This window comes from Adiantum capillus-veneris, chromosome 6 (assembly GCF_014529385.1).
Source record: "Adiantum capillus-veneris isolate H3 chromosome 6, ASM1452938v2, whole genome shotgun sequence".
Taxonomy (NCBI): Eukaryota; Viridiplantae; Streptophyta; class Polypodiopsida; order Polypodiales; family Pteridaceae; genus Adiantum; species Adiantum capillus-veneris.
Window position 1 is genome coordinate 56,194,218 of NC_140936.1, and position 72,089 is coordinate 56,266,306.

The following is a 72,089-nucleotide window of genomic DNA, read 5'->3' on the forward strand; positions in this document are numbered from 1 at the left end:
GGTATGTCTTGAATCCATTGTCAATGGTTTGGGCTTGAGGGGGGGGGGGGGGGGGTGTTGGGTATGCAAGCCCAATTGTGGTCCAGTTTGTCAGCCCGTGGGAACAAGCCCTTGAGGCATGCAGGTAAGATTCAGTTACTTTTAGAAGTGTGCATGGCAAGTTTTGCTTTATATGTTGTAAAGGTTCTTTACAAACTATTGAACAATCAAGCATAGCATGAGTTTTCCCTATTTTGCTGAGTATCGACTCTCTCTCTCTCTCTCTCTCTCTCTCTCTCTCTCTCTCTCTCCCCCCTAGCCATGGCACCCCACCGGCTTCACCCCCCATATCTCTGCTTCGCGGACGGGATCCCTTCATTTGCCATGTCATATGATGATGTGTCAAAATGGTGACATGTAATGATTATGTGGCAAAAAGGAGGTGATGAGTTGGCATGCTTGGTGGCTCATGAGGTAGTAAGTGATGTGGCAAGCCATGCAAGCAATACTTACACGTGGCATGTGAGGTGGTGGATGACATGGCACTTAAGGTGAGTGGCATGCAAGGTGGCAGTGGAGGGTGGTGGATGAGTTGGCAATTAGAGTGACATGGCAAGCCAAGTGTTACGGTCAAAGTGTTGACTGTGGTGATGTGGAAGGTGAGATGGGGTGATGACATGGACCTTTGGTGACATGGAGGCCTCTTTGTATGAGGTGGACTAGCCAACTAGGATTGGGAGAGTAGAACCAATCCATGGTTGGTTAACTAGTGTCAAAATTTCTAGGTTTGGTATTTACCAAACCTAAGGAGGCACACCTCAAGTGAATGGTGCAAGTGAAAAAAATTAAAACAATGAAAACTTGTCTTTCCCTTACTCAAATTGACTCAAATTTTTTTATGTGAGGACCTCACGCTAAGAGTTATGACATATATGAAAATCAAAATGACAGGCAATGTACATTATTTACTAGATTAAAAAAAAAAACTATATCAAGTTTCTCTAAGCAGTCTTTGTTATTTTCTAAGGTAGATCTTTAAAAAATTAACTATTGAAGTTTAAATTTTTTTGCATGGTCACATTTCTTGGGTCATAATCTACCAAATAACCGTTGGATCTTGCAAAATAAGTTCTACATCATTAGATATCTGGTGTAAAAAAGTTAGGTTTTTGTAAATAGAAATTCTAAAAAAGAAAATTAAATATTAATTATGTAAAGATCCAAAAAATTATCAATAAATCAAGTTAAATTGCGTTGCCAAGTGAACATTTCATGTGCAAGAGGATAGTAAAGAAAAGCTATAAGTATTTCTTCATCAAGGTCATAATGTTGTGACAAGATCTGACAGTCTGAACCAGATAAGTCCTTACATAATAAAATTACCATTTAGATGTTTAAAAATGAAGATCAGAGCTTTCCATTGTGTTTTCAACTATGTGCTTTGTGTGGCTACCAAATCTTGCCTCTTCAAAGTAAGTGCAAGCAAGTCAAATGTACGTAGGAATGGCAAAAAAGAGCCTGTTTCTTAGCTGTCTTGGTGGGGGTAACTGTTGAAAGTGGGTACACCTTATCATGCATACATCCTGTAGCTCTAGGAGAGATTTAAGGGTTTCGGGTTTTTCCAATTGGCAAGAGGGGGATAACCTTACTCGGAATGAGAATCCTCTTACAAAAGAAATTCCCTTGTTTATGATAGAATTACCCTTCAAGACTCAACTTCTTCTTGAGAGAATTAGATACTAATTTAATTACGTTACTAAAAAGCTTATGCACATATTCTATAGAGAGAGAAAAAAATGATTCTTTCTTTATTAAACTTGAATGCATAAGGAAAAATTTGTGAACCTTTTTATGAGAGCATTTCTTTTAGAGAAATTGTATTGCCTCTTTTGGGAAACTTAAGTTAGTTCCAAATAGAAAATTCCAATATTTAATTTCTTTTGATTTATGACATTTTATCTCTATTAAGTCATTTACATAAGATTAGCTTTAAAGAACAAGAGTAAGAGAAAAAGTGGATCAACAAAATGTTTGAGGAGAATTATTGATAATTATACATTTAGTCACCATTCATCATGCAAACTATTTAGATAATTATGACCTCTAGCCACCTATGGTTAAAGAGAGTGCTTTCTACTCTCTCTATGTCATATTAGTATGGTAGTCTAAGCAACTTGAAATAACGAAACTTGAAAAAACATTGTGGTTAGTTGTCAGCAAGGTGGTTAGTTATGATTAGTAAAATGAACCATAATTAGAAGGAAACAAAAAAATCAAGAAGTTATTTCTTCTTCCCAAGCAAAAGGCTTGCTTATGAAAAATGTGAGAGCTTAAACATGAATTTAAGTAAGCATGAAAGTAAATCACTTCCAAGAAAGTGGAATAGCATAAAGAAAACAAGAAAAGCATTACCTTGTGTATATGGTAGAGTCTTCTCTTTGCTTTGGGTGATTAAAGAAGCTTGTTGATGTAGTTGACTCTCTCCCTCTTCAAGACCACCAATTGTGCTACTTGGAATGAGAGAATGGCAAGAGGCAAAAGGAATTTAAGCTATGGGAAAGATTGAGAATTAGGAGAGAGGAGAGAGGGAGGGTAATGTGAAGAAGAAGATCAAGTTTTGAAAAACTTGATTAGGTTTTGGCCATGGATTTTCTTGGAGGGGTGTGTGTGTGTAGAAGGTGTGTGTGAAAGAGCTTTGGTATATGTGGGCATGCATACATATGTGCTTTCACTTATCTTGATAGCTTATCTTCCTTATTTTGATAACTTATCTTTCTTTGATAACTTATTAAAACTTTCTCAACAAACTACTTACTCATCTCATCTTTATCCTTATCTTCTCTTTCTTTTTTTTTTCTTGTCTTTTTCTTTATGTTAACTTTCTTAAAATGAAAAGCTAATTTTCCATGCATTGGTTATGCCCCTATTCCCATGGCGTAAGCCATAAGTGGCTCGTGAGTATACCTTGGTGCTCGAATTGAACCTGAATTTTTACTAGAACATTTTTTTTCTATTATTTTCTTTTTCTTTTTCATCTTTTTAAGTCGGTGGCTTAGATGTGTTGGCCTTGCGTAAGGGCTAGGAGAAGGCCCTTACCGGGGGGGGAGAAGGAGATATAGTAGTCATGGCTATATGTCTTTCATAGTTCATGAAAAGAATCAATATTAAAACATATGTTCCTTTCCACCCACTCTGTATCTTGGATTTCTACAGTGAGCTCCTATGTACAACAAAACTATCCTCGTTTTAGTCTATTCCATGTCCGAACACACATTATCCCCAAAAGGGCTTCTCACTCCATCTTATTCAACATTAGTCACGACTCTCCCTAGCCCAATATGGGCATCAAAACACCTCCTTTTTTGCTCAAAGATGACACACTCGAATGTAAAGATGAAAGTTTGTATGAAATGTCACGAAAAGCCTCAAGGAGTCACATACACACACACACACACACATGTATGCATACCCACATATACACATATTTGTGTCTGGTTTGTATGAAATTTCACGAAAAGCCTCAAGGAGTCACGCGCACGCACACACACACACACACACATTTGTGTTTACTAGCTCATATTGATTTATACATGACTGTAGTTGTACCCATACATAAATTTCTGTGTACATGTACTTGAGTCTCTAATGGTTCGTCCTACTATTGTAAGGAAGTTTGAGCAACCGTGCTTCACTAAGAGTCAAGTGTGTGCATAACTACAAGAAACTCCTTTTCATAAGTACCAAGTATCTTCTCTTTTAGCTATGTATTGTAGCTTTTGAAAGGTTGTGTTGTGTCCTTTTTAAATAAGAACTCTACCAATCAATCACTACATGAGTCATAGTAAACCTCAAATGGATTTAAGAGGGCAATGCAATGCTCTCAAAATTTGCATCCTCTTTAGCATGCCATTGATGTTTGATATCAATCTGGAGGACCTATAATGTTTTCCTGATGGTTCTAATGGCTTGAAAACGCTCGAAAAAAGAAAATCAACAAGAAAGACACAAATGTATGAGGTGCATTTGACCATCTCTATTTATATGCACACAAAAAGCCTTTTGACTTTCCACCTCCATGGTCTTTTCATTTTCTAAACTCACCCTTCACTTATGCACTCGAGATGTTTTGAAAGGATTTTTAATTTTCCAAGATTGGGGAGACCTAATAGAAGAATTCTTTTGGAAAGTACACCATTGATAGTAAGAGCATGTTGGCGGTCGTAGCATAGAGCTCAACCCACCGACATAATGTCAATCCGGTGGATCGGAACCCGGCTAGTGCATGGAGGCGTGGATGCACCAAATGTGATAGCTTGAGGACTCTAGGAAGAGGGGAAAAGCATGGGAATAGAAGAGGGAAAGCTCGGGAATCTAGATCTACACACACACACACACACACACTCAACCTACACTCTAACGCTCTACACATGAGGACATTGATGCTTCCCTTGCTCTCATCTCAAGCACACACACTCTAATCACACATTAAGCACACACACACGAAAGCCTAATTAGATCAATGCATGCAACACACATACACACACACTCTAATCTAGCACACATGTGAAGCTAGAATGCTCCAACAAGAGGGAAACTTGAGAGAGAAGAGGAGATTAAGACTTAATCAAGCAACAACAACACACATAAGTATGAAAGACAAGAGCAAGTAGAGAGACTTAGCTTCCATTAACCCCAAACGTCGGCTACCTGTGTATGAGGAAGCTCCAAGCTCCATAGCCACTCCTCTTCTTCTTCTCCACACTCACCTCACGCTCTCTCGAGATCTCTTTGCTCTCCAAGAGTTGGTTCTTCTAAGAATGCCCTTTCACATCTTGTGAATTGAGTTATATACAAAGAGCTTCTAAAAATGGGCGGCCGGCCAAAAGTGTAAATGCATGTAATAGGCATCTAGGCTCATCTACTCATAGATGTACAAAGTGGAACTCAATTAGAGCCCGTAGATACAAAGAATATGTGTATACACATATCTGTACACACCAATGAAGCACAATGCATGTCGTTGGCGCTCACCCGTCAACACTAGAATGCTCCAACAAGTGGGAAACTTGAGAGAGAAGAGGAGATTAAGACTTAATCAAGCAACAACAACACACATAAGCATGAAAGACAAGAGCAAGTAGAGAGACTTAGCTTCCATTAACCCCAAAGGTCGGTTACATGTGTATGAGGAAGCTCCAAGCTCCATAGCCACTCCTCTTCTTCTTCTCCACATTCACCTCACACTCTCTTGAGATCTCTTTGCTCTCCAAGAATCTCGCCTTTTGCTACCATTTGGTATGTATGATGAATTAGCGGGTGATTCTTGGTGAGAATGTGTGTCTAAGAGATCTTAAGGGGTTGCTTAATTTTCAAAAAATTTCGGTGATTTTTTGGTATTTTTTGGTATTTTTAAGGTAATTTTTTTGCCTCTTGAATGCCAAAAAAATCAATTAATTGACCAAAAATTGATGAAAATTTAGACAAAATTGGGTAGCCGAATCCGTCGACGTATTCTTCATGAGCTCGGGACTTTCCTATATGTTTCGGGCTAAATTTCGCATTTTTTGGCTATTTGTTACGCTCTTGGGCAATTTTTTTTTTACTTTTTGGGATATTTTGGAAAAAAAAAAAGAAAAAAAAACACACACACATACAAACATACATATACATACACACACCCACACCCACACACACAAACACATCCACACACCCATACCCCCCTCTCCCAAGGCGTTGCCCCCCTCCTTAATTCCTCCCCTCTTTTTCACTTTGTCCCTCCACCCTTTTTTTAATATTGTACCCTCCCTGTCAGTTGTCCTCTCTTTCACTTTGCCCCCCCCCTTTTTTTAATATTGTACCCCCCCTTGTCAGTTGTCTCTCTTTCACTTTGTCCTGTCTCTCTTTCACTTTGTCCCCCCCTCTCAATTTGTGTAACACCCCTTACTTCAATGCCATGTAAAAGAAACCCCCTCCTCCTTTTAATTTGTGCATAGTGCCCCCCTCTTATTTCAATAAGAGTAAAAACACAAACCCTCCACCTTCACTTTCAATTCAAAAGAGAGATAGATGCTTCACTTTTGCAACTTCAGAAAAAAAAGCATCTATCTCTCTTTTGAATTGAAAGTGAACGTGGAGGGTTTGTCTTTTCACTCTGTTATTGAAATAAAAGGGGGGCACTATGCACAAATTAAAAGGAGGAGGGGGTTTCTTTTACATGGCATTGAAGTAAGGGGTGCTACACAAATTGAGAGGGGGGGACAAAGTGAAAGAGAGGACAACTGACAAGGGGGGTACAATATTAAAAAAAGGGGGGGACAAAGTGAAAGAGAGGACAATTGACACGGAGGGTACGATATTAAAAAAAGGGGGGGGGGGGGGGGGGGGAGAGACAAAGTGAAGGAGAGGGGAGGAATTAAGGAGGGGGGCAACGCCTTGGGAGAGGGGGGATGTGGATGTGTGTGTGTGTGTGTGTGTGTATATGTGTACGTGTGTGTGTTTTTTCTTTTTTTTTCTTTTTCAAAATACGCCAAAAAGTAAAAAAAATTTTGTCCAAGAGTGCCAAAAAATGCAAAATTTAATTGGAAAAATATGGGAAAGTCCCGGGCTCGTGAAGAATACGTCGACGGATTCGGTTACCCAATTTTGTCTAAATTTTTATCAATTTTTGGTCAATTAATTGATTTTTTTGGCATTCAAGAGGCAAAAAATTACCTTAAAAATACCAAAAATTACCAAAAAATCACCGGAAAATTTCTGAAAATTAAGCAACCCCTTAAGCTCTCTTAGACACACATTCTCACCAAGAATCACCCGCTAATTCATCATACATACCAAATGGTAGCAAAAGGCGAGATGCTTGGAGCCTTTTTTTTGTGTTTTTTGAGCGTTCTTGACCCGAATCGACCCAAATCAAATCCGAATGAGGTGCAACTTTCCAAATCACTTTGATACCATACCGGAAACACAAATCAATATGGCATCAAAAGCATACTTTCGAAATGACGATTTCAGAGAAAACGCTAAGTACTTGACTACTTGAATGCACAAACCAAATCAGCGTTTTTGCAAGCACAAATACACTTTCCCCGATGTCCAATTGCACAACTTGAATGCTCAATGCTTATACCAACAAACGGATAACCAAATCACACAAATCCGACATCAAAAAATTGGCATTCAAACGGATTTTAGAGAGCACACAAAGCACTAAATTCCAAACACCAAACCACCAATGCACACAAGGAATGTAGAGCACTTACATGACCATAATCAACGCATCGAATCCAAGTCCAAATGACGATTACACACCGTGTGTGTACTCGAAGCTCCGGATCCGGCGTTTTCACCTACAAGCAACCAAATCCCAAATGCATGATTTGCAACCAAACATCAACGATTTCAACCCAAAATCATGCACACCTTGCATCTAATTAGGCACAACCATACATGTGTAAGCTCAATTGTTAGTAGATAAGTGAGAAATTAGTGTGTAGAAAAAGGGAAAAACCGCAAAATTAGTCTACATGCTACCAAAATCAAAACCTACCACCATTCCTACAACCATAAACCAAAACCTAATGAAGATTAGTAAACTCAAACCATCACACGGGTGATCCTCTAGCTTAGGTGTTCGATCCCCGGTAGCGGCGCCAATGTTGGCAGTCGTAGCATAGAGCTCAACCCACCGACATAATGTCAATCCGGTGGATTGGAACCCGGCTAGTGCATGGAGGCGTGGATGCATCAAATGTGATAGCTTGAGAACTCTAGGAAGAGGGAAAAAGCATTGGAATAGAAGAGGGAAAGCTCGGGAAGCTAGATCTACACACACACACACACTCAACCTACACTCTAACTCTCTACACATGAGGACATTGATGCTTCCCTTGCTCTCATCTCAAGCACACACACTCTAATGACACGTTAAGCACACACACACGGAAGCCTAATTAGATCAATGCATGCAACAAACGTACACACACACACTCTAATCTAGCACACATGTGAAGCTAGAATGCTCCAACAAGAGGGAAACTTGAGAGAGAAGAGGAGATTAAGACTTAATCAAGCAACAACAACACACATAAGTATGAAAGACAAGAGCAAGTAGAGAGACTTAGCTTCCATTAACCCCAAACGTCGGCTACATGTGTATGAGGAAGCTCCAAGCTCCATAGCCACTCCTCTTCTTCTTCTCCACACTCACCTCACACTCTCTTGAGATCTCTTTGCTCTCCAAGAGTTGGTTCTTCTAAGAATGCCCTTTCACATCTTGTGAATTGAGTTATATACAAAGAGCTTCTAAAAATGGGCGGCCGGCCAAAAGTGTAAATGCATGTGATAGGCATCTAGGCTCATCTACTCATAGACGTACAAAGTGGAACTCAAGTAGAGCCCGTAGCTACAAAGAATATGTGTATACACATATGTGTACACACCAATGAAGCACAATGCATGTCGTTGGCGCTCGCCCATCAACAGAGCACATGCGAATAAAGTTTCTAAGCTCATGGCGATTCCTTGGTTGAAGCTATTCTTCTATTATGATAAGACTTCTAAGATCCATAGGAATATGATCCTTAGAGATATTGCGGCCTAAGAGTCGAACCCTTGCAAAAAATTCACACATAGCCATTAGCTTTATAAAGTTTATTATATCACATTTTCTTGAAAAGTTGTATACGGATGTTCTTTGTACTCTTCAAGATATCTACACTAGATGATAATATCATCAAGGAATGCTCATGTGAAGAACCACCTTATTACTGTGCTTATGATATATTGGTATGTCATTCTATTGAATGTGGCCATAGAGCATGATTCATATGGCATCACAACACACTCAGATAGGCACCTTGTGCAAAAGGCTATCTTGTGGATATCTTTTGGTACCACTTGGAAATGATGATAGACATTGTTCACATCTATCCTTCTAGAATAAGAGAATCCTTGTAGCTTGTCAAAGAGATAATGAACTACTAGATCCAGGAATTATTTTTTACCTTAATCTTGTTTAGTGCATGATAGTTTATACACATTCTGAATGAAGAACCATTTTTGCACTAGTAATATTCAATAACAAAATGGCGATGAACTAGGTCTTATATGTGTGTTGGTTAGCACACAAGTTTGGATGCCAAAGTTCCAAAGTAACATGTTGAAAGATATTTTGTCACCAAATTTCATTTTTGGTTTACTTTAATGAATTTTCTCTCTCTATAATTGGCCATTCTAGTGAGAAGAAAAAAAATGGTCCATGCAACTTGTTAGAAAAGGCGAGATGAACAACTTTCAATTCAAAGTTTTTTTATTTGAGGACCGCAAAAGGGAGAGTTTTCATTTTTCAACGGGATTGCGATGGAGAGAGCAGGGGTACTTCTATCTTCCTGGCTCTTGAAGCTCCATGAAATTCTCAATCAAAAGGAAGGTCTCCATGGTCTTCTCAAGGCTCATCATTCTCTCTATCTCTCCCCCACACAAGTCTGTTCCTGGGGGGGGGGGGGGTCACTTAATAATTATGTGACTATCATGTGAGTGCAACGGAAGGGGTTATTAAATTTTATTTTTTCTCACATTTTCACATACAGAAGGGTACCATAAATTGGAATTGGGAAAAAGATTTATGGATTGAATAGGAAAAGGGTGTATTTTACTTGTCAAAAATTCATAGATAAGGATTTTTAAAAGTAGTCCTTGAATGCACGCGATATACACAATTTATACATAGTGACCCGCCCGAGGGTTGTTCAAGCTTATGCATAATTAACTAAGCAGGTTACTACTTCTTAATGCTTATATATCTTCTTTCCAACATGATTTATTCTTAATCCCCACACATCCTATCACCCACCAGGTGTTGGGATTGAGTTCAATGAGGTGTTAAAGCTTTCATCTCTTCAATTTTTGCAATTAGAAGTGCAATTAGCCAGTTGCATTGATCAAAATCTCTTCTAAAGAAGAAGAATTATATTAATACAAAGTCCTTTTTTGGGGGGGATCCAAAAAGTCCGGCCCTCAATTGGTGTCAAATTCTCTCTCTCTCTCTCTCTCTCTCTCTCTCTCTCTCTCTCTCTCTCTATTTCAATACATGTATGTGATGTGTGATTTGAATCTAACTTAATGCTTGCTTTGAAATTATCATGCTCGAATTTACTCAGTGTTACACAATTGATTAATTATTCTAGTTAATTTTTATTTTTTGTTGCACTTTAATTCCAATTCTTTGACATTGGTATCAGAGCATCTAGGTTATCTCTTTCTTTTTGAAGAAAGGGCGGTTCTAGGGTTAAGCATAACGGGTTGAACCTTTGAATTAACCATTGTAAGTGAGTATTGGGACCTATTCACCCATGTATTGTGAAACCTAAACACCATGGGAGCTGTTATATTGATATTGGACCCTTACGGGGCTTACCTTTGGTGTTATCACTACTAAGCATACACAAAGATTTGAAGGATTGATTGTTCACACAAAATAGTTATCTCTCACAAGGAACTTCTTGTGTCACTTGATGCACATGTACACCATAGGAGATATTGAAGAACTCCTTCACCATCACCTCCTTTTGGGAGGAGATCTTTAAGTTCTCGTTCTTCTCATCGCTTTAACACTAGAATGGTAACCTAACAGGACATAAAAGTGTCCTTTCAGGGTTTTGGGAAAAAATTCCAAAACCATAGTAGATCCACTCATTTTGAAAAATCCTTTCATGAGCTTATAGTTCAATAACTACTACATATGGAAAAAATGAGAAACTTGTAATTTTTCTAATCCCTTGGTCACTACAAGCCTCCAAAGTTGATGGACCAGTGCATTTTGTCCAAAACAACAATTTCTTATGGTTGATTGCATATAAATAAGAGTGGAGATTATTGTAGGGCATGAGATAAAATGCCCCGTTAACTTCAATGGGTTGGTGACCAAAACATATAGTTTCTTTTACCTCACTAATTTTTTTTTGGGGGAAAAAAATAGGTACAAAAAAGTTGCATTTTTGCCATTCTGCGGACCTATCATCAAAGTTTCTATAGTCACGCTCAATACAGATACTATATACATGTTTTCTTAGTTCCCTTTGGGCCTCTGGATTCAAAAGGAGCCATGGAGCATGTCAAAACGATAATGGATCTCTTACAATTGGAACCTTGGGGGCAATGATAAAGTGCTAAATACAGCAAACATGAAAAAACTGGGTTTAGCATTATGACCTCGAGAAACCCATAGAAACTACTCAATATCTAGCCAAGTTTGTAGTCTGTGATTAGATATGGTTACTACCTACAAAATACACACAATTGGCCTAAGAAACTAGCAATATTGAGAAAGTTATACTTGCTACTCTAAAATGTATCGTATTCTTCAGCAATCAAAAAACTCAACCATCATCATATACTATGCTATATAGCATATTAGGTCCCCCAAAACTCAAGGAAGATTAGCTTTATGTTATAAATTACACTTACACAATCAAAATTGAATTTGGATATCAAGAAAGCCACCAAAAAAATCATAAAAGTGCTAATTTTGTCCAAAAAACAGGATTATGCAATTCTTGTAAATTGGTCATAACTTTCAATTTTAACACTTAGCTCTCCCTACAAGCATCAAAACATGTTGAGAACTATGAAGGCCTAACCTCTAGACATATAAACCTCACAAACATGAAGTTTAGAGTGGTATAGTTGCCAAAAATTGAAAAAAAAGCCAAAAACAGGACCCGTTTTTTCACACAGTTTAGGTTCAAAAATGTTGTGCAAGAGTAAGGTTAATGGTGAGATCGGTACTCAAAAAAAAATGCTAAGTTTTTTTCAGCTCATAAGGCAACTTTGTGGATATATAGCACCTAGAAATTCATTTTCATACTCTTCAAATAATTCAAGCAAAATGGTCACTTAACAGGACACAAAAGTGTCCAAGGACATAAAAGTGTCCTGTTACCATTCTAGTGTTAAGAGAAGTGAGAAGAAGCCTGAAAAGAAGCGAAGAAAGAAGAAGACATTCAGCTCTCCATCATTGTCAAGATCATTTGGATCAGGAAGTTCCTCCTCCGTAGATAGCAATCCTCTCAAAGCATGGAAGCGGAGAGGCCATCCATGCTCTCATGCTACTTCGAAGAGAGCATCTTGCCTAAGAAAGGAGGTAAAAACATAACCTTCCTCTTCTTTGATGGAACTTTCAGCAATGTGGACAAAGTTCTAAGCTTTATCCAGCAATTTGATGCAGCCTTTAGAGATGATATTTTTTGGAGTCATCCAAACTTCAACATGTTGCTATGCATATCCATTAATCATTCCCATCAATGGTGGGCAAGCCTACGCTCCAAGGGAGAAGCTTTGAAGACTTGGAAAGCATGTCGAGTTGCTATCATGAAGCAATTCTTATACAGTGGGGCTTCTGACCAAGTGCTAAGAGCATGGAAAAGCATAAAGCTTGATGATGGAGAGAACATGCAAAAATATGTGGAGAAGTTTTGGGATCTACGTCTCAAAGCTAGAGTGTACAAGCGCATCAATTTCTTGGAGCAAAAGCAACAATTTTGCATTAACCTCACTAAATATTAAGGAGACTATATCAATGCACAAAGATCCCGAACCATTTTGGAAGTTATCCACCACTCAATAGTAGCCTCCAAGATTCAAAAAAGGTTTCAAAGTCAAAGAATGGGAGAGACAAGCGGTAGGAGAAAGGGAGAAATCAAAATCAAAATGTTTCTACCAAGAGTGGTAAGCCTAAAGACAAATCTGACTAACAAGGTAAGAAACAAATACATTATTATTCTAAAGATAACAAATGTTTTAAATGCAATGAGCAAGACCACTATTACCGTGCATGCCCTCAAAAGAGTACAAGGAACCCCCTAGAACTACAATGGTGTATGTTCAAAAACAGGGCGGTCTTCCACCTGGAAGTCATTTATTTTATGCATGGGGCAAGGTGAGAAAACATGATGCACTCATCCTCTTTGATTCTGGTTCCACACACAATTATATATTTGTGGGATTAGCATCAAAGTTAGGGATACATGCTCATGAGATGGGACAAACATATGATGTTGAAGGACCCTTTGAAGTCCCTGAGACTCCAGTCACACCTTTGATTGGAAATCTAAGGCTTCATGTGCAAGGGTATGCGGACAAAGAGTATTTTTTCATCTCTCCACTCAAGAATGAGGATGTGTTTCTTGGAGCATCACGATTCTATGGCTACTTCCATCCAGTTTCCAGAGAGGTTGATAGCATTTCAACACAATGTCAGGCCAAGGGTGTTGGCGGACCGTTGTGATAGGACGGAGTAGCCTAGCAAGAACTCAAACCAACATAAATATGTCAATCCGAGGATGTAGCTGACCCGAATAGTGCATGGAAATTTCAAATGTAATTCCCCAACAGCAATGCATTAAGGAGAAAGATGTCACTCTCAAGCCAATAAGCAACTAAAGGGGAAAATTCCTAAGTCTCCCATGCGTCTATCTTTCACTTTAATGGTCCTAAATGAACTTCAAATGACATGAAACTTGAGATTAGGGCTCTATAGGCTATAGCAATAGTTTCCAACAACAAAACCTGCAAAAGTCACCGTCAGGTAGGTGCTCTTACCTTCACCAAAAATGACGAATGAGGGGTCGTTTGGCTCCTCCTAAGGCCTACTTACCTCTGTCCATGCTTAGTTTCACTAACAACTCAAAACAAGTAAACCAACACAGTAGGAAACGTAGAGCTAAAACCTCTCATTGCGTCGCGCGCGCACGCACACACACACACACACACACACACACACACACACACTCAAACATGACACATTGAGCATGTACACGATGCCAAGAGTATGAGGAAGCAACACGAGAGATTTCATTATCAATGCTTACTTGCACAATCATTGGTGAGCGCGCAAGTGTAGGTGTACTCTTCACAACGTGAGCTCAAACTATTGTTGACTTAATAATTACAACTTTTGGCTTATATACCCAAGGTTAGAAATTGGGTATTTAGCTAGATAGGGGCAATTACTTAACAATTGTGGTGGACTAGGGTATTTAGTCTCTTATCAAGTACAAAACTATTTGGTGACAATCAGATTCTTTCAAGTTTAGGAATTACAATGCCGGCTTAGGCAAAAAACAAATGATTAAGTGGATAAATTTTTGTAGACCCGTCTGATTGAGTTCCTTGCTCCAACACTCCCCCCTCCCGGCTTCTTGTCATCCTTGACAAGACTTCCTTCTTTAAGGAGGGGCTTTGGCATAAAAATAGTGGAATCCATTTTGAAATTATCCCATATAGAAAGCCTCCTCAAAGGTCTGCATGTAGTGGCTTGGGAGGAACATAATTATGGAAAACAGGCCATAGATAACCTTCATCTTAGGGGTATCATTTAAGTTGAATATAAGTCCTTTGTATCCCTCCAAGAGTGAACCCACTTTACTTTGGTGGCTTCTATATTTTGAATGTATTGATGCATGCGAAGAGATTGCAACAAATCTTTAACATCATTTGCTTGATAGCCTTCCTCATATAAGCGAGTGACGGTACCTCTCTTGGTTCGAGGAAGATCAAGTAGTTTATCCATGTAGGGTGAGAAATAAGTAGTTGCTCAAAGTCACCCCACCTTCTCCTCCTGATGAGTGGGCAGTATGTTGGGTCGATATGAAGGTGGGTTGGAGCAAATGAGTTCATTGTTATTGCCTGCTTGTTCTCCCCTATGAACTAAACTTTCCATGTTGGCTTGGCCTCTTTGATTTGCTCATTGGTCCATCCCAAGAGATCAACATCCTTGTAACTCCCTTCAGCATTTGGTAAAAATTGTTGGTAGTAGCTCTTTCTTCTTTTCTATTGCTAGCCACGTGGGTAGGGAACTTCTGGCTTAGGAACGTCTTCTCGTAGCTACATTGGAGTGATGTATTTTAGTAAATCTGACTTCGATACATGATGCTCGTAGCAGAGGTTCCTTGCCACAAACTTCCCTCGTCACTTTCCAACGTTCCTTCGATAGATGGGAGTACTCTTGACGTAATTTATGAGGTTTAGTTGAAGTACCCACATCTACTCGGCCTTCAAGCTGCTTGTTCTCTTGTTCTATCTTTTCTTCTATGGTCTCAATGTGCGGCCGTGTTTCTAAAGGTCCTTTCTCTCTGGGAGGGAGGTTCTGGAATTGTTCGATTTTTTATAGCCACTTTCTTAGATCCTCCACTTCCTTCTTAAGCATTTCAATGCTTTCATCCTTTTATTTTCCCTCATGTTTCATGGCCTTGCTTTTAGTGTGTAGAGCCTCTTTCAATGTAATCCTTGTCGTTTAAGAGACTTCTAGTGCTGATTGCAAATCTACAATCTACAATCTGCAATCTGCTTCTCATAGATGTTAGTGTGCTCATAGCTACTTGTAGAGATGAGTAGATGGTCTTCTATAAATGCCTTTAGCTGCTGCTGACTCTTTGGCACTTTGATGTGCTTGTTAGTTGATATTTCTCTTCTTTCTATTCCAGGGAAAGCTTACTGCTTTGGGCTATATTCTCCTCTTCTTTCCTGGCCATCACTTCTTTCTCATAAAGCTCTTTGTACTTTGCGAGCTCTCCACTAATATGTTCTATTTGTGCATCTCTCCTTTGCAGATCCTCTACCAAGATTGTGTTTGTCTCGATCAATTCTTATTGTGTTTGTCTCGATCAATTCTTTGTTTTTGGTCCTTTTTTTGTCCATCTCTTGTTGTATGCTGACCACTGCTAGAATGAGATCGGCATTGTCATTTTCTTCCTTCTCATATTTGAGAGTGATTTTCATGATTTCTTTGTCCATATCTTCAACCAACTTAGAAATCAATGCTGCCTTGGCTATATTGCACATTGATTCTTGAAAGAGTGGTCCTAGAGCAACTTCTTTTATCGTGTCTTGGGCAGTTTCTTGGACTGATATTTTCATCCCGAATTATGAATAAGAAATGGTGCCATTTTTCACCCTTAGTGATCTTGAGACAAGAAGAGTACTGGTCATGGTTATTATGGTAAATGGTTGTGGATTGATAGTACCGTGTCTTAAGTTCAAAGATGTTTGTTTGATGAAGAATGCTTTCCAATTCTACTTTCCATTCTTGTTTTAACGAATCAATGTGACGGAAAGTTAAATGAACCATTATTTTAAGTGATGAAAGATTGTACTAGTAATTAGAAAACAAGCATGTGTGAGTGCGGGGTGGTAAGTGGGGATCAACTAAGGTTGTGGATCATGGATGAGTAGATCTGATTAGTTAGGTAACTATCCATCCCCGCGCACTAACATTAGAAGACTTTTTTAGCGGAAGAGGAGTCCACAAACGGTTGTCCCCTCACTTATGTAGAGGGAAAAAAGCATGGAGGAGGATACCTTAGCCCATTTGTAGAAGTTTTAGGATTGAAGAAATTTTTGAACTTTTAGATTTGTTTCGTTTCCACTTGCGAGGTAGGACTAGGTCTTTTTCTAGGACTATAGTCCCAAGCCATTGCCAATGGCAAAGGTCTATTCCCCGAATTTTTCTTACTTAGAGGATTTAGTTTCTATAAAGCTCAGGCATTGGTTTCATCATGGGTTGTCTAGCTCCTTGGTTTGCGATAAAGTAAACTAGTGTTGTATCGAGTGGTGTCTGGTAAACTTGCTCCACTGTGATGGGTGTCGATTGAGTGTACCACTCTCCCTCTACTCCCCACTATTGCGGATCTCACCTCATTATATGGTGTGATCGATACTAGATCTTGCTCATCCGGTACAGCATTGTTTCCTGGTAGTGGTGGTGGCTGGCCTTATACGGGTTGTAGTCTCTCCATAGCCATAGGTGGTTTTTTAATTGGTGCCACGTTTGACAGATATCTATACATGGGTTGTCCATGTTGTCTCATAGGTACATATTGGACATTTTTGTCATATTTGGGCTTATAATAGCACTCATTTGTTTCGTGGTTTGTCCATTTTCCTTCCATGGCACACCATTTCGATGGTCGGTGTTGTCCCATAGGTTGCCCCTGTGGTGGACCTTGTCTTGGTCCTCTCATAGAAATCCTTTGCATGTTATTCATTATGTCGTTCATGCGCTTAAGCATGTTCTCCATATCATTAACAGGAGCTGCCACAGTTGGTCCTATGTATGTTGCCGGTACAATAGACGTGGTTTTCCCACTCTGTGTATCCTTATTAACAGTGCTTTCCTCATTGAAAATCTTGCAATTGTCACCCAGGTCAATTGCATCCAAGTTGCATGCTTCCCACGTAGCATGTTTTTTGCTATATAGAATGGCATGCAAATCCTTGTTAAGTTATGTTCAATTGAAAGTGGCAGGCAATTGCACCGGAAAGGGATCATATGGTTTTTGTCCAAGTTTGGATGCTTTGTTCATGGTTATAAAAAGGTCACAACGCGGCGAGGCTCTTGTGATTCGGAGTTGGGGATGTGCACTCCCATTGTGTTTTATAGAAGGGACATGGGATTACCAGGCAAGAAACTCGGAGGGTTCAAAGTAGGCACTAAAAGGCGTTTTTTTTGTTGAAGACTAAGGATTTTTTAGCTTAAGAGGGTGCGATTCTTGTCGACGTGCCATGTGGCATAGCAACAGCCCCATTTGCATTGAGGGGCACCAATGAGTAAGGGTACTTATATGGCATTGAAGACCCTCCATTGAGCATCCAAGTGAGAGGGAGAGAGAGATCTCTCCTTGTGTGGCTATGGTGGACCTTGTGGGCACTATCTTGGCGGCGATTTCGTGGCATCTTGGAGCTGCACTCATGGTGTGGCAATGTTTTGTGGGGGTCAGTGGTCGATCAATGGGTGGTGGTGGTTGATTTGGTAGCCTTTAAGGGGTTGGTTCCCATGGGGCCCCTTGAGGCCCTCCCCTTTTTTACTTGAGAGCATGGTGCTTGTATCCATGGGGCCAGTGGAGCTGGGCCTCGTTGCTTGGAATAAGGATGGTCTCCCGCGTGGAGTAGCATGCAAGAAAAGTAGGATAAAAGAAGTGGTTCACATGCATTCATGCAAAAATAGAAGGGACAAGCGCAATCACCCTAACTCTATGATAGCCAATGGGTGAGTTTATGATTCGTTGGGGTACATCTAGATACAAACAAAAATTTATTTCTCACATCCTATGGTACATGAAATAAGCACCAGTACCAAGATGCATTTGGGTATGTGGCTATTATATATTGCCTTGTTTTGCTCAATCTAGGGATCACTTGGTAAAATCTTGCTCGAGATTTGATTCTTCTTCAAATTTTGATATCATGAAAAGAATTGACAAGGAAAATCTTTGTCCATCAACTATGCCATTAATGCACATGAAATTCTTCTACGTAATCCTTCCTTTCGAGGGTTACCAAAGAACTCGTGAGAAAAAGTTCATTCGGTCTAGGGTGAAAGTCCCTCTATATCCCGAGGAAGACCTAGGTTTAAAATTGTCTTTGTGAATTAAGTTCAGTTTATAGTTATCTTCATCACGATACATCAAACATGACAACCTCTAGCTAGAGAGCATGTGGCAAAGCTTTGCTTTTGACCATATATTGTCCAAAAATGCATCAAATTCTTTTGACATAAACCCCCTTCAATCAGAATAGAGGGTACCCAAAGTACAACTAGATACATTTTTTAGTCAACAGCAAAAACTGTTTGAAGCACTTTATGTAACACTCACACTCGTTTTACTATGTTGCATTAGGATTGCTATCTAAGGCATCTCTTCAAATATGTAGAAAAAGACGTGGAGATTCTACTCTATATAAATTTAGTTATTAGTGTGGATCATTTTTGGTGTTCTAGAAAGTGAGACATTTGCCTGCGTCTCACAGTGTTATGCTCCTTAAATGATCTGATTGTCTTGTGATCTTGTACTAGATATTAGGTCATTATAATCCCAAAGCAAAGGAATATGGTTTTAGGTTTAGGTATCTCATGGGTTTTACATCGGTGCATTAATCTTGAGAGGAAGATTAACGTATGACAAAAAAAGGCATTACCATAAGAAGCTTTAGAATTCAAGGAAACATAAATGCATACCTATAAAAGTTTGTTTTTTTCCACATTCTAGGTTTTTGTCATGTATTCAATGTTGTTTATGATGGATGGGGGCTCTCTGCAACACAATGCATTTGGACCATCCGACTGAACTACTTTTAATGCATGGACAAATAATAATCACACATCCCCTTGGGGGCCACAATCATTAGTGGGTTTTTTTAACCAATAGCAGTGCACTAAAAATGCATACAATCATAGAAACTTGCACCTTAATTGGACACAACTCATAACACCCCCTTCCAACAAGCAATTCACCTTTTCTCATCTTACATTTAGTTGCTCCGCATAGGTTATGAGACCCCATAAATTATCCCACATAAGATGGAACTTGAGCTTTACCTCCCATGTATGAAAGTTTGTCCCATCAAATTTGTCCAAGCTTCAATGAGAGACTTCGATTTGACGACACCATAAGGTTTGGTAGGAGAAAATTGAGAATTCATAAATTTTAGGGCTCCATAAAGAAACTTTGTCAAAAAAAGCCAAGTGGTAGACAGGAAACAGACTTGGGAGCTAGCAGAGCAGATTCCTTCACAAAAAAATTATGTAAGCCCTGTGAGAGCGCTGCATCCAAGTCGGTCACTGCCCTAAATTCTGCCAAACAGCTATAAGTAAAGTATCTTATTCGTATTAAACCAGCATTGTGCTGCCCAAAACCTTATCGATATACAGGAGTCTACAAACCAAAGACCATATGCACATACAATTTATCATGCTGGAAGTACTCTCAACAGATACAATGCAAGCTTCCACTGAGAACATTCAGTCCTAACAATCCTCTGTAGGGGTGTTACCACACCTGCTCGGATTAATGCAGGGTGATTCTCCTCGTTTGTGCCGAGACTGTAAAGCACAGAGAGGGCAGCTTCCTGTGCCTTCAGAGTTCCGCTCTCAAGAAGCTCCACAAGCGGGAAAATGCCTCCGGCATTCGCGATTGCAGCCACATAGCTCTCTATACCTTGTGACACGAGGTCACGTAGCTGGATTGCAGCCTCTTCTTGAACATCCCGATCAATGGAGCTCTCTATTTCATTCACTAGTCTAGGAATCCTGTCATGTACGATAACTTCGGATTCTATGGTTACATTTGCATTAGTGGTAATGCCTATGAGCCTATCAAGGTTTAGAAGGGATGCCGAAACCCAGTCTTTGACGTGAAGAGGGAGATCACTTTTTAAGGCTTGCGCAAGCAGCAGAGCAAGACCCCTGCAATCAATGATTTCTCGAACCTTCTTGTGTATTAAGAGCTTATTTAGAAGCCGACATGCGGCAGTAATAGCAGCCCATGTCTCCTCCAATTCAACAATGTCAGGAGTCTCCAGAGGATCAACTCTTTCTGAAATGCCAGGCACAGGTGCACATAATTCGAATTAAGCCTGTGATTTGTCTCCAAGAATTTCCTAAAGAATGCACTTACACAATGAAATACGTATACCTTCCACGATCACTTGAAGCAATGATTTCAGAGGAAGCTCTACTCCTGCGGTGACAATTGACTCAGCATGCGAATCACGTGCAGCCAAATTTTCCATCACACGAGCTGCCTTTTGTTTGATAGATGGAACACCAGAAGCAAAAGTATGAATAAGCGCTGGAATTCCACCCGCATCAACCAATTTTTGCCTACAACACATAATTTAGCCACATTGAAAGCTTCTACATCAACGACAATCATCGAGTCTAAGAACACTGCTGCTGTACCTCGAATCTACTTTGCGTGAAGACAGCTCCTCTAATATGCCTTCCGCTTCTTGTTTTGCATATGTATTTGCACTGCTAGAATTTGCCATATTCAAGAGTGCTGGAAAAGCTCCAGACTTTATCTGCATACAAGTTCCTACATAAATCAGGAATTGCATTGATTACATCAATCCAGAATAAGCCTGCACCAAATGAGAAAAAATTACCATTGCTTTGACTTCCTCCCCTGTTTGTGTTAAACGATCAAGTGCCATCAACACCTGCTTTTAGCAGCATACATTACATTCAGAATTTACAACTAATATACAGAGAACATACTTTGCTTTTTAATCATGTGCACAGATACGCACAGATAATCTTCCATGCATGTATTTTGCGACGAAGGCAAGAATTCCTTGGCAGATTAAGAGCCTAAAACCTTGCATTCTGAACATGTTAACAAAGGCACATATTTCGATGTATGCATTTTGCCAAAGCAAGAATTACCTGATCAAACTAAGGGCACAACATATATTTCACGTAAGAAAATGTTTTAAATCAGTACTCCAACTGAAATAAATGAGTAAACCTTTTCTTTCACACTGCCAGGAGCATCATCAGCTTTAACGATCTCCGCAAGTGCAGGTACAGCTCCATGGGCATCAATAGACTTCCGCACATCGAAGCTGTGGTCATTTAACCCAAAGAACGGATTCAAATGAATGTTAAGAATTAACTTGACAAAGGATCTTCAAGACCTCAGATTTCTTCACCCATTTTAAAGTCCGCATTTCAAAACCCCAAACTGGCTGTTACACAAGAAGCATATTTGACAACTTACAAAGTGGCATAAAGACTGCCAACATGGTTTTTGTTATGCCCCTACCACAGGACAACCCCATGGTAGTGGAGGCACTCTTTCAAACGATATGCTTTATCCAGAGAGTGAGAGAGCATAAAGACTGCCAACATGGTTTTTGTTATGCCCCTACCACAGGACAACCCCATGGTGGTGGAGGCACTCTTTCAAACGATATGCTTTATCCAGAAAGTGAGAGAGCTCCCAGCTGACAGACTCACACGGCGAGCATTCGAGGAGGCCATACAGATAGCAAAGAACGGATTCAAATGAATGTTAAGAATTAACTTGACAAAGGATCTTCAAGAACTCGGATTTCTTCACCCATTTTAAAGTCCGCATTTCAAAACCCCAAACTGGCTGTTACACAAGAAGCACATCAGACAACTTACAAAGTGGCATAAAGACTGCCAACATGGTTTTTGTTATGTCCCTACCACAGGACAACCCCATGGTAGTGGAGGCACTCTTTCAAACGATCTGCTTTATCCAGAGAGTGAGAGAGCTCCCAGCTGACAGACTCACACGACAAGCATTCGAGACGGCCATACAGATCGCAGAGTCTGGATATGACAGAGCTTGGTACACCCAGGTCAGAGCATGGTTCGGAGCAGATGGCCTTGATCTTGAGAGCTTGCCACCGTTCCAGTATGACCCTGGCTCACCCCAGTTCATCTCTCACGTAGCGAGAGAAACATAGTGCTCCTAGGAAGATGTCACACTAGAGAGATCATTTCCTTACCATACTCGAGGACGGGGTCATACAGCGATCACAATATATGGACACCTACATGCCACACAGCTCATGGGTGGCGATTGGTCAGCTCAGAGGGTCATCACACAGGTTAGAGATAGAGGTGGGACGAGCTCATGACATTCCCAAGGAGGAGAGAGTTTGTCGAGTATACAGAGAGGAGGTGGAGAGCGAGGAGCATTTTGTTTGCAGGTGCAGAGCTTATGATGATATTAGAGGCAGATACGACCCACTATTCAGAGGGCAAGCCTACTCTCTACGAGATCATGCACTCTTGAGATCAAAGACAGTTGGGGCGCTACCTGCTAGAGATACACTTTTGCAGCCACATACAGAGACACACGTGGGGGGGAGACAGTCATAGCTTACATATTTTTTCCAGAGGACCACACCTCCCCCACTCCCCGAACCACCGAGGGAAGTGACTCTCTAGCAGGCCGAGATGAGCTGGGCCAGATGACGTCCACATGTCACCGGATGCCGGGCCCCACGACCACCACAAACAGATCGACGAGATCGAGACCCGAGAGTGCCGAGCTGTTGAGGAGAGACGAGCCCAGATGATGGCTCACCCAGCTGCATTCATCCAAGCAACCCTTGCTCCCGATCCTCCCAAGTACTGCATTCTACACCCCCGATTAGCACAGGATGGAGCTAGCTAGCTTGAGGCATCTTCATGGTTGTACTACTCTGAGCATATAGACATGCACACATCCCTAGTACTAGAGCTCCATCCCCCCCCCCCATAGGTCCCATCATACACCAAGGTTTTCTCTTTACTTTGTATCAGTTTGGATTGTTTTGTCTTTTCCAATAGATGGAAGACATACCCACGTGTATACTTGATTTGTCTCATAGGCCGACTTCGGCCTCACATAGACGTTAAAAAATGAGGATGGATTCTAGTAGTAGTATCTTTGTTCTAGTTCTTTTGTACCCAGACATGGAATTAGATTCACCATTTTGTAACAGATTGGTCTCATAGGGCCTTTTGAAGACGTTAATATAACATCTCTCTCTCTCTCTCTCTCTCTCTCTCTCTCTCTCTCTCTCTCTCTCTCTCTCTCTCTCTCTCTCTCTCTGCCTCTGCTCGCGCGCTCTGCACCCCCCCCCGCCCCCGCCCCCCCCCCCCCCCCCCCCCCCCCCGCTGCCTCTGCACCCCCGCTCACGCGCTCTGCTCCCCCGCTCTGCACCCCCGGCCCCCGCCCGCTGCCTCTGCACCCCCGCTCCCGCGCGCTGCTCTCATCGGAAGCTCCCGCGCTGCCGTGCCCGCCTGTAGCCCCGTCGGATGCCCCCCCCACCCCCCCTTCTTCTACGCGTAGCATGTCTCCCCCTCTACTACGCGTAGCGTGTCCCCTTTTTTCTTTGAAGCGTAGGATGACCTTCTACGCGTAGGAAGTCTTTTCTTTTTTTTTTCTGGCCCGCCCCCCCCTACCCCACTCTCTCTACCATACTTTACCCCCCCCCCCCTCTCTTCCCCCCTCCCTCTCTCCCGTCTGTAACTATCGCTATCCCTTCCTGGCCATACCGCCTCGCGCTCCACCAACCGCCGCGCCCGCCGCTAGTGTGGGTGCACACGTACACCTAGTGACTCCCTTGCAGACGACCCCCCCACTCGCCAGCTGTCGTGCCCGCTGCTAGGGTGGGTGCACACGTACATCTAACTCCCTTACGGACGACGATCAAGCATGAGGAAGATGAAAGATAAAGCCGACCCCCTCGAGGATGCCATTCAAAAATGCAAAGAGGAAATGACGGAGACCATTACCAAAATGAACCGCAATCTCTGGGGCACAATAAACATGCTCGAAGGACGCGTGCTGATCCAAGAGAGCAAGATAAGCACGTTGGAAGACCGAGTGACGACCCAAGAGGAAGAGATCGCGTCACTCAAGAAAGATCTCACCAAAGCACGATCAAGAAACACACTGGAAGAGGGCGAACTGCAACCCTCAGTAATCGAAGAAATCAACACGATCAAGGAACAAGTACGGGCCATCAAAGAGGGAGAGGAGCAGCACAAAGAAATGACGACTTCTTGGGTGGATGTTCTTACCAAAACTCAACAGAAGGCGGACGAAGCTGAGAAATGGATCAAGGTGGCCAAGAAAGGAAAAGGCAAGGAGATAATGCCCACGTCCACACCCAACAACATCATTAATCAGACACTAGAGGAGGAGCAGAGGAGAAGGGTGCGCGCTTTACATGTGAGAATTTGCGGTCTTAAAGACAAAGGCAATGTGGACGAAGAAGTAAAAGAACTCACAACCTTGATAGGGATTCATGAGCCGACGCACACAAGGGCATGGAGAGTGGGCAACATAAAGAAAAATGGAAGTAGTGGAGAAACCTCAAAAGAAAGAGCACTCATCCTCCGTTTCCCCTCCATGGAAGCAAAGAGGTCATTCCTGAAGAAAAGACCAACTCTTAAAGAGACTGGCATCTTTCTCGGGGATGATCTCACCCTCTCGCAGATCGCTCATATGCAAGAAGTAATGCCGGAGATTAGAGCCGCAAGGGGAAAAGGCAAGATCGCTTTTTACCGAGACGGAAAAGTGGTGATACTAGAGCGACGCTCCACATGACAGTGCAAGACTTATGGGACCACACTCAAAGTAGCTGCCTGGAACTGCAATGGATCTATGCGTCTTGATGTGGGTGCTTTTGAGGATAGCTTTGCTGGAAGAGACATCATCTTTTACTCTGAGACACACCAGGCCCCTAGGCAATCCATGCCTCACATCAGCGGATACAGGTGGGAGACAACCTATAGACAAGAGACACGCTCAGAGCACAGAGGGCGGGGCTCGGGAGGAGTGGCAGTGTTATTTAGAGAGGATCTGCAGCCACTGATACATATAGCCCGCAGGGACGAGCAGGCTAGGTACATCTGGGTGAGACTGAAAGCAGAGAGAGGCAGATACCTCTATCTAGCTATTTGCTACTTTCCCCCGAGTACATCAGTTTATGCATCACCCAGAGGACAGTCCCCTTTCTCTATTTTGGATGATGACATATGGGAGTTCTCTAGGGACGGTGACATTATCATCCTAGGGGACTTCAATGCTAGGACTGCCCATCACCAGGCAATGTTTTATGATACTTCAGAGGAGATGCTAAGAGAGCTAGATGTTGTAGAGACGGGCCTTTCCAGACTATCACACGATATGGAATATACTGAGTATGGGTGACACCTGATAGACATGGGCACTGCACATGGATTGGCCATCTTGAACGGCCTACAGAGATTTCTTGTTGTGGGAGGATTTACATGCTTCCCACACAGACATGGAGCCAGCACAGTGGACTATGTCATGGCACAGCCGAATCTCATCTCCAGTATCCAAGATCTCACAGTTGGGCCCAGACCGGTCGGGGTGGCAGTGGATCATGCTCTGGTGTCAATGACCATCTTCTTCCAGTTCAGTGTAGCACACAGGCCACGAGTAGCAGCCCCTACTCGCTACACATTCACACGGGAGACGGATTCTGTATACATGGACGGAATCTACAGACGCCTATGCACTGAGGACCCGGGGCGACCTCTGGAGGAGCTAACTACTATACTGACACAGACATTACATGAGGTAGCAGCAGAAACCTACCCACACACCCAACCTGAGCAGAGCCGCCGATCAGGGAGCATGCCTCAGAACAGCTGGTACGATGAGGAGTGCCGCCAGACTAGAGCCAAACTTCAGAGGGAGGTGCTATTGGGGGACGTCACTCACAGACAGTCACAAATTGACTTCCGACGCTTGGTGCGGCGAAAGAAGAGGGCTTTTTTGGCTCGACTCGAGCAGGATCTATATCAGCTATTCTTGAGTCAGGACTCGCGTGAGGCGTGGCGGCTCTTTCATGAGCAGTCCCCCCCCCCCCCCCCCCCCTGCTATTTCCTCCGCAGAGACATGGGGTCAGTACGCATCATCTTTGTACACAGTACCTGGACAGCCGCCCCTCCCCAACCCCCCCGATCCATGCCCACATGCATGTGTCTTTTTCACCGCTGAGACGGTGAAGAAAGCTATTGACAGGATGAAGACTTGGGGAGCATATGATCATGATGGCCTAGTCGCTGAGCATTTCATGCATGCCAAAGACCTACTAGCAGAGCTTCTAGCAGTTATGTTTAACCGGGCCATGTGTGAGGGCCTACCGGACACGTGGAGCCTATCTACGATCGTACCTATCTTCAAATCAGGAGACCCCATGGAGCCTGGGAATTATCGCACTATTATGATTGGGCACACACTGGCACGGTTGTATGCATCCATTCTTGAGCAACAGCTGAGTAGATGGGCAGAGAGGGAAGGAATACGTGCAACTGGGCAGACAGGATTCAGGAGAGGCTTCTCTACTCTTGACCATATCCTAACACTCAGGGCCATCATGGAGGAAGGCAGATCTCATAGGAGACGGATCTATTGTAGCTTTGTGGACTTCCGCAAAGCTTTCGATACGGTACCCAGAGCTAGACTGATGCGCAGATTACAGGTCTAACAAACTTGGACACTCCAAGTCAAGAATCAACCGCGACAGCACCAAATAACCACTTCAAAACAATTCACAGATCACAATAGATTTGCACTAGCCCGGCGGAGTTCCGTGCCTAGAGATATTGGCCCCAAAGACTGGCGCCCCTTTCGGTATTTCTTTTTGTATTAATCAATCATCAAAGTACAAGAGAGCGGTTAGGGTTTCACTCTCAGACTCTGCCTCCAGATGCTCTGAGAAGTGAGGCCCTCACCACTAATTTAAAGGTTACAAGGGATGCCCAAAAGCAGAGCCCCAAAAGCTTTTAAAATCAAAAGCATCAGTTCTCTCTCTCTCTTAGAGAGTCTTTTCTCTTTTTTTTATAAAAAAAAAGCAAAAGCAAAATTTGCGTCGCTCATCATTTTCCAAAAAAAATATATATATATATATATATATATATATATATATTTTTAATAATCCGCCTCCGCGATTCCGGAATTTAGGGTTTTTGGCAAAAATTAGGGTTTGCACGAATTTTAGGGTTTCTGTTGTCCACCACGTCATCACTTTGTGACATACCCCCCTCTTGAAAGCATTGTAATCGACCGCGATTACGCCTGCAAAACCGACAAAAGCCATAAACCGTCTTAGCAGACACTGACTGTTAGTACCTACGTACTAGGAACGCACATCTAGCACATGTACAAAATCGACAGTCACATCACACGACATCACAGGACATCACCAGACATCACAGGACATCACATGACATTCAACATTCATTCGGATCTTAGACCATGATTTATCGGCAATGTAGCTAGCAATCACATCTAGGTCCAATCGGGACCTCATCGATGTCCGATTGACTAACCCCTATTGCAACCATGTCTATTCGAGATCAAGTAGACCAAAATGCTGCAGTCATTTCGTCTATCAGTTCCTGCACTCACAAGAAGTCAAGAACAAATCAGTATCATAATCAGGAATTCCATTTCATAAAGTCATCCAGCAGAATACTGTCAGCTCTCAGTATCCCTGAAGCTCAAAGAGACATCAGTGACTTTAGTTTCAAAATCGAGGCATCTGTTGACAAAGGAGTGGAGTAACTTCCCTCTTGTGCATCCCACTGCACCAGATCTTCGGCCAAGCTGAATTCTGGGTTCCATTTGGAGTAGACTATGCTAAACCAAAAGCATCGAGGTAAAGTTTCACAATCTGAGGAGTATCTGCTAGGTCCTCCTCCTCCATCCACTTCGCATCAAGTGCAGGATAATTCTTGAACTTAACCAAGAACCGCCTTCGGACTTTACCCTTATTCTTCGTATCCTTATGTGCCAAAATCTGTTCAGGAACAAGGATCTCCTCGTTTTCTTCCACTTCGGGTTGCTCATTAGGCTCCCCATCATCAGGCACATCACCTTTAAAAGGTTTCAAGAGATTCACATGAAATGCATTGTGAATCCTCCAAGTATCTGGCAGTTTCAGTCGGAAGGAGACTTCATTTATCTTTTCAGTAATCTGGAAAGGGCCGTAGTATCGCATACTAAGCTTTGGAAAAAGCCTCTCCTTTCCCTTGTTCTTTCGTAGGCGTGCCTTCTCAAAACGTAAGAGCACCCAATCATCCTCCTTCAATTTCATGTCGCGAGGATGGCGATCCGCTGCCTTTTTCTGTCGTTCTTGAGACTTCTGCAAAGTCTCGCGAACCTTGGCAAAAGCCGTATCCAGATCTCGCGTATATTCATCCGCTTCAAAGATCTTATCTTTCGTGCTCAGGAAGGGTGGAACCTTTGCAGCACCTTCAACAATCTCAAATGGCGCCTTCCCTGTCGACGAGTGTATCGTGTTATTGTAGGCAAATTCCACCAAAGGTAAATATCTTTCCCATTGAGTCTTCTGATCTGAGATATAAGACTTCAATAAATCTAGAACCACTGAATTGGCAATCTCGGATTGCCCATCAGTCTGCGGGTGGAACGATGACGAGAACTGCAACCGCGTGCCAATGTTCTCCCAAATTGCCTTCCAAAACAAACTCGTAAATCTGGGGTCTCTGTCGGAGACAATTGTCTCAGGCATGCCATGTAATCTGAAAATCTGGGCCACAAACAGTCTCGCTAAGTGATCCGGCTTGACTGTTTTCTTCACTGGAATGAAATGAGCATGTTTGCTAAATCTGTCAATAACAATCCAGATACCATCGTGACCACTCTGTGTTCTCGGGAGATCAAAAATGAAATCCATCGCTATACTTTCCCAGGGGCGGGTGGTTATGGGTAAAGGCTGTAACAATCCCTGTGCTTTATGCCTGTCAAACTTGACCTTCTGGCATACCAAGCAGCTGCGCACAAACTCTTCCACATCTTTCTTGAGTCTCGGCCAAAAGAAATATCTCTCTACCCCTTTCATGGTGGTAGCAATGCCGCGGTGACCCGTAAAAGGTGGACAGTGGCATTCAGTCATAACCTTTTCCCTCAACGGCTGTGTAACGCACAACATAGTCTTTTTCATCAAGTAGCCTTCCCGAAGGGAGTATCCCGCTCCTGTCTCCCCATCCCGTATCCGTGTAAAAATATCTGCAAAATCTGTATCTGTGGCATACTGATCGACCATATCCTCGAAGCTCCTATGATGTATCGCGGAAATAGCCAGAACCAACGGTTTCCGAGACAAAGCATCTGCCATGAATTCTTCTGTCCCTGCACATGGACAATCTGGAAGTGAAACTGTGACAAGATGTTCGCCCACCGCATCTGCTTTTCCGAAAGCTGCTTCTGTGACAAGAAGTAGCGCAAACTCTGATGGTCTGTAAAGACAGTAAAATCCGCTCCGAGTAGGTAATGCCGCCACTGAGTAAGAGCATGGATTACTGCCAAAAGCTCTTTCTCATAAATCTGTGCTGTCATCTCCGGCCTAGAGAACAAACGGCTCTCGTAAGCTATGACATGGCCTTCTTGCATCAAGACTGCACCCAGACTACGACCACAAGCATCACAATATACTTCGAATGACTTCTGCAAGTCCGGCAAAGTCAAAATAGGTCCCGTAGTCAATTTCTCTTTCAATGTCTGAAAGGCAGTCACCTCTGTGGGTCCCCACAAAAAAGGTACTCCTTTCTGTGTCAAGATATGCAAAGGGGAAGCAACCTCTGCAAACTTTCGTATAAACCGCCTGTAGTACGAACATAGTCCTAAGAAGCTTCTAACTTCATGGACATTCCTCAAGTCGGGCCAATCACGGATAGTCTCTATCTTGGCCGGGTTCATTTGCACTCTTGCTGTTGACACAATGTGTCCCAAAAAATGTATCTCTGGTAGGAAAAATTCACTTTTCGTAGCATTAATCACTAATGTGTGATCTCGTAATGCCTGAAAGACTTGAAGCAGATGATCTCTGTGTTCTGCCTCATTCTTGGAGAAAACAATGATGTCGTCAAAGAAAGTGCCAACAAATAGCCTGTACTCTCGAAAAATCCTATCCATCATCCGGTTAAATGTCGCAGGAGCATTGGTTAAGCCAAAAGGCATCACCAAAAACTCAAATAACCCAAAAGTCGTCCGAAAAGCTGTCTTGTAGACATCTCCTGGCGCTATCCTGATCTGATGATATCCACTCTTCAAGTCAATCCTGCTAAAGCACGAGGATCCCTGTAACCTGTCGAGTATATCATCGATCCTAGGAATCGGAAATCTGTTCTTGATGGTGATTTCGTTGAGAGTGCTATAATCGATGCACATTCTCCAAGATCCGTCTTTCTTCAAAACCAACAACACTGGAGAGCAATACGGTGAAGTACCAGGCTGGACAAGACCCTTTTCCAAGAGGTCTTTCACTGAGTTCATAATCTTTTCATTCTGTACTCGGCTCACACGATAAGGTGGCCGATTCGGTGGCGTGCTTCCGGATATCAGATCAATGGTATGATCTTCAGGCCCTCTCAAAAGCAATCGGCATGAGCGTGGAGAAAAAAAATCTTGGCGTTCTTTTCTTCAGGTCAAAACATATTCAACTTTTATGCATCGTTCAGTTCTCCCAAAAGAATGAGTAAGAAAACTGAAGTTCATCAAGTACAATCTCTAAGCCCTTCATTTATCAAAGTCGCTTTCTCGGCCCGATAGTCAACCACGGCGTAGTTCTTGTGGTACCAAGGGATCCCGAGTAGAACGTCACTCGCGTGCCCTGAACACCCCTGTCATTGCAAACGAAGTTTGCCAACGCTCGGTGTAATGGCAACATCCCATCCGGGTGCCAGTCGAACTACCTCCACCTATGGCGTCAGTCTGTCGGGCGTAGTTCCAAATCGAGCCGCCAATTCCAAGTGAAAAGAAGTTGGCCTTGGCTCCTTCAAAAGAGCTTCCTGATCCTTCGCTTTGCCCCGAAAGCGGCAAAGTTTGTACTTTCATTCATTAGATTCGGTGCAGGTCCCACGCCATGTGGTACCAGTTCTGCTTTTCTATCTGCCTTTTTTGCCACGTTCCTCAGCTGCTCTCAAACTCTCAGACCTGTCGTCGTTTTTATCATGCTGTTCTTTCTGTGCCGTATCAGGGCACTTCGCGGAAATATGTCCATGTTCCCCGCATCCAAAGCACTTCCCCTCTCTGATGAAGCGAGCTCTCTCCTCAGGAGTAAGCTTGGGTCGTGCATCCTTTTTTTTTTTCTCTGGGTTGCTCTTTTTCATTCTACTTTCATTCCCAGAAGTCTGTTCGGCTCGTTGTGTCATGGCCTCATCTGTGGGGTAGGTCAGACTACCAGAGTGAATGGCAAAGCCCCGCTTCGCATGACTCGTCAACTCCTGAATAGAAGCCGACTTCTGTTCCAAGCAGTGATCTCGGATCTTTGTAGGTAGACCCAAGGTAAACCGCTCAATCTGTTCTCTGAACGAGATCTTCTTGAATGAAGAGGCGGGTAGAAAAGAGCTCCAGAATCTTTCACAATAAGAATTCACTGTATCGCTCTTGGTCATCCGGAGATGGTTCCAAGCAGCTCGTATATCTCGCTCAAACTCTTGAGTCAACCAAGAAGAAATAAAAAGCCTCTTGAATTTCAGCCATGTAACTGGCACAGTCTAGCTTAATAGAAGCGTGGACCACCAAGTACGGGCATTCCCCTTAAAGTAAGAGGCAGCTCTCCGAATCTTGGAGTGCTCTGAATAGCGTCCTCCCGCGAAAGCGATGTCAAACTGCTGTATAAAAGACAAAGCCTTCGAAGCATCTGAGTATCCTGAAAAGTATCAAACTTGATCGAGTGACCACCTTCCTTAAACTCTCGGACTTTCTTGCTTTTATCTTCGAGAAAGTCATACTGGTTGGCTTTGTAAAAATTCTTCTTGTTCGCATAAAACTTTCTGTCATCGGAATCTGAGCTGTCTGTAGACGAGTCCTCAGTAGAACTGTCAGTCTCTGGGCGAGATGTAGCCTTCTTTGCCTTTTTCTTGCCCGTTCCGAAGCTTTGTGTCTTGCTTCGCTTTTTGCTTTTTTATGTCTTCTTCGCTCTAATCCGAGGAGCTAGAAGAACTGTCAGAAGAAGAAGAAGAAGAACTGGGTACTCCTTCAAATCGAACACGCTTCTTCCATTTCTTTGCTTTGTCGAATGTCGACTGACGACCCAAATATCCCGAGAAGTCAGTACCTTTGTTCTGCTTTTTGCCGTGCTTTTTGCCTTTCTTTTGCACGTCGAAAAGCTGAGCAATCCGTGCATCAACCACGTTCTCCAGTTCCTTCTCCGTATATTTCTTGGAGGCAGAAGGTTTCTTGAGAGCGGGTTTCGGGAGTGGTGTTGTGGTTCTCTGCCACTCCATCTGTACCTCTTTCAAAGAGGTCTGGTTCCATATATTTTGCCATCTTCGGGTCCTTGGCAAAATTGAGCATCATCTTTGTTGCATCACCAATCAATTGACGACGCTCCATCTCTCTTTGCTCCGCCTGAGTAGGCCGAGGCGGGCCATACTCTCTGTCTGAATCTTCGTTGTGATCCCAGCCCGCATCTCCAGATGCAGAGGGAGTCGACTGATCATTGCCTGAAGCCATAGGTGTCGCAGAAAAAAAAATTCGGGGATCGGATTTTTCGTAAAAGAGAAATCGGCCGTGCTCTGATACCACTGTAACAAACTTGGACACTCCAAGTCAAGAATCAACCGCGACAGCACTAAATAACCACTTCAAAACAATTCACAGATCACAATAGATTTGCACTGGCCCGGCGGAGTTCCGTGCCTAGAGATATTGGCCCCAAAGACTGGCGCCCCTTTCGGTATTTCTTTTTGTATTAATCAATCATCAAAGTACAAGAGAGCGGTTAGGGTTTCACTCTCAGACTCTGCGTCCAGATGCTCTGAGAAGTGAGGCTCTCACCACTAATTTAAAGGTTACAAGGGATGCCCAAAAGCAGAGCCCCAAAAGCTTTTAAAATCAAAAGCATCAGTTCTCTCTCTCTCTTAGAGAGTCTTTTCTCTTTTTTTTATAAAAAAAAAGCAAAAGCAAAATTTGCGTCGCTCATCATTTTCCAAAAAATATATATATATATATATTTTTTAATAATCTGCCTCCGCAATTCCGGAATTTAGGGGTTTTGGCAAAAATTAGGGTTTGCAGGAATTTTAGGGTTTCTGGCAGAAATTAGGGTTTCTGTTGTCCGCCACGTCATCACTTTGTGACAACAGGAAATGGGAGTACCCACAGAACTCATTTGGGGGATCATGGCATTGTACAGATCAATAGTAGGGCATGTACGCACCCTGGAGGGACTTTCTACACCGGTTCACTCCACTACTGGGGTGAGGCAAGGCTGCCCGCTCTCTCCTACTCTTTTCGGTATGTATGTGGATGAGGTTTCTAACTACATTGACAGCGATGGGGATAAAGGTGCTCAGTTGGCAGGGACATGGATCCCACTTTTGTTATATGCTGATGACATAGTGTTGATCTCCGATCCCAGAGGGAATGCAACGTCAATTGGATGCTTTGCATACGTTTGCCCACGAAAGTGGTTTGTCTGTCAACCTGGGTAAAACCAAGGTTATGGTGTTTAACACCACCCCACAGTGGATCAGGAGGTCAGCACCTACATTCACATACGGCCAGGAGACTCTGGAGTACACAGACGCTTACACTTACCTTGGAGTGGTGTTTAGCGGACCTGCATTCACACTCAGAAGAGCAGCAGAGACCAGACTTACTAGAGCCCACGTAGCATTCAGTAGATTGGAGAGGATGTGTTCGCAGGTTCAGTTTCAGGAGCCCCGGACGAAGCTCTGGCTCTTTGACACCTTGGTGGCTTCAGCACTGCTCTATGGAACCGAGATATGGGGACCTTCACTGGATCACTACGGGAGGCCGGGTCGCTCAGACGGCTGGGGGAACATGGAGAAACCTCTCGTCTCTATGATCTCGCGGCTCATTAGAGCCAAGGCATCAGTACCACGGGCCATTATCCGAGTAGAGCTAGCGGCCCCCCCACTTGTGGTGGAGGCGCTCACCAGATTAGTCTCCTTCATAAACCGCACATGGGAACTTCCTAGAGACAGATATGCTCGCATAGCACTTGAATCCTCTCGACAGTTAGCCATACAAGGAGATACAACATGCTGGTATGGGGAGATGACATCATGGTTTCAGGCACATGGGTTCAGCATAGACAGGCTGCCACCATTCCATTACTCATTGGATGCACCATCTCTCACTCTTACACAGTCAGAGATCACCAAGCTCATCCGCCAAGACCTGACCCAGCTAGACACCAGGAGGACATGGATACAACCAGCACAGGAATTGGGCACGAAGATGGCTTTCTACAGAGACCACCTTCTCCAGCTTACGGAAGATGGTTTTGTGGCGAGACCCAGATACATGGATACCCACTTGTCTCATGGGATACGATGTGCTATTGGCCAGCTACGCACATCTTCTCACCAGTTTCGGATTGAGACTGGGAGATACAACGGAGTACCAGCGGAGGACAGGACATGCCCCTTGTGTAACACGGAACCTGAGACAGAGCTACACTATACATGCCGCTGCCCCGCCTACTACGAGATACGAGGTCGCTTCCACTGCCTGTTCAGAGAGGGTTTTGGACCACTCTCAAGAGTCATGGGATACGAAGATCAGAGATGTCTAGGTTTGTTCTTGCTCAAGCTGCGCAGACACAGAGATAGCCTGATGAATGGCGAGGCTAGCCGGTCTCAAAGACGGATCACAGACTTCTTCAGAGCAGACACGGGACAACCGCAAGAGCCACTCCCACAGCAGAGCTCCCCCTCGTCTCACACCGGAGGCACACTGATTGACCGAGCGATAGAACTACGGAAATCCAGGCGCCCACGACTGCGAATAACTACACAGCATCGACGGGTTCTACGACAGAAAATTTGGAGCACGCTGGCCAGGCATGCACGACGCCCGGTCAGACTACTAACCATGGAAGAAATTGATGAGATTCGCCAACGACCAATGCTAGATCTCTTGTGATTCAGCCATCCCAACAAGCCGCCCAATTTTTTCACTTAGTTTTTCTACTTGGCTCACACCGACCAACTTAGGACCCCATAGTAGATATCTTTGTTTTGTACTGTTGTTAGGTTTTTTTGTTACTCTGACTTTGTATCAGATCCACCACTTTGTAACTTTCGGGTCTCATAAGTCATTATGGCCTTTTGAAGACGTTAATATAACATTTCATTTCTCTCTCTCTCTCTCTCTCTCTCTCTCTCTCTCTCTCTCTCTCTCTCTCTCTCTCTCTCTCTCTCTCTCTCTCTCTCTCTCTCTCTCTCTCTCTCTATATATATATATATATATATATAAAAATAGACTTTTGGTCTCGTAGGTCATTTTGGCCTTTTGAAGACATTAAGATATCATTTCATTTCATCTCATCTCTCTCCACCCCCACCCACCCACCCACCCCAGACCCAAATGAAATAAAGGCCTCTTAAGTAGAGCAGCGGTTTCCTACCTGACAGCAAGCTGCTCCAGTGCTGCTGCTCCAGCTTCTGTTGCGCCTTCGTCTCCACTGCCTAGAAGGCGAACAAGATAAGGTATACTGCCAGCTTTTTGAATTGCCAGCCGGATATCTTCATTGATAGCGATTTCTGAGATTGTACTGGCCGCTAGTGATGCCACCTTGATATCCTCAAGCCCGAGGATGAGGACAAGCCTAGGAATACCATCCCACCAAGTCATTATAGTAACAGCATCTTTTCTGCTTGCAGTAGTAGCTTCCTGTTTACTTGCCTCCTTCTCTAATAAGCCAACTCTGCCCAGAAAATGCTGGCGTGCCCGACCTTCAATTGCAAGCTGGGTAGCATCATCAAGATTGTACAGGTTGTCTTTTTGACCTAGTCCTAAAAGCAATTTTCCAGCTCCAAAAGTTGAGGGCAATGAAGGTGGTTTCACATTTAGACCTTCGGGAAGGGTAGGTGCCACATCGAGTAGAGGTTTGAACGATTTGTATGCACTAGCCCCGATCAACGGCACCGGAACCATTCCCTCTTCAATAATCATCTGCTTAAATTGGGCATTCTGCACGAGTTCTAGAAAAACCTTTCGAGCTTCTTGGCGAGTTACCCTTGAGCCCTCCCCACTTTTCAGCAGGTCTGCCTACAAATCAACATCCTTGAATGACTAAATCCCACCTTGAGACACAAAAGTAACTTGGAGACAAAGGAGAGTCCATTTTGAACTGACTGTTGTCTTACACCAATACATAAGCACACCAACCAGTTTTGGGATGATGCCTGCCTCCACTAAAAGCTCATGGTTGCAGTCATTCAAGGCAAAGTTGGCAAGAATACCAGTCGCTGCTTCCTTATCAGATCCCTCAGAGTCTAGCATAGTCCAAAGCACAGGCAAAAGTTCTGAAATATCAAGTCTGTTTCTGACCACCTCTTCCAAGGACAAATTCCAAAGGCAGTTGGCAGCTTGCTCGCGAACCTGCAATTTGCTGAATGAAAATTATATACACGTTGAGCTTAAACTGAACCTCAGGATCACTCCTTACCAGCTCAGCACCACTACTTACTATGAGCAAACACTAAAATACACTCAGCTATGCAACACAAAACTGACAATCAGCACTGCAAATCCTTGTGTGATTCTGCACTTAATGTCTCAATAAAACCACTAATGTCTATATACCACAAAAACCAAAGGGTGTTTCCACTCCAGAAAACCTTGTGCTTACATGTATGTGTATATATTGAAATCCGGCCACAAAAATGATCATATGTGACACTGCTTGACAGTTTATTAAAGTCCCAACTTCGAAGTAAAACTACGCTTTCTCCACTCCACATTGCATGTACATCTTAAAGTTAGCAGGGTTGCTCTTGGGTGGAGCAAGACCTATAAGTTGGAACAACTTAATCTTTCAGTTTTACTAGGATTGGTCCAGTAGGTCATGCCACGTCATCACTTTGTGACATACACCCCTCTTGAAAGAATTGTAATCGCCCTCGATTGCACCTGCAAAATCGATGTAAGCCAAAAACTAGTTTAGGAGACACTGACTCTAGGTACTAACGCACTAGACAACACATATCCAGCACTTGAACAAAGCCGATAGTCATTGAACATTCAGATCACATTGACATCACTACCCCCGTCGAGACTTTGAGAATCATGGTCTATCGCAACGTAATTAGCAATCACATCCAGATTTGTCATTGATCCCTCGCAGATGTCTTGATTGACTAAATCTTGTTACTATCATGTCCATCTCATCTCTCCAAAGAACCAGACCAAAATGTTGCAATCATTTTGTCTTTCAAACATGCACTCAAACACTACTCACATGAGAGAGCACATATAATAGATTCATTTCAAGAATTCCCATTTCGAAGTACTTTTTTCATAAAGTCATTCGGCAGAATACATTCAGCCCATCAATATCCCTGAAATCCAAAGGAAGTCAGTGACTTTATTCCATCTAGGTAATCTATGACAAAGGAGCCGAGTAACCCCCCTCTTGTGCAGTCCCGACTGCACCATATTCAACCCACTAATCTCCGAGAACTCTCCTAATGATCGAAGCTCGACCGAAAGCCTCAAGGTAAAGTTCCACTATCTGAGGAGTATCCACTAGGTCCTCCTCCTCCATCCACTTCGCATCCAATGCCGGATAGTTCTTGAACTTAACTAAGAACCACCGTATCACTTTACCTTTCACTCTCCTTTCCTTGTGAGTCAGTATCTGTTCTGGAATGAGAATCTCCTCGGTCTCTTCCACTTCAGGTTGCTCTTCAGGCTCCCTCTCCACTGGCACCTTACCTTTCAAGGTTTCAACATACTCACATGAAATGCATTGTGAATCTTCCAAGTGTCTCGCAACTTTAACCTGAAGGATACATTATTGATCTTCTCTTGAATCTTTTGCAAAAAGCCACTCCCTACCCTTTCGTTTTCGTAGGCGTGCCTTCTCAAACCGCAAAAGTACCCAATCATTCTCCTTTAGCTGCAAGTCGCATCGATGCTTGTCTGCCGCCTTTTTATGCCATGCTTGGGACTTCTCAATAGCCTCGTGCACCTTGGCAAAAGGAGTGTCCAGATTCCTACTGTACTGATCTGGTTCAAAAATCTTATCTTTGGTGCGTAGAAAAGGTGGAACTTTCTTAGCAGCCTCAATTTCAAATGGTGCCTTCCCCCTCGACATATGAACTGTGTTGTTGTAAGCAAATTCCACAAGGGCCAAATACTTTTCCCATTGAGCCTTTTGATCATAAATACAGGACTTCATTTAAGTCCAAAACCACTTAAATGGCTATCTCAAATTGCCCATCTGTCTGTGGGGGGAATGAGGATGAGAACTGCAACCGCGTGACAAATGTTCTCCAAGATAGCCCTCCAAAACAAACTAGTGAATTGGGAATCTCTGTCTAAAACAATAGACTCAGGCATACCATGAAATCTGCGAGAGAAATAGTTTCACCAAATGATCGGGCTTAACTGTCTTCTTTGCCGAAATGAAGTGAGCCTACTTATTGAATCTGTCAATGACCGTCCAAATGCCATCGTGCCCACTCTTGAGTCTTTGGAAGGTCAAAAGTAATATCCATTGCTATTCTTTCCCACGATTTGCTAAGTATAGGTAAAGGTTGTAAAAGTCCCGGTGCCTTATGTCTATCGAACTTGACCTTTTGGCATATCAAACAACTACAAACAAGCTCGTCCACATCCTTGTTAAGCCTCGGCCAGGCGAAAAAAAAACGCTCCACACCCTTCAAGGTGGTCTCAATGCCTCGGTGGCCCGAAAAAGGTGGACAATGGCACTGTCAAAACCTTATTCCTCAGTGCTTGTGTAACACACTTACAAATTCTTCCTCATCGAATAGTCTTCCTTGAGTGAATAGGCCACAACTGCTTCTCCACTCTGTAACACGGTGAAAGATGTCTGCAAAATCCGGATCTGTGGCACACTGATCTACCATATCCTCGAAGCTCTAGTGATGAACTGCCGAAGTAGCCAAAGCCAAAGGCTTACGAGACAATGCATCCACCACCACACTCTTCTATCCTTGATCATGCACAATCTCAAAGTGAAATTGTGACAAAGTGTTTGCCCACCACATCTGCTTGTCCGAAAGCTGTTTCGAAGACAAGAAATAGGACAAACTCTGATGATTGGTGAACACTGCCAAATCGGCTCCAAGTAGAAAGTTTCGCCATTGAGTAAGAGAATGGATAACTGCCAAAAGCTCCTTCTCATAAATTTGTGCAACCCATTCTTGTATGAAAAACGTTCCGCTCTCATAAGCTACAACATGGCCTTCTTCTTGCATCAAGACCGCTCTCGAACTGCGGCCACAGGCATCACAATGTACCTCAAATGGCTTTTGCAAGTCTGGCAAAACCAACACTTGGCCAGTTGTCAACTTCCCCTTGAGTCTTCAAGGTTGCAATCTCGGATGGTCCCTATGCGAAAGGAACCCCTTTCTAAGGCAAAGTAGGCAGAGGAGAAGCAATCTCCACAAATCTTTGAATGAACCGTCGGTAGTAGGAGTACAAACCCAAAAAGCTTCGAACTTTCTTCAAATCGGGCCAATCTTTGATGGTCTCAACCTTTGGTCGGGTCCATTCTAACACCCTCCGTAGAGACGATGTAACCCAAAAAGCGGATCTCGGGTAAGGAAACTCGCTCTTCTACCCATACACCACCAACCGATGTTGTTTCAGTGCCTAGAAAATCTCCGATGTTGTCTCAGTGCCTAGAAAATCTGTAACAGGTGGTGTCAATGTTCTGCCTCATTTTTGGAGAATACGATAATATCGTCGAAAAGGTGCCCTATACTCTCTTATCCTGTCCATCGTCCTGTTAACGTTGCAAAAGTATTCGTGAGATTGAAAGGCATCACCAAATACTCGTACAAGCCAAGAAACGTCTTGGATGCTGTCTTATAGACTTCCACACGAGCAGTTCGGATATGATGATAACTACTCTTCATATCAATTCTACTAAAGCAAGTAGAACCGTGAAGTCTCTCTAGTATATCATCGATCCTCATAATAGGGAATCTGTTCTTGATGGTGATTTTGTTGAGAGCTCTATAGTCAATGCACATTCTCCAAGATCCATCTTTCTTTAAGCCCGAGAGCACTAGCAAACAGAATGGTGAAGTACTAGTTTGGATAAGACCCTTCTCAAGAAGGGTTCATAATTTTCCTCTTGCTTCTCCGGAATCCTCTGATGACCTTGCATCAAGTTCCCTTAATTCGTCGAAACCCTCGGATGCGCTACTATCTGATTCTCATACTGCTCTGGAATCTTGTAATGATCTGTCATCCGGTTCCCCCGATTCATTCTCTTTATCGAAAGACTCTTGCCCAAATGAGGTGGATATTGTCCTATCCATACGATAAGTTAATGAGCCGGCATGCATCCCAAATCCTTGCTTAGCATGTCCCATAAGTCTTTGAATAGAGTCAGACTTTTGTTCCAGACAATACTCTCGAATCTCTTTTTGGCAAACCTCAGCCAAAGCCGCTCACAATCTAGTTTCTCAAAGTAATCTTTCAAAACGAAGACACTGGCAAATAAGTATCCCCAAAACCTCTCGCAGTAGTCATCCAATGTATCTTTCATAGTCATTCTCAAATGATGCCAGTCGTGATGACATCCTTTCATATTTATATCCAAGTTGACATGAAAATTTTCATGAATTTTAACCACGTCGCATGTGCTTCTTTGCGTAACAACAGAGTGGAGCACCATGTCTGTGAAATTCCTTTCAAGTAAGTTGCCGCCCTTCGCACCTTGGAGTGTTCCGTGCACCAACCTCCAAAGAACGCGACGTCAAACTGCTATATGAACTCAAGGGCTCGATGGGTGTCCTGGTAGCCTCAAAACGTCTCAAATTGGCGGCCTGACCCCCTTCTTCCTTGAACTCCTTGATATTCTTGCTCATCTGCTCACTGTCAAAAGAGGATGAGCTCTCCTCCTCCGAACTGCTAGATGGCCTTCCATGCCTTCTAGACTTTTTCAAAAAGCTGCTTTTCTTACTTTTCTTGCTTTTTCTCCGCTTCTTCCACCTTTTCTCATTCTCTCTAGAACTAGAGGACGACGAACTGTCGGAACTATCTAAAGACGAAGAAAAATCTGAGTCGTCCTCGAAACGAGCACGCTTCTTGGATCTGCTTGCCACCTCGAAACTCAACTTTCGGCCCAAATACCCGGGAAAATCCACCGATTTCCTCTTTTTTCGAGAGTGCTTCAAGCCTTTCATTACGTGGTTCACCTTTTGGTCAAGAGCTCTGTCCAGCTCTTTCTGCAAGTACAACTTCCGCTTTTTAGCACTCGTCTGTCCTTTCAGCTTTCCTCCCAAACAAAGAGGAGAATCAATGGCCTCACGCCATCTCGAGCGAATCTCATCGATCGGGTAATTCTTCAAATGTTTCGCAAATCTCGGATCTCTAGAGTATTGCAATTGTTGACGTTTGTACTCCGCTCTAGCAAACTTCCCCATTGAAAATTTTGCCCAATTCTTCATTCCTTTCTTCAGTTCCCATGCCGCGTTTCAACTTTTCTTTGCCTTACCGCCAAGGGGTGTTATCTCTGTTGGTTTCTCCGTGAGAACCCATGTGTACTCTTGGGTTCTTTAAGGCTTATGCCCTTTAAGACAAAGCGATGAAGATGGGAGCGCGCCCGATGCGCGATGGACGAAGGGTGGGAGTGGCTAATAAGTTTGGGGTCGGGACACAAAGATTCGTCCACAAAAATCTTGTCTACTCTGTAAGATTCTCCTCAAAAACCTAAATGTGCTACAAAAAGGATCGGATCCTCCGTAGAAGAAGAATCTTTCTGAGCTCTGATACCACATTTATAGGCTTGGAATAGCAACACACAAACGGAAACTTCAAAACCACCGAACTTTAATAGAGAGAGAGAGAGAGTCAACACGGAGTTCCGCGCCCAGAAGCACTTGCCCCAAAGATTGGCGTCCCTATCGAGTGGTCATGGCGACATCCGGTACACTTGGGGCAGCCATACGGATCGTCGGTAACATCATCTTCGTGGCTAAAATATGCAACAGCATAAGAGATTCCCTGGTGCCCACTGCCTCCTATTTCAGTCCTTGAGAGAGAGGTGATCACTTTTATAGCTTCTGGGAGCCGGCGGGAATAGAGGTGCTTTCTGTTGGGTTAAAGGCCCAAATGGCCCCCTTTTAATGTATATTTTAAAGGTACTAACCTTTTTACAAACTCACTCACTTATTCCCTGCAGCAATAGCGTGCCCTCTCTCTCTCCCTATCGTTCTGCTAGCGCCTCCTCTCTTGCTGGCCTTCGCCACCCCTCTCTGCACACACACTGCACTTCCTCGCGTGCTCTATCACTTGCACACACCGCCGCGCGCTCATCAACTGGTATCAGAGCCCGATTAGGGTTTGCCCCCAAACCTGCAAACGTTGAATTTCAACCAAGAAGGTCAACTTTCACGCGAGATTTTGCAATTTCGTCGCCAGAGGACTCGTCCCCGGACACTAGAGAGCTCTCGGCAACCAAAATTGACCTAAAACAGGCTGAAATTAGGTCAAAAACAGGAAATTACAAGTTATGACAGCAAAATACAGGTTTTGCGAATGATGTACTAAGGTGTGGGAATACTTTTGCTAAGTCCCCGCTACCCGAAAACCCTGAAATTGCCGAAAAACAAGCCCTAAAACAGGTGTTTTAAGCAGATTTCAGATTTACGCAGGTTTTTGCAAGTGTTTTTATGGTGCGATTACATTGGGGAAAGTGCAAATAGATGCAATCCACACACATTTGACAAATTTTGTCGATGTATGACCATCTATGGCTCGATTTCATGCAATTTTGATGCTACAAATTGGGGCTTTTGCGTTTACATGCTTCTAAAGGCTGTATATTAGCCTTATGTAAGTCTTCTGAGGTTAAAAACAACTAAATTTGTTGCTTTCGAGCACAAATTCGCTCGCTGAAATTTCCTACGCATAAATTTCAGAAATTGAATTTTGTGCCCAAATCGACCTATTTTGCCCCAAATTGCTCCTGTGACCATTTGGAGCTGTAGTGCACATCTCTGTGAGGCTATACTCCGATTTTTGCGCATTTTGCCCAAAAACTCAGCGTATTATCCCTCTTATTTTGTGCAACTATGGCCTCATCTTCTTCGGATGTGAAGAACCTCTTCGAGATTAGGAGGTTCGATGGAATAGGTTTTGATCTTTGGAAAGACAGGATTCAAGGAATCCTATTTCTTAAGGATTGCGAAGGGGCACTTGAACAGGTGAAGCCACAGAATATGACGAATGAAGCATGGGTTAGCATGAAGTTCATCTCATGAGATACAACCTTCACTTTATATTTATATTTTTTTTCAATTTGGATGGGAACTATGTGTTAAAAAATCATCAAAATAGGGTATCTTTCTGGCAGAGAAAAAGTCTATTTATGGTCCCCTTAGTGTAGACTTTCATTTGATTCTAATGGACACGTCATGCAATATGAAAGCATGATATTGCTCCTTGATAAATTTTTAAAAGCATCCTTTCAATAATAGATTCAAATAGGTGCATCTTTGAAAATTATGCAAGCTAGTGTCCCACTAGGATTTGATACCTTCCTAGTAGCTACCACAAAGGAATATGAAAAAAAAAATACATATATGGAATCGCATTAGCATGATGTGTGGGAGAAGTTAAAGGGAATGTATGAAAATACAACGCCTATCAACCAGGTGCACTTGATGCGAAAACTTGTTGGCATGCAACTAGATGAGTCCAAGAGCGCGGCAGAGCACTTGTCATTGTTCGCAGGTACTTTGTCGCAGTTATTACAGGATTCTGGCTTGCCCCCTTTTGATGATAAGCTGAAAGCTATCTTCTTGCTTATGACCTTACCTGAGTCATGGGAAACTTTGGTGGTTTCGTTGTCCAATAACCCCAATTTGACCTTTGATGGTGTTAGGGGTTCTATCTTGAATGAAGAAATCAGGAGGAAAGCAAGTGGAGAAGGAGGCAGCTCTGCCAACATGGTTAGAGGCAGGACAGAAAAGAAGAAAAGCAAGTGGAGAAGGAGGCAGCTCTGCCAACATGGTTAGAGGCAGGACAGAAAAGAAGAATGCTTATGCACAAAGGAGTAAGAGTAAGAGTAAAGAAAGGGGAAATGCAAGCAAAGGCAAGGGTGATGTGACATGCTATCAATGTGGCAGAAAAGGTCACAAGAAACCCGATTGCAGGTACTATAAAGCTGAGTTAGAAAGGAAAAAGAATGGCGGAGACAAAAAGAAAGAGAAGTAGGAAGTCAAGGCACATGCACAAGATAGCTCAAAGGACAAAGAGAAGGCCAATGTGGCTTCTAGTGTCGTGATTGAGGAGTTGTCAGATGTAGAGGACATCTTGTGTGCCACTTTGTCAGATGATGATGCTTATGACTTTGATACCTCTCAAAATGTTCATTCACAGGACATGCAGATCACTCTTGGTGATCTTATTGATGCTTTGTTGACTGTCATTGATGCATTGTCCCAGACTTGGATTGTTGAGTCCGGTGCTTCATTTCATGTGACTCCTATCAAGGAGTGTTTCTCTACTTTTGATGTAGGCAGCGTGGCCATGTATACCTTGGAAACAATCATGCATGTTCGATTGAGGGTATTGGCACTGTGCATCTCTCCATAGATGGCACAAATGAGCTTGTCTTGCATGATGTTCGATATGTGCCGAGAATCAAGAAGAGTCTGCTTTCTGTTGGTCAGATGGATATGCATAGTTACAGCATCTTGTTTGAGAGAGGGTCATGGAAAATGACTAAAGGCTCAAGGCTGATTGTAAAGGGCACAAAGAAAGGGACACTTTACTGCATGCATGGAAAGGCCGTGTTGGGCAAGTTTATTGCATTGGCTGAAATTAACTCTCACATGGAGTTGTGGCACAAGAGGCTTGGCCATATGAGCCAAAAGGGTCTTTCTAAGCTTTGTACTTTGAACAAGCTTGATGCTAAAGGCACAAAGCTTGACTTTTGTAATGAATGTCAATATGGCAAGCAAGTAAAGCGTTCTTATTACTCTGGTGTCTCTCGTAAATCTTGTGTGCTTGATCTTGTACATTCTGATGTATGTAGCATGCCTACTAAGTCTATGGGTGGTGCATGTTATTTTGTCTCCTTTGTTGATGATCATTCTAGGAAAATTTGGGTTTATTTGCTTAAGTCTAAGGATGAAGCCTTTGCTGCATTTAAGAGATTTCATGCATTTGTGACCACCCAAACTGGTAGAAAGCTAAAATGCTTGCGTACAGACAATGGGGGGGAGTACACAAGTGCTGAATTTAACAAGTTTTGTGAAAATTTGGGCATTAAGAGGGAGCTTACCGTGCCATACAGCCCCTCTTCTAATGGTGTGGCTGAAAGATTCAATAGGACACTTTGTGAGAGGATGAGATGCATGTTGTCCACAGCTAATCTCTCTCATGGATTTTGGGGAGAAAGAAGCTTTGAAAACTGCAGTGCATATATGCAATCGATCCCCTCATATGTCTTTGAAAGGTGACATCCCTGAAGAGGTTTGGTCTGGCAAGCCTGCTTCATACGATCACTTACGCATTTTTGGTTGCGAAGCTTTTGTGCATGTTAGACCTGAGTTGAGGAGTAAACTAGATGCGAAGTCCATTAAAGACCTCTTCATGGGATATGGTGAAGAAGGCGAAATGGGTTACAGGATTTGGTTACCTCAGCTCAAAAGGGTTGTACGCAGCCGGGATGTTGTTTTTAATGAGGCAAGGCTGCTTCAAAACAATTGTGCCTCAAAGCATGACCATAAAAGGGTGAAATTTCAGCATGACCAGCCACCTGTTAGGCCTATTTTTGACCCTCAGGATGCACCACAAATGGCTGAAAATGTAGATGATCCAGTGGTGCTTGAGCCAGATGATGTTGGACAGCAAATTGAGGCTCCTGAAGGGCATTTGCAGCCAAGAAACAATGCTGAAAATGGTGCTGAAAATGATGTACAGCAGCCCATTGTTGATGATTTTGTAGTGCCACCTGATGTAAACCCATTGCCGGATAATGTGGATCATTGGGTGAGGCGGTCTACTCGTCAAAGACGGCCTGTGAGTCGATATGACCCTCTTTGCATTACATTATGTTGACAGATGAGGGAGAGCCTCTTACGTATAAAGAGGCAAAGACATGTGAGCACAACGACAAGTGGGAGCTTGCTATGCAGGAAGAGATTAAAGCTTTGCATGCTAATCATACTTGGGATTTGGTTGAATTGCCCAAAAGAAGGAAGGCTATTCCTAACAAATGGGTGTATGAAATCAAGACTGTTGATGCAAAACCCAAGTATAAGGCAAGGCTTGTTGCAAAGGGATATGTTCAAACCAAGGGCATAGACTTTCAGGAAGTGTTCTCTCCTGTTGTGAAGATGACCACTTTGCGTGTATTGTTTGCCATTGTGGCTGCTCTTGATTTGGAAATGGACCAAATGGACGTACATACTGCTTTCTTGCATGGTGATGTGGAAGAAGAGCTTTACATGAAGCAACCCGAGGGTTTTGTCATCCCTGGCAAGGAACATTTGGTATGTATGCTCAATAGAAGCTTGTATGGGCTGAAACAATCATGTAGACAGTGGTACAAGAAGCTTGATCGCTTCATGCTTACACATGGTTACAAAAGAAGCCATGCAGACCATTGTTTGTATACCAAACGTGATGAGGATGGCAGCCCCATCATTCTTGTACTCTATGTCGACGATATGTTGATAGCTGCAAAGAAAAGAAGCACTGTTGACGCTCTTGAAGGGCAGCTGAAATCTGCGTTTTCAATGAAAGACCTTGGCGCAGCTGAACATATACTTGGAGTGCGTGTTACACGGCAAAGAGACAAGCGTCTATTGTATTTGTCGCAAGAAAAGTACATTGAAAAGGTGCTGGACAGATTTAACATGGCTGAAGCAAAGCCTCTTGGTGTGCCATTACAGCCATATGTTAAAATCTCCAAGGATGATTGTCCCAAGTCAAAGGAAGAAGCCAATGACATGCAAAGTGTTCCTTATGCTTCAGCTTGTGGTTCACTTATGTATGCTATGGTTGCTACTAGGCCTGACATAGCCCATGCAGTGGGAGTTGTTAGCCGGTTTATGGCTAATTCAGGCAGGTTACATTGGGATGCAGTGAAGTTCATTATGAGGTACTTGAAAGGGACTAAAAACAAATGCCTCTGCTATGGTAAAGGACCAATGGAGTTGAAGGGATTTTGTGACTCTGACATGGCTGGTGATGTGGATACACGGAAATCCACAAGTGGCTATGTATTTACTCTTGTGGGAAGTGTTGTTTCATGGTGTTCTAGATTGCAAAAGATTGTTGCATTGTCTACGACAGAGGCTGAATATATTTCAGCCACTGAGGCTTCCAAAGAAGCTATTTGGTTAGCACGCCTATGCAGTGAGTTTGGTTTGCCTGCCAAGGCACCTATGCTTGGTTGTGATAGCCAGAGTGCCATATGTCTGGCAAAGAACGCCATGTTTCATGCACGCACAAAGCATATTGATGTGCGGTATCACTTTATACGAGAAGTGCTTGAGGATGGCCTTATTACATTAGTTAAGGTCCATACATCACAAAATCCAGCCGATGCTCTCACTAAGTGCTTACCCAAAGCACAACATCATCTACGCATAGAGATGGTGGGAGTCACGTAGCTTAAAGGTGCCATTTATGCCTTTAAGTGGGAGGTTGTTGGGTTAAAGGCCCAAATGGCCCCCTTTTAATGTATATTTTAAAGGTACTAACCTTTGGCCAAGTTCACATTGAACTTGGCCACTAACTTATTAAATTGGTCCTTATACAATAAAAAGGGATAGTGAGTTTTTTACAAACTCGCTCACTTATTCCCTACAGCAATAGCGTGCCCTCTCTCTCTCCCTATCGTTCTGCTAGCGAATCCTCTCTTGTTGGCCTTCGCCACCCCTCTCTGCACACACACTACACTTCCTCGCGTGCTCTATCACTTGCACACACCGCCGCGCGCTCATCACTTTCCCCCGACTACTGCAGGAAGGGAGGTGGGGGCGCTTAGAGAGAGAGAGAGAGAGAGAGAGAGAGAGAGTTAGGTAAAGATATATCTACTTTAGTAACATCCCTCTCACTTAAAAACACTTGTCCTCAACAGTAGTGATCTGACTTAACTGCCCAAGGATCCGGGAAAGTCTCAAATCTCACTAAATGATTAGTTGAGCTGCTTTGTCTCGAGGGAAAACTTAAATACTTAACTAAACATAAACTTAATACTTAGCTTACGGGTTAGAAACTCAATTTGTTAATCTACTCTGTTAGGAGAAAGCGCTTTCTTTCCTCTAATTCCTCAAGGGCATCTTTCACTCGGAGATTGTATTAAAGTCCCAACGGAATCCCAACAAACTTATCAACCCAAGAATCGTTTGAACGGATTGCAAGTTTTCTTATCTGATAATGTGTTAACTCAGTTTCCCCTTCTCAATCTCAAGAAGAAAGCTACCTAGAAATAAATCTAGGCATCCTTAGTCATGCCCTGTCATTTCAATTGAGAATATGAAACCTCTCATGTCTCACTGCATAAGGGATGTACAAATCATGAACCATTCATCTTGTTTGAGTATCTAATCCTTTGGCCAACGGAAATTCCCATCTCTTCTAAAATTGGCTAAATGTCTTCAAAGATTTTCATGTTGCAAGCATCCAATGATGTCTTGCAGAATCTTAGGCAGATAAAATTCTAGCCATAGAATCCTCTCAACGTATGCTCTAACTCTGCTCGCATAAGAGAGTAATGGTTTTGGATCTTAGGTAGTCGAATGCTAAAAGTCTTGTTTGGTTTTGCTCTCCCCTAATTTGTTGAAGTTGTTCCTTCAATCTTGTGACTTTTGGCCTATCATACAATTGGGAACATAATAGCCCATGTTCTCTCCATGAGTATGCCAAATGCTTCTCATTAGAGAAGCTAAGACCTACCAGGCACATGTCAAAGAGAGATTCTTGTGTCGGAATATAATTGTATTGAAAAGGCTCTAAAGAGAGAATCTGTGAATAGCATTCCACTTCTTGAATAGGAAGTTGTGGCTCATCTCATTCTGTTAAGCATAATTCTTTTTTGACTGGTAGTTGACTCACTTTGACAACAAGGTCTGCATCTTCATACTTCATCTATGTACTCAATGGTGGAAACGATACTCATGTTGTCTCTGAGCTTGGTCGAACTTGGGGGATTTCCTCCCTACTCACAATCTCTAGAGCAAAAACATTCTTCATACTTCATCTATGTACTCAATGGTGAACACGATACTCATGTTGTCTCTGAGCTTGGTTGAACTAGGGAGGTTTCCTCCATACTCAGTTGATGATCCCTTGACTTGATCTTAGAGCAAATCCGCTCTTCAAGCGAGCTTGGATTCTGGTCCTTCTCAAGAACAAGCGGTAGCCTTCTCTTGCTCCTTCCCTCATAAAGAGAGAGAGTTCATATACAAATTGACAATTTCCACAAACACCGCTTGTCTTGTAAGCATCACTGATATGGATTGGGGACTTTTAAAGGTACTCAAGCTTAGTGAAAGCTTCGAAATCTCCAAATGGTTCCTTCATAGTAGCTTATCCAGTAAGGTAGGTAATTTGATGGAGATACTACTGGATACCAGATCTTCTCTCTCTCTCTCTCTCTCTCTCTCTCTCTCTCTCTCTCTCTCTCTCTCTCTCTCTCTCTCTCTCTCTCTCTCTCTTCAGTTGGCTTCAGTATATTTGTCAGAGTTGTTTTGACATTGTTGGCATCATCTTGTCCCCCCCTTTAGTTTCCATCTTATCTTAGTAGTTATAAGCTGTATTCAGCCAGCCATTACAGTGTTACACTGCTTATAGTGCTGATTCTTTAGCAATCAAAAAGCGGTTATTTCTCAATCCTCCTTGCAATCTCTTTCTCTCTTATTTTCATTCGGTTTAAAGCACCCTGAGATAGCCAGACGTTGTAGTCAAGTCATTATGTGTCACAATACGTAGATTTCAATAGCCTTCGACATCTTTGAGCGCTGATGTACAACCATGAGGCACTCCAAGCATTTAAATAAGAAAAAAAGATGACTTTTCAGGCTGTCCACATTTTCCAACTGCGTTATATGTTTGAGTGCATAAAAGATACACACAAATGTGAAAACATTCAGACCTCTTGTGCCAATGTCCGTCGGGTCAATATTCCAATTAATTCCTCCACTGCTCCTGATTCAGCAACAGAAGGTCTGTGGACATCACATGAACTCACATTTCGCAAAAGACCAGCAGCAGCTTCAGATGAGGCAGTCCTTTTGGATGGAAGAAGACTGACAAGCAAAGTCAAAACTCCTGGATACGCAACAATCTCACTGATGCAATCAAGCCCTCCCATAGAATGCCTCCAAAGAGCTCTCACTGCCTCCTCCCTATCTTCTACAAGATTGTCCATTCCAAGCATCCTCACAAACAAACCTATATAGCCCTCTTCAGGCAGCTGCAATTCCTGTCTGCTTGTCTCTTCCTCAGCCATATCTGAAAAATCCGTGCCTCTCAATACCTCTGTCTTCATGTCTAATTCTCTTCCCAAACTGCCCACTTCTTCCTGATTCAAAATGCTAGTGTGTTTTAACTGCCGAACAATACTTGAAGACAATGCCCAAATGAAATCAATTATATCAATAAAATATATGCTCCTTGAGGACAGATGTACAAACAAAGCTTCTGTAAAATATCAATCCCCCATGAACAGCATGAGGTAGTAGCACAAAAAATATACATAGGTATACACAATATCATCTGGTAAAATTCTATTTATGTAAAAGTTCAGTCATAAGAATCAATTACTTCGCAATTTAACTATGCAGGCAATTGACAATGCATTGTACTTCCTTCAGTCTCCTTGCAAACACAAATACCGTTAACACAGCTCAAGGGTTATAATCATAGCTATCCATTAACACACACACACACACACAAGAATAAGTCAGACAGATACATGAATGCACACACCATGTATACGTATTGCTTGGCAAAATCGTGAGTTTCTGTAAAAGAGAGAGAGAGAGAGAGAGAGAGAGAGAGAGAGTACATCTTGTAGAAGGGAGAAAGCTTACGTTATTTCCAGCACGGGTGCAGTGAGCTCTTCGGCGAGCACTGAGGGAGCCATGGTTGCCGAGCTTGGCAAAACCCCCATGATCAGGCCAATTGTGAGTGTTGTGCAAACCAGCAAGTCTAAACGGGAGGATACTGTTTCCAGCTACTGCCTGCGCGCCTATCATCGTTTGCTCTCATACGATCACCAGGAGCGCATTTGAACCATACACATGTTTATAAGGTGTAACTGCTATGTATGGATGGAAACATGGATGCATGTATGGATCTATACAAATGTACACACGTGGATGGAATCATGGATGCATGTATGGATCTATACAAATGTATATGTGTGAACCCAATATCATGTATCTACATCTATACATCTATGTATACAAATGTATATGTGTGAACCCATTCTCATGTATCTATATCTATACACATCTATCGTGGTTTTTTTAAAGGTAGGGGTGGCCTTGCTCGTGGCTGCAAATCCCTACAACCACACCCTTCCCCTCCATGTTTTTCTCTCCCTTTGTCCTTCGTGGCGCAGCCTTGTCCCCTCCCTTTGGCCTTTGTGGCATAGCCAACAGCCCACGTGGCGCATGCAAGCTTGAGTTTGGCACCCAATAAGCACGCGAGCATGAGTGTGCATGCCTCGGGCATTGGCTAGGCCTCATTGTGCACCCCTCGAGTAATGAGTACACTGAGTGCAATTTGTAAAACCTTGAGAAGCGAGTTGAAGAACTCTTGAGCTGCGGATGTGTGTGGCAGCCAACGTTCACCTTCAGGTGAGAGGCTATATAATTAACCCACTACTTAGTTGAGGTTTCCTTCCAACTGAAACGACTCGCTCAAAAGGTATGCATGTTGCATTTTATTAATTACACACACACCAGGGCTACCGCCGACACGTTCTGTGCAACATGGCATAGACGTGGTTGCAGGCAGTAAGCCAGTGAGTAAACCGCCTTACCGAATGAGTCATTCGGAGGCTGCTGAGGTGGAACGTCAGCTTGCTGACTATCTCAGTAGAGGGTTTATTCAACCAAGTTCTTCACCATGGGCCTCTCCCATTCTCTTGGTGAAGAAAAAGGACGGTAGTATGCGCATGTGTGTAGATTACCGTGGATTAAATGCGGTTACTGTTAAGAACAAGTACCCATTGCCACGAGTAGATGAGCTGTTTGATAAGCTCACCCACGCTCGTATATTTTCAAAGATTGATTTAAGATCTGGGTATCATCAAGTACGCATCAGGCTCGCGGATATACCCAAAACAGCGTTCCGAACAAGGTTTGGACATTATGAGTTTTTGGTAATGCCCTTTGGGTTAACCAATGCTCCAGCTATGTTCATGACACTCATGGATAGTGTCTTGAGACCATACTTGGAAAAGTTTGTTATCGTTTTCCTCAATGACATTCTTGTATATAGTGCATCTGAGGAAGAGCACTTAGTACATTTGAAACAAGTGTTTCATTTGTTACGCCAAAATCAGTTATATGCCAAGGAATCCAAATGTGATTTCCTCAAGGAGGAAATTCATTACTTGGGGCATGTTATTTCGGCTGCAGGGTTACACATGGATCAATCCAAGGTGGATGCCATTCGGAGGTGGCCCTCTCCCAAAAATTTGGAAGAGCTCCAGATTTTTTTAGGCTTTGCAGGTTTTTATCGTCGATTCGTTAAAAACTATGCCCATATTGCTGTTCCCATGACAGATCAGCTAAAAGCCAAGGGCAAGACTTTTCAGTGGGGATTGGAACAACAGCAAAGTTTTGACAAACTTAAGGACACATTAGCCACAGCTCCTGTTTTGGCTATTGTGGATCCCTTAAAGCCATTCGTTTTGGAAACGGATGCTAGTAATCGTGCGATTGGAGCAGTCCTTCTACAAGAGGGAAGGCCGATTGCATTTGAAAGCAAGAAGCTGGATTCAGCATAGCAGAATTACTCTGCTTACGAACAAGAGCTCTATGCAATAGTGTCTGCTTTAAAGACATGGCGACATTATTTGTATGGTGCACAATTCGAGATTGTGTTTGACCATGAAAGCATCAAGTGGTTTACACAACAAAGTGATTTGAAGGGTCGCAAGGCCAGGTGGGCTGAGATTCTTCAGGAGTATGACGCCAAGCTACGATATCGTAAAGGGCGGTACAATGTAGTGGCTGATGCTCTCAGCCGAATGCCAGAGATCAACTCTCTCCTTTTCACGGAATTGCGGAGTGAGTTTTTGGAATCTCTCAAAGGTAAGTGCGAGCATGATACTGCATACTCCAAGGTGTGGAGCTATGTTAGAAAGAGGGATCCTTCTCACTCCAATGTTGGTAGTGGTTTTGTTTCCTCCACACCCAGTTCTCCTCTATGGAGTGATGAACTGCAGAGATGGAAGAATTTTTCCATAGATGATGGGTACCTACTCCACAAGGGGAGAGTGTGTGTACCGACGGACGCGGACATTCGGTGCCAAATTCTTTATGAATGTCATGATAGTCCAAGTGCAGGGCACCCGGGAATTAAGAAAACTTATGCACTCGTAAGACGACAGTTTTACTGCAGTTTTACTGGCCAGGTTTGCATGGGTATGTTCAAGACTATGTCTTGCATTGTCAAAAATGTCAAGTTAATAAAGCAGAGCGCCTGAAAGCAGGAGGACTCTTACATCCTTTAGAGATTCCCAACGGTAAATGGGAAAGTATCTCCATGGATTTTATTGTGGGTTTACCAACCACTATTCGAGGACATGACTCGGTATGGGTGGTCGTAGACCGGTTGACTAAACTTTGTCGGTTTATTCCAACAAAGTCAACCATTAAGACCCCAGACTTAGCTAAGTTATTTGTGGACAATCTTTACCGGTTGTATGGATTGCCAAGTAACATTGTGAGTGATCGTGATCCCAAGTTTAACAGTCATTTTTGGAGGGCTGTTTTTAAACGATTGGGTACACAACTTAATTTAAGTACGGCTGATCACCCTGAAACAGATGGTCAGACGGAACGAGTCAACCAAGTGCTAGAGGATATGCTACGAGCATACGTTAGCAAGAAGCAATCAAATTGGGAAGATTATCTTCCTATTCTTGAGTTTGCATATAATAGTGCTAAGCATGTTACAACTGGTTTTAGTCCATTCATGCTTATGTATGGTTTTCAACCTAGATCACCAGTGACGGTGGGGTTGGCAACTGAGAAGCTCCAACAGGTCAAGGAGTTTCTCCAAGATCATATGGAAATGCTGAGACTTGCTCGTCAAAATGTTCGACAAGCACAGGATCGGTATAAGAAGTATGCTGATGAGAAACGTCGGCAAGTTACCTTCACGGAAGGTGAAGAGGTATTTTTGCGTGTGCCAGAGCATTCAGAAACTCTGAAGACTGGACCGAAACCCAAATTATCTCCCCGTTATTGCGGGCCATTCAAGATACTCAAGCGAGTTGGTGATAGGGCCTACAAACTTGAGTTACCTACGCACTCGCGTGTCCATCCGGTATTTCATGTAAGTCGTTTACGTAAACGCTTGCATGGGGACGACAATGTTATCGGACAGCAGATATTGGTTGATTTCACTGAACCTCCCACTCAACCGCATGAACCTGAACGCATTTTAGATTTTCATGACCTCCGTACTCGTCATCATGTACGTAGTCAAGCTTTAGTCAAGTGGAAAGATCGCCCTGAAGAGGGTGTCAAACATAAGTGTTCTTAAGAAGAAATTCCCCACTTTTGTTTTCAAGGACGAAAACGCTTCTCCAAGGGGGGAGTAATGTCAGGCCAAGGGCCAAACCAAGGGGTCACGGACTCGGCCAAGGGCCGACTGCCAGTGGGAAGGGGTCCGAAAGGGGCTAGGAGCCTATTAAAGGGAGGCTGGGCGGATGGACCAGGATGGCAGTCCCTTGGTCTTTACATGGGAAGACTAAAAAGTCTTCCCACATCCCTAGGAAGGAGGAGGAGAGCCCTAAAGGTAGGGGAAGAAAGAGAAACACACACACACTCCCAATCTCTCCCTTTACACAAAGGGAATAATGGACACATGGCAGGCTCCTAGCCCAGTTGTCCCCAATCTCCCCTCAAATCCTATTGGATGGCCATAGAGGTGGATCGGTGAGAATTAGGCTAGAGTAAAATTAGTCTAATCAATTTAAGAATGCTTGACAAAAGAACCAATAGAAATTAAGCTCCCAGAAGACTATTGGACAGGCTACTAAGGGGTCCAATGAGCATCAAGCAGCCCAATGGCTTGCTTGATTCCTATTGGCCAGAAGGCTAAAAGGTCCAATAAGAGTTTAAATAAATTATTTTAATTATCTAAAGCTCTCACAAAAGGGGAAAGGGGACACTTGTCACAAGACTATCAACTATGCTTCTTAATTGCTATTGGCTAAGCTCTACAGGAGCCAATGGGAAGCCAACAAGAGCAAATGGGAAGAGGGGTCGACCAAGAAGAGATAGAGTTGGCATTTTTTTAGTCTAACTCATTTGCTACACACACACACACACACAACTCATGTGTTGAGCAAGAACTCCATCTCCTTCTCCAAGCATTGAGAAGTAGAGGCCTCCACCAACAACTCTTGGCTATGGAATGCAAATCCAACAAAGAGTCAAGCTTCAATGGCATGCTCATCTCCTCTACCATGCTAATTACTAAGCTAAGCTATGCTATAAGAGTGATTATGTGAGGACAATACTTCTTTCTCGTAAGATACATTTTCTTCCTCTTCATCTTTCCTCATTCCCTACTAGCTCTCACCATCTTTGAAGGTGTGTGAGGTCTTGGGACTGAGGCTAGGTCCACTATGTGTGTTTTTCAAGCATAATTTGGTGCATGAAGCTTCCATCTTCATTGCACCAACAAGTTTTGTCAAGGAACACAAAGATTGTATTGTACAAAATTCTCCCTTGATGGGAGAAGTTATAATACAAAAGCCTTTTTGGAGGGGGGACTGACTCCATGTAAATCCGGTCCTCAACTTTTGTCAATTGTTCTATTTCTCTCTCTTTTCAAGTATTGTCTATGTCAAACTAGCTAGGTGTAATTTCTAAGTTGCTTTTCTAACCAAGTACTCTCTCTATGCTAATTGGGAACTTGTTCTTAATGAAATGCTCACTATGTTATCATTTTTCGCTGCACACAAGTTACTAGTGCATTAAATGTTACATTGGTATCAGAGCTATTGGTTTCTCTTTTCTTGCTCAAGAAGAGAGGCCCTCAAGCTTGCTACAAATGGTTGGTGTTATTAATTGCAAAAGAGTAAGTAGAATAGGGATTTTTCATCCTTGAAGCACGCCTGCTTTATGCAGTTAACGGGGATACCGTCGAGAGATATGGTCTTAATAATGGAGTCCTAGGGGGCTTGCCTACGGCTTAACCATTATTGAGCTATTAGAAGCTTGACAGGAATCGGTGATATCTCGGCTCTGTGAAACCCTTTCTTCTATTCCTTGCAATTAATAATATTCGAGCCACGGGTATAGATGCTTGAGCGCTTATCTTTGAAGGTAAAGAGGAGCAGCAACTAGGGCTTGAAGTGCCAAAGCCAAAGTACAAGTAAAAATTTACATCTAAAATTTGCTACTATGGCTGACAAGGGTAAAGAGATTGAAATGCATGTTGATAGCTTTGACTTTGCTAATGATAGATCAACTAATGATGCCTCTATGCTTGTAAACTATCTTGTTTCTAGGCTTCAACAAGCCCTGGACAATCCATCCCTCCAAGGTGAAGTGCTACAGTAATTGCGCACCCATGGTATTCTCCAAACTCCCCACCAAGAAGAGAGAGTACCTAGGAAAGCTCCTGGTGAGACTTCGAAAAGAGGACTCTCTCCGATAAGGGAAGAAGAGGAGGATCCATACGAAGGGCTCAAAAACTTACTACTTGATGGGGCATCTCCCTCTCAAAGGAGAGTCCAAGTTTCAACTGTAGAGCCCCCACCGAAAGAACGAGAAAGAAGTGAGTCTCCTGTCACCTCGACGGAGATGGATCCACAAAGACGGCGGGCAAAACGATCTCCAACAACCCCTAAACGGAGAAGACCATCGCATACTCATCCTCACCATAGTTCAAAGAGGGAAGAGAGGAAACAAGGGAAGAAAAAGACGAGAAAGAGGTCATCCTCTTCTTCATCTTCCTCATCCTCTTCCTCTTCTGAAGAAAGTAATGGTGCAGAAGAGGAGGAACAAGGGAAGAAAAAGGCAAGAAGAGGTCACCCTCTTCTCCATCTTCCTCATCCTCTTCCCCTTTTGAAGAAAGTGACGGTGCATCTCTCGAACCGCCCAAGAGAAGAGGCCATAGGAAATCCTATGCCGCCTAGAAAAGGTCGTCCAAGCTCAAAAGTTTCAAAGAGGGAGGAAAGAACATCTCTTTTCTTACCGACGATGGCACCTTTGGTGCTACGGACAAAGTCTTGGCCTTTATCCAACAATTCGATGCGGCGTTTGGAGATGAGGGCTTCATGGAGTCCTCTAAGGTACGCCATGTAGCTATGCATTTTCAAAAGCCCGCCAAGCAATGGTGGTCTAGCCTAAGAGCAAACGGAGAAGCTCCACGAACATGGAAAGCTTTAAGAGTGTCCATCATGAAGCAGTTTTTGGCTAGCGATGCCAAAGACAAAGTACTCACCATATGGCAAAGCTTGAATCTCTCTCGCTATGAATCTATTTACAAATATGTAGACAAGTTTTGGGATTTACATCTCAAAGACACTGTCTAAAAAAAGATGGATTTTGGAGAGCAAAAACAACAATTTTGTGTGTGTTTATATGTGGATATGGTGGAGTATGTTAACTCTCAAAGGCCTCGCGCCATATCTACGGTCATACACGATACCATGGTGGCTTCAAGAATCAATTTCCAACAAGGGGTTAAGAGAAATGTTAAGCCCATGGGAAGCAAGGACCATAATGAGCCTAGGGGGAAGGACAACGTCCAAAAGTCTCCCAAAAGCAACTCCAACAACAATGAAGCCAAGGAGAAGGGAGTTTATAAAGGCAAAAATAAACTCTCTCCTGAAGAGCTAGAGCGTTACCAAAAAAATAACCGTTGTTACAACTGCAAGGGCATGCCTAGTGTGTTTGCCCCCACAAGAATACACGTAATGAGCCTCCTAGAGCTTCCATAGCTGAAGTTCAAGAAGAGGATGCTCATCACAAAGGATCTCCTCTATGTCATGCTTGGGGAAAGGTAAAACAACATGATGCTTTCATTCTCTTTGACCCTAGTTCTACTCACAACTTCATATCCACAGAGTTGGCCACCAAGCTAGGCATCCAAGCCTATGAGATGGGAGATGTCCTACTTGTCGATGGTGCTTTCACGCGACAAGAAGTCTCAATCACTCCCTTAATTGGGAAATTGAGGCTCCATGTCCAAAGCTATGTGGACAAGGAGTATTTCTTCATCTCTCCTCTCAAGCATGAGGATGTAATCCTAGGGGCACCATGGTTTGATCACATGGCTGCCAATGTTAAATTCCCTGAAAGACAAATCTACTTTAGGTGAAAAAAGATATGTACATAGATGCTAAGGAGTTGGGTAGCACCATACCCATTGTACATAAGAAAGCTTTTGATAAGTCAATAAAGAGCTCTATTTCCATGTACATGATTTTTGTTAAAGACTCTAAAATGAATATAGTGTTTTAGAAAAAGAAGATATAGGGAATCAAAAGGAATTAGAGTTATTTAATTTCCTAGATGGATTCCAAGATGTTTTTATTGAAGACATCCCTTGTGAGCTACCTCCCAAACGCGGGGATGACAACCATGCAATTGAGCTTCTTCCAGGAAGCTCACCGCCTAATAAACCTCCTTATCGAGTTTCTCAAGCTCAACAAGAGGAGATTATGCGGCAAGTGCATGAGTTGGTTGAGAAAGGCATGGTTAGGCCTACCTCATCTCCATTTTGTACACCAGTTTTTATTAGTGCAAAAGAAAGATGGCACATATCGTATGTGTGTCGACTATAGAGCATTAAATAGGATCACTCTATCAAGAATAGGTTTCCCATTCCATGGGTAGAAGACCTATTTGATAAGCTACAGAGGTCGACCTACTTCAGTAGGATTGGCCTAAAAAGTGGCTATCATCAAATAAGGATAGTTGATCAAGACATTGTAAAGATCGCATTTCGCACTATGTTTGGTCTTTACGAGTACATTGTCATGTCTTTTGGCTTGACCAATGCACCAACCACATTCAATCGTCTGATGGAGAAGCTATTCAGGCCTCACCGAAGCTTTAAGGAGTGTTCTTTGATGATATAATCATCTACTCTAATTCATTAGACGAACACAAGAAACACCTCCAGGTAATATTCCAAGTTTTACGAGAGAGTATGCTTTATAATCATCTACTCTAATTCATTAGATGAACACAAGCAACACCTCCAGGTAATATTTCAAGTTTTACGAGAGAATAAGTCTTATATAAAAAAGTGAATTTTTCTTACAAGAGATTTAGTATTTAGGTCACATTATCTCTCAAGATGGCATCCAAATGGATCCATCAAAGTTATAGGTAATAAAAGGATGGCCTAATCCAAGGAATCTGCATGAACTAAGAAGCTTTATAGGTATGTATGCATACTATGGACGCTTCATAGAAAAGTTTTCACAAATCACGGGACCATTACATGACCTTAACAAAGAAAAATGTTAGAAGAAAAATGTTAGAAGAAAAATGTTAGGTATATATGGGTCACCAAGGAGAACAATGCTTTCGAAAAGCTTTAAAAGAAGCTTATCTCTCAACCTGCGCTTACACTTCTGGATCTCTCAAAGCCATTTGAGGTCCAATGCGATGCCTGTGGTGATTGCCTTGGAGCTATTTTTCTCCAAGAAGGGCACACCATAGCCTATGAAAGTCGAAGGCTTGACCCTGTTGAGCAAGCTCTAGGTATATATGAGAAGGAACTTTTAGCAGTTCTACATGCTTTAGACTCGTGGAAGCACTATTTATTGGGGACTCATTTCATTCTGCGAATGGATCACCAAAGCCTTAAGTACTTCATGACGTAGACCAAGCTCTCCGACAAACAAATGAGGTGGGCAAAAATTTCCTCTCACAATTCCATTTTCATATTGCTCACATAGTTGGCAAGCATAATCAAGTAGCCAATGCACTCTCAAGACGATCGAGAGTGAATGCGATATCCATAGCAACTCACAATGATCTATCTTCTATGATAGATGCGTATGCTATCAATCCCGATTTTAAAGATTTGATTTTAGTCCTTGCACTAGGGAAGAAGGAAGAACCATTTACCTTACAAGATGGTTATCTTCTCTATGGCAACAGGCTATGTGTTACTAACTCACTACATGAGAAAGTAATGTATGAATCTCATGCTCCTCCTTATGCGGGGCATAGAGGGATTCAATCTACCCCAGAGAGGGATAGAAACATACTTCTATTGGCCTACCATGAAAGAAAACATACAAGAGTACATTTCAAAATGTGTGGTATGCCAAAAGACGAAGTCTGATAGAGGGAAGCAACCTGGATTGCTTCAACCTTTGCCAGTCCCTAATTCACCGTGGGAGAGCATATCCATGGATCAAGTCTATCCATGGGAATACAGGAATATGGACGATAGTGGACAGGTTTAGCAAACAAGCACATTTCATACCTGTTAAAAAGACTATCAAAGCCCATCAAATGGAAACCCTCTTTATATCACAAATCTTCAAGTACCACGGCTTGCCAACGTCCATAGTGTCAGATAGAGATCCTAGAATGACCATTAATTTCTGGAAGGGTCTCTTTGAGAATTTAGGTACAAAGCTAAACTTCTCTTCGGCTTATCACCCGCAAATGGATGGCCAAAGTGAAATAGCTAACCTAACAATTCTTGATCTACTAAAAGCTTATGTCGCAGAAGTAGATCAAAAGTCCCAATGGGAGAAGTACTTACCTTTAGTGGAGTATGCTTACAATAACATTGTACATACTTCCATGGAAAAGCACCTTTTGAGGTGATTGAGGGAAGATCAAAAAGTCCCCTGCTACTCAAAGTACATGGGAAGATCTTCGTTGCAAATAAATATAGCCGAGACTTGCAAGAATCTTTCCAAAAGATAAAGGATGTTATATCCATCTCTCAGCAAAGGCAAAAGGCTACTATTGATAAGCACATAAGAGCTCTAGCCTTTAAACAAAATGATTGGGTCTTGCTTAAGTTTCCCAATGCTCGATTAAGGCACACGACGGGCAAGAATCCTACGAGACACCAAAAGTACTACGCTAAGTTAGTAAAAAGGTACTATGGTCCCTTTCAGATTCTTAGGCCGATCAATGTGATGGCCTATCAGCTCAAGTTGCCCAACCATTGGCTCATACACAATGCTTTCCACGTGAGCCTACTAAAGCCTTACAAAGGAGAGTCACCTCAAGAAGCAACCATTAAAGACCCACCGGAGATCGAGGACCAAGAAGAGGTGTTGCAACCCGAGTCCATTCTCCGACACAAAGACAAGGTATTGAGAGGCGGTAAGACTATCCGACGATATCTTATCAAGCTTAAAATTTATCCTTTTGAAGATGCTAGATGGATGCAAGGCATACAATTAAAGGATAACCTAAACCTTGGCAATGCTTACAATGATTCCCTAGAGTAAGAAAATGTAAAAATGTATAAATGAACAAAGTTTTTGTCTTATAGGACTCTCTTTTTCTTTATTGTGCACAAATGTTAATAAGTATGCATGCTTAGGATCATGTTTCTGGAGATGACGCCTCCCGAACACCAAGTAGAGCTTGTCACTCTACTATGGAAGATTAATATGGACTAATGTGCATACATGCTTGCGGCAGCTAAGGCTCTCAAGCACCAAATGGACTAGTTATCCATTCTAGAGCGGTGTCGTAGGGTAAAATAGGGATCCTCTACCCACTAGCAAACAAAATATGACTAGGCTTTATCTTCTCTATCTCATAGTCGAGGATGACTATGATTTCAAGAGAGAGGTAATGTCATAAAAACTAATATCTAATTCTCCCAAATGATTTTCTCATGTTAAAATGATCATTTGATATGGGGAGGTACCAGGGGAGTAAAAGCTAGAATATTGGTAAGGCTGCTAGACCGGTCTCAGCAGGGATCCAAAGGGGGACAGTCTTCAAAAGAGCAATGTGCATCAATGGAGCTTAAAAGACCTAAGGTTCAGCTCCATTAAGACTTCCATAGGCTAAGGTTCCAAAATTTAATTAAAAAGCCCAATGGCCAAAAGTGGGGAAAATTGGATGGTTATGGGAAGACTAAAAAGTCTTCCCACATCCCTAGGAAGGAGGGGGAGAGCCCTAAAGGTAGGGGAAGAAAGAGAAAAACACACACACACACACACACTCCCAAGCTCTCCCTTTACACAAAGGGAATAATGGACACATGGCAGGCTCCTAGCCCAGTTGCCCCCAATCTCCCCTCAAATCCTATTGGATGGCCATAGAGGTGGACCGATGAGAATTAGGCTAGAGTAAAATTAGTCTAATCAATTAAAAAATGCTTGATAAAAGAACCAATAGAAATTAAGCTCCCTAGAAGACTATTGGATAGTCTACCAAGGGGTCCAATGAGCATCAAGCAGTCCAATCGCTTGCTTGATTCCTATTGGCCAGAAGACTAAAAGGTCCAATGAGAGTTTAAATAAATTATTTTAATTATCTAAAGCTCTCACAAAAGGGGAAAGGGGGACACTTGTCACAAGACTATCAACTATGCTTCTTAATTGCTATTGGCTAAGCTCTGCAGGAGCCAATGGGAAGCCAGCAAAAGCAAATGGGAAGAGGGGTCGACCAAGAAGAGAGAGAGTTAGCATATTTTTAGTCTAACTCATTTGATACACACACACACACACACAACTCATGTGTTGAGCAAGAACTCCATCTCCTTCTCCAAGCATTGAGAAGTTAGAGGTCTACACCAACAACTCTTGGCCATGGAATGCAAATCCAACCAAGAGCCAAGCTTCAATGGCATGCTCATCTCCTCTACCATGCTAATTACTAAGCTAAGCTATGCTATAAAAGTGATTATGTGAGGAGAATACTTCTTTCTCGTAAGATACATCTTCTTCCTCTTCATCTTTCCTCATTCCCTGCTAGCTCTCACCATCTTTGAAGGTGTGTGAGGTCTTAGGACTGAGGCTAGGTCCACTATCTGTGTTTTTCAAGCATAACTTGGTGCATGAAGCTTCCATCTTCATTGCACCAACGAGTTTTGTCAAGGAACACAAAGATTGTATTGTACAAAAGTCTCCCTTGATATGATAAGCTATAATACAAAAGCCTTTTTGGAGGGGGGATCGGCTCCATGTAAATCTGGTCCTCAACTGTCGTCAATTGTTCTATTTCACTCTCTTTTCAATTATTGTCTATGCCAAACTAGCTAGGTGTAATTTCTAAGTTTCTTTTTCGAACCAAGTACTCTCTCTATGCTAATTGGGAACTTGTTCTTAACGAAATGCTCACTATGTCATCATTTTCCGCTACACACAAGTTACTAGTGCATAAAATGTTACACAGTAAAATTGAAAAATCTCGTCTGTAATTCCATAGGCATTTTGGCATAAATCCTAATTTCCTAACTAGTTTGCCCATAAAAAGCATGGCCAAGAAAATGGTTTTTTCAAGTAGAGATAGCTACCTTAAGCACTTTATTCTCAAGTCAATTCAACCCAGCTATGTGATGGCCTTTGTCCATTTTCTCTCACCTTTAGGGCCTAGAGGTTTTTCCAAGTACATATAGCTACCTTAAGCACTTTATTCCCAGTCAACCCAACCCGATGGCCTTTATTCTCTTGCCTCTAGGGCCTAGGCTCTAGCTCTTAGTTGCCCACTTTTTCGGTTGAATATTAGTGAACTTAGCGAAGAGTGCGCACTGAATTTGCTTCGCAAGACCGTGCTGATTGCCAAGACCCAACTACATTGAATATAGAGCTATGAGAGCAAGGAGTTCAACAATGTTTGGGAAATGTGTGTCTCAGCTCACAATCATGCTGCTTTGAGATTCAAAAATGTCAGTTGAGAGCAAGAAAAAAAAAAGGAAAAATCTAAATTATGAAAAAAAGTAAATTTAGAGAGAGAGAGAGAGAGAGAGAGAGAGAGATAATTTTACATAGTGACCATCATATAGAAATTTATATAAAGATAAATCTACTAGTAAAAATTAGTAGATACCGAATTTGAAAAAAAATAAATTGAATAAATGATGAATGAAATGAAATGAATAGAAGATTGAATTTTGAAATAGAAAATGAACACAATAAACTTAGATAGGTAGAAAAATGTGTATAATCATTAGATATTGAGATTGAGAGTGAAAATAAATACAATAAGTTTAGAATTAAAAAGAGCAATATTCTATTTTGCCGCATTCGACACCCCCCTGATGAAGGTGGAGAGTATAACGGTCTCTAGATGTGCCATTTTGCAAAAACGAGAAACCATATGATTATGTCTAATTAGTGAGAATGAATTGGGAAAATATTTATGAGTTCATGATTGAAATATGGTTGAACGCAACATAATACCATGGCCAGGAGAGAGAGAGAGAGAGAGAGAGAGAGAGAGAGAGAGAGAGAGAGAGAGAGAGAGAGAGAGAGGCATCTCAAGAGGCATATAAATTCTATTCAACCACTTCTAAAAAGGCCACTCTAATAGCCTAAGGTACTGGAAGCTGTAGAAACCGTCCCAAGAGGCATATAGATTCTATTCAACCACTCCTAAAAAGGCTTTTCTAATAGACTAAACTACTAGAAGTGAGCTAAGGACATCGTATAAACCATCCCATGAGGCATATAAATTCTATTCAACCACTTTTGAAAAGGCTACTCTAATAGCCTAAACTATTGGAAGTGAGCTAAGGGTTTGTTCATATTGCACACTCACCACCCTCCCCCCAACATTCATGCCTCCTATACAGCAACATTGTTCACACATGCGCATGGAGGGTTATAACCCTAAACTCGTGTAGAGCAATCATCAAAGAGCGAAGGCATTATGATTATTAAAAAGTTAGGGGTGGCTGCAAATCCCTGCAGCCACCACAGCCTCCCCTTTCTCGTTTTTCTCTCCCTGTGTCCTTCATGGTGCAACCATCTCCCCTCCCTTTGGCCTCTGTGACATAGCCAGCAGCCCATGTGGCATCTAGCACACATGCGAGCTTGAGTTTGGTGCCCAATAAGCACGTGATCCTGAGTGTGCATGCCTCAAGAATCGTCTAGGCCTCATTGTGCACCCTTGGGCTGCGGTGGTGCAACTAAAGTTGGTCGATGTTATGAGCAATGCAATGCATGATTAGATGTGCTTACAAGGGCAAGTCAACGTGGTCAGTCAAATCTGAAGGTTGAGCGCAGACAAAGGACAACGAATGTGTATGCTTGATGTGGTTTCTTGGGCCAAAGTTCTCTATTATGGTGCCTTTCAAAGGTGACTCATCCAAGTGTTCAAGAGTGTAGGAGTGGAAGTTCCAAAAGTGTTCCTCGATGTGGTCTACGAGCTGGTCCAGACAGCTCCTCAAATGGATCTACATAATGCAAGTTATGGCATTCTGAAGGTTAAAATGATTTGCAAATCCTCACCGGATTGTGCAGTGTTAGATGGATGCTCATAGTGGAAGTGAATGTATGGGTGTGAAGTGCTTGGCTCAAGTGCATGTCAATCTTTTCAGATAGGCAATCAGAGTCCAAACGACCAAGTTATGAACGGTTGAAGCTTTATTGGGGGCCAATTTGAAGTGCGCGAGCGGGATCATGTGTGAGTGTGTGCAGCAATGGAGAAGAGAGGAGACCTTGTGTTTGCAGGGGCAAAAAACTCACTCTCAATATGTGAGCCCCTATTCATTTATATTATACATAATGAATAAGTGTAGTGGACGGGCGCTTGGCCTAACCGACCACATGGGGCTTTACCCAACAACCTCCCACGTAAAGGCCAATGTGGCCGTGAGGGAGAAAACAAAAAGAAAACCGTACAAAACCTGTACATGGCCATCACAAGTATGACCTTAGCCAATGCCCACTGGCTCACTGAATCTGTGTAGATTTAGAAAATTTGCATGTTAATCCCTTGCAAGGCCAATGTTATTGCGCAAGATGTTGCACGATTGGTCATAAAGCATTGGTATCCATTGTGTGGTCTACCCAAGTCTATTGTGTCGGATTGTGATACCAAGCTCACATCCCATTTTTCGTGTGCTTTGTTTAAAAGTTTTTGCTAAGTTAAACTTTTCGTCTACATTTCATCCACAATCATGGGAATACAAGAATATGGACAATAGTCGACAGGTTTAGCAAGCAAGCACACTTTATTCTTGTCAAAAAGACTATTAAGGCACACCTATTGGAAACTCTCTTCATATCTCAGATTTTCAAACACCATGGATTTCCAACATGCATCGTGTCATATATAGATCCTAGAATGACCATTAATTTTTGGAAAAACCTCTTTGAAAATCTAGGTACAAGATTGCATTTCTCTTCGGCCTATCACCCACAAACGGATGGCCAAAGTGAGATAGCCAATCTTACGATTCTTGATCTACTAAAGACATATGTTACAAAAGTAGATCAACGTGCACAATGAGAGAAGTACCTACCCCTTATAGAGTATGCGTACAATAATATTGTCCATACTACTACGGGAAAAGCACCTTTTGAGATCGTAGAGGGAAGACCTAAATGTTCCTTGCTACTTAAAGTACATGGGAAGATCTTCGTTGCTGATGAGTATAGCCGTGCCTACAAGAATCTTTTCAAAAGATTAAGGAGGCTATATCCATCTCTCAAAAAAGGCAAAAAGATACTGTTGACAAGCACAGAAGGGCCTTAACGTTCAAAGAAAATGATTGGGTATTATTTAAGTTTCCAAGGCTCGATTGAGGCAATGACGGGCAAAAATCCTACATGCCATCAAAAGTATTATGCTAAGCTAGCAAAAAGATACTATGGTCCTTTTTAAAATCTTGAAACCAATCAATGAGATGGATTATCAACTCAAGCTGCCCAACCATTGGCTCATACACAATGTTTTTCATGTGAGCCTACTTAAGCCCTACAAAGGAGAGCCACCTAGTGAACCAAATATTGAAGACCCTCTAGAAATCAAAGATCAAGAAGAGGTGCTACAGCCCGAATCGATTCTTCAACACGAAGACGGTATCTTATTAAATTAAAAAACTATCCTTTTGAAGATGCTAGATGGATGCAAGGAACATAGTTTAAGGATAGTATGAACCTTGTCAATGCTTACAATGCTACACTAGAGTAAGCAAATGTAAATGCTTTCTAATGAACAATGTTTTTGTCTTATAAAACTAATCCTCTTTTGTGCACAAATTTAAATAGTATGTATGCTTAGAATCATGTTTGTGATGACGACGTCACTCAAACACCAAGTAGAATTTGTCACTCTACTTTGGGATTATGATATGGACTACAGAGCAGGCATGCTTGCGGCAGCTACGTCTCCCAAGCACCAAATGGACTAGTCATCCATTCTAGAATGATGTCGTAGGGTGAAAAGGAATTCTCTACCCGCTAAGAAACATAGACTAATGACTAAGACTTTATCTCTTCTACCTCATAGTCGAGGACGACTATGATTTCAAGAGAGAGGTAATGTCATAAAATCCAATAACTAACCAACCCAAATGATTTTCTCGTATTAAATTGATCATTTAATGTGGGAGAATAAACGAGAACGAGGGTTAGAATTAATGTCATAAAAACTAATATCTAACAAACCCAAATGATTTTCTCATATTAAAATAATCATTTAATATGGAAGAATAAACGGGAACAATGGTTAGAATATAGACATGTGCTTATGGATCTGTCTCAACACGGGGCCAAGGTTATAGGGGTCCAAATGAGAGATGGTCTGTTAAAGAGCAATGCTACCTAATGGAGCTTAAAGACCTTAGGGTTAGCTTCATTAAAGACCTCCATTAGTTAGTGTTAAAACATCCTTTGACCTTAGGCAAGCTAGGGCTGACCTTGAGGTGGGAGTCCTACCCAAGCATGAGGTGCATGTCGGCTTGCTAACTAAGGTGCTTAAGGTGTTTGTGGGAACCTTGCCCAAGCTTGAGGTGCTTCTCATGCTTAAATGACTAAGGTTCTGTGTTCAATTCAAACATGATCTCTCAAGAGGCATAAACGATTTTCATGCTTAAATGACTAAGGTGCTTGATGTGTTCAATTCAAACATGATATCTTAAGAAGCATAAAAGACACATGTCAAATACTCTCCATGTGGCCCTCATGACGTGCTTGAATCCTATTGAATAGGCTTTACAGGGGTCCAATGAGAATTTAGATGCATAAAAATAAATAATTAAGTTCTTTCTCTCAAAGAGGAAAAAGAGGACACATGTCCAAAATATATAATTAAATAATAAAAGAGAGAGAGAGAGAGAGAGAGAGAGAGAGAGAGAGAGATGGACCAAGCATGAGAAGGGGTATACTCTCCCCCCCCCCCACACACACACTCTCTCTCATTGTGTGAAGTGCAAAGTGCAAGAGCTCCATCTCCTTCTCCAAGCTTGTTGAGAAGTTGAGAGCCTACATCAACACTCTTGGCTATGGAATGCAAATCTAACCAAGAGCCATGCTTCAATGCTTAAGCTTGCCATCTTCTTCATCTTCATTACTATGCTATTATGCTATGCTAAGCAAGAAGAGTGATGATAAGTAAGGAACTATTTCTTTTTCCTATGAATGATTCTTCTTCCTCTTCCCTACCCTTATTCCCCGCTAGCTCTCTCCACCTTCGAAGGTGTTTGAGGCCTTGGGATTGAGGCCGGGGATGGTTAATGCTTTTACAAAGTTTATGTTATGCTCGTGATGCATGAAGCTTCCCATCTTCATAGCATCACCAAGGTCACAAACATTGTATATTGTACCAAGTCTCTTGGGAAAATCTATAATAGAAAAGCCTCTTGGAGGGGGGATCGACTCCAAGTAAATCCGGTCTTGAATTGATGTCATGTTCTCTAATACCCTCTCTTGCAAAAGTATTGTTCATGCCAAGTTAATTAAGAATTATGGTTATGTTGCTACCGCTAATTAAGTTCACCCTCTATGTTCTCCAAGTAGTCTCACAAAAATTCTCACTCTAATTCTCTTAATTCCAATATTCTCAAAAGTTCATAGACCATTTCAGTTACACTACAACATCATTCCAAAATGGATGACTAGTCCATTTGGTGCTTGGGAGACATAGCTGCCGCAAGCATGTCTGTTCTTTAGTCCATATCATACTCCCAAAGTAGAGTGACAAATTCTACTTGGTGTTTGAGTGACGTCCTCATCACAAACATGATTCTAAGCATGCATACTATTTAAATTTGATTACAAAAGAGGATTAGTCTTATAAGAAAAAAACATTGTTCATTTAGAAAGCATTTACATTTGCTTGCTCTACTGTAGCATTGTAAGCATTGACAAGGTTCATACTATCCTTAAACTATGTTCCTTGCATCCATCTAGCATCTTCAAAAGGATAATTTTCAAACTTAATAAGATACTGTCGGATAATCTTACCATGTCATAGTACCTTGTCTTTATGCCGAAGGATAGCTTCGGGTTGTAGCACCTCTTCTTGGTCTTCGATTTCTGGAGGGTCTTCAATAATTGGCTCACTTGGTGGCTCTCCTTTGTAGGGCTTAAGTAGGCTCACATGAAAAGCATTGTGTGTGAGCCAATAGTTGGGTAGCTTGAGTCGATAAGCCATCTCATTGATTGGCTTCAAGATTTGAAAAGGACCATAATATCTTTTTGCTAGCTTAGCATAATACTTTTGATAGCCCGTATGATTTTTGCCCGTCGTTTGCCTCAATCGAGCTTTGGGAAACTTAAGTAAGACCCAATCATTTTCTTTGAACGTTAAGGCCCTTTTGTGCTTGTCAACAACAACTTTTTGCCTTTGTTGAGAGATGGATATAGCCTCCTTAATCTTTTGAAAAGATTCTTGTAGGTCACGGCTATACTCATCGGCAACGAAGATCTTCCCATGTACTTTAAGTAGCAAGGAAATTTTAGGTCTTCCCTCTATGATCTCAAAAGGTGCTTTTCCCATAGTAATATGGACAATATTATTGTACACATTACAAGGGGTAAGTACTTCTCCCATTATGAGCGTTGATCTACTTCTGTAACATAACTCTTTAGTAGATCGAGTATCGTAAGATTGGATATCTCACTTTAGCTATCTGTTTGTCGGTGATAGGCCAAAGAGAAATTCAATCTTGTACCTAGATTTTCAAAGAGACCTTTACAAAAATTAATGGTCATTCTAGGATCTCTATCTCACACGATGGATGTTGGTAATTCATGGTGTTTGAAAATCTGAGATATGAAGAGGGTTGCCATTTGGTGTGCCTTAATAGTCTTTTTGATAATAGGAATAAAGTGTGCTTGCTTCATAAACTTGTCGACTATTGTCCATATTCCTGTATTCCCATGGATAGACTTGAGTAATCCAAAGATAAAATCCATGGATATACTCTCCCATGGTGAATTAGCGGAAAGCTTGGTTTGCATCAAGAAGTGCTTGAGACTTTGGTGGTCCGTTCGCAAAATAAACGGAGTACCCAAAAAATAGTTCTTCCATGTGTCTAGGGCATGTAGAATAGCTAAAAGCTCTTTTTCGTATATGCCCAAGACCCGTTCATCGGCATTGAGCCTTCGGCTCTCATATGCTATGGCATGCCCTTCTTGAAGCAAAACCGGTCCAAGGCAATCACCACAAGCATCACATTGGATCTCAAATGGCTTTGAGAGATCCGAAAGCATAAGGACTGGTTGGGAGGTAAGATTCTCTTTGAGCTTGTCAAAAGCATTTTTTTCTTTAGCAGTCCATGAGTACTTAACGTTATTCTATGTTAATTCATGCAATGGTCCTGCTATTTGAGAGAATTTCGCAATAAAGCGTCTATAGTATGCACACATACCAATAAAGAGAGCTTGTCAAAAGCATTTTTTTCTTAGCAGTCAATGAGTACTTAGCGTTCTTCTTTGTTAAGTCATGCAATGGTCCTGCTATTTGAGAGAATTTTACTATAAAGCGTCTATAGTATGCACACATACCAATAAAGCTTCTTAGCTCATGTAGATTCCTTGGATTAGGCCATGCTTTTATTACCTCCAACTTTGATGGATCCATATGGATACCATCTTGAGAGATGATGTGACCTAAGTATTGAATCTCTTGAAGGAAAAATTCTCTCTTTTTTTGATGGATAAAAGTTTGTTCTCCCTAAAAGCTTGAAACATTACCTAGAGATGCTACTTGTGCTCCTCCAAGGACTTGGAGTAGATGATGATATCATCAAAGAACACTCTAGTGAACTTGCGATAGGGTCTAAATATTTTCTCCATCAAATGGTTGAATGTGGCCGGTGCATTAGTCAAGCCAAAAGGCATGACTAGATATTCATAGTAGAGACCAAACGTTGTACAAAATGCGGTCTTTACGATATCTTCATTCACTATCCTTATTTGATGATAGCCAATTTTAAGGTCAATCCTATTGAATTAGGTCAGACCTTGTAGCTTATCAAACAAATCTTCGACCTGTGGTACATGAAATCTGTTTTTGATAGTGATACGGTTTAGTGCTCGATAGTCCACACACATGCGGTATGTGCCATCTTTCTTTTGCACTAAAAGAATTGGAGAACAAAAAGGAGAGGAGCTAGGCCTCACCATCCCTTTGTCTACTAGTTCTTGCACTTGCCTCATAATCTCCTCTTGTT

The 72,089-nt window shown here is 42.4% G+C and overlaps 1 protein-coding gene across 1 annotated transcript; it reads right to left on the minus strand.

The window, feature by feature from the left end:
• Window positions 1-19,617: 19,617 nt before the first annotated feature.
• On the minus strand, window positions 19,618-51,549 carry LOC147455546 (uncharacterized). Its single transcript, XM_086514302.1, has 9 exons — window positions 51,353-51,549; window positions 50,413-50,841; window positions 36,486-36,698; window positions 35,722-36,365; window positions 21,279-21,375; window positions 20,917-20,970; window positions 20,711-20,832; window positions 20,445-20,632; window positions 19,618-20,345 (listed from the first exon to the last, which is right to left on the minus strand). Exons 1-9 carry the CDS (start codon window positions 51,515-51,517, stop codon window positions 19,720-19,722), a joined length of 2,538 nt encoding a protein of 845 aa, XP_086370428.1. The 5' UTR covers window positions 51,518-51,549; the 3' UTR covers window positions 19,618-19,719.
• Window positions 51,550-72,089: the final 20,540 nt, after the last annotated feature.

What these genes read in the sequence shown, in the direction of transcription:
- LOC147455546 (XM_086514302.1), bottom strand. Translation starts at nt 51,517, where the DNA reads ATGATAGGCGCGCAGGCAGTAGCTGGAAACAGTATCCTCCCGTTTAGA. An exon ending in GGGAGGAAGTCAAAGCAATG is followed by an intron (nt 20,833 to 20,916) that starts GTAATTTTTTCT and finishes ACTTGTATGCAG; the next exon opens with ATAAAGTCTGGAGCTTTTCC. An exon ending in TCACGCAAAGTAGATTCGAG is followed by an intron (nt 20,633 to 20,710) that starts GTACAGCAGCAG and finishes TATGTGTTGTAG; the next exon opens with GCAAAAATTGGTTGATGCGG.